Source organism: Zingiber officinale, chromosome 2A (assembly GCF_018446385.1).
Source record: "Zingiber officinale cultivar Zhangliang chromosome 2A, Zo_v1.1, whole genome shotgun sequence".
In the NCBI taxonomy this organism is placed as follows: domain Eukaryota; kingdom Viridiplantae; phylum Streptophyta; class Magnoliopsida; order Zingiberales; family Zingiberaceae; genus Zingiber; species Zingiber officinale.
Window position 1 is genome coordinate 68207020 of NC_055988.1, and position 72089 is coordinate 68279108.

Sequence of the window (72089 nt, forward strand, 5' to 3'; positions counted from 1 at the left end):
CACTCCATGTTACCTACTATATAAATTAATTGAACAATTACATTTAACAAATAAATACAAATATTGACCAATGTGATTCTTTTATTTCAAAATAAATGTTTACAAAAGCTAGGCTTTTAGTATACATTTCAATACATTTAAGGTAAGTTCTTTTTATACTGACTTAATAAAAGAACAAGACCTTAGTTATTATGGAAGTGTGTGCTCTTAATCCTAATATAATAACAAGTACATATATTTAGTATTTATTTCTTTGACTTATCAAAGGGTGAGATTTAGCTCGATAAATCAATAGGCCCGATAAGTTGGTAAATGATATTACTTATAGTGTGTGTTGTTGATTATAGAAGGAAACTATGTCCTAGTCATCTAGGTTGAGAATGTCCCCAAGAGGAGCTCATAAGGATTGTCATGTTAAACCCTGTTAGTGGACTTAATCCGACATGATGATGAAGCTGAGAGGTACTACTCTTGGACTAAGATATTAATTAAAGCGAGTTGTCAGTAACTCAATTAAATTAATGGACATTCGATATCTTAAACATAGGGAGATTAACATACTCCTGATAAGAAGGAGCCCATAATGTAATTTGGGATTGGTGTAGTAGTGCAATAATAACTCTCTAGTAGAATGAGTTATTATTGATGAACTTGAGTTGTGTGTTCGGGGTGACACGGGATACTCGAGTTCATCAGAAGGCCAAAACCAATTTCTCCTCTAGGTCCCTGTCATAGCCTCATTAATGCCTCAAATCCACTCATGAAAAGCCTATCTTGGTGTCCAAGAGGAGGCTGACCCATGGCTTGGTGACCAAGCCATAGGGGCCGACCACTATCTTCTCAAAGAGGGTCGGCCCTTTGCTTGGTGCCCAAGCAAGGAGGGGTCGGCCACCATAATCCAAATAAGGAGGGGTGTTTTGAATTTTTTAAATCTTCTCTTTGTATATAACTACAAGTTTTAAAAGAAGGATTTTAAATTTACAAACTTTCCTTATTTGAATTAGGCCACATAGTTTAAAAGAAAGTTTAAAAGTTTTAAAACTTTCCATTTTTAACCATCCTCATGGTGTCTAAAAGAAGAGCCCTAGAGCCAATTATATGATGATTGTTGTATGGACTCGATGTATCATATTCCTATATATTTATAAAGGAATTTATTATGGTTATTATACTTGTATTGGTGCCAAATAACTAAGTATAATAGCGTCCTTGAGTAGAAAGTTCTTATCTATATCAATCGATTAGTTGAATCGATAATGAGATGATATAGAGAACGCTACTCTTAATCAGTCCTAGTCAAGTATTAACATTTAGGGACAATGTTAATGAGATAAGACTAGTATGTAGGTCAACCCGATGACTTGATCTCACAAGTCATGGATATAGAGATATCAAGTTGACACATGGGTATGCATTGGAGAATGTATACTGAATGACCTGCCATGAGAAAGTATCATGGATCATTATATGAGTATCATATACTTTCTCATGTGACTATTAGTATGACTATCATTCCTTGGACCTGAAGTCACCATGGTTCCCTACATAAGAAGTTACATACTTTTGCCTCGTCAAACGTCACCCGTAACTGGGTAGAATATAAAGGCGATTACTGGGTATGTAACAAATTATGCGGAGGGATGTGAGTGATGTAGATGGGATCTATCCTTCCTATATGACGGGAGTGACATCATCATTCTTGATAGAGTGAGACCACTAAGTGCATGGCCATGCCCAAATGAGTCAATATGAGATATTGAGCTCATTTGTTTAGAGTAAGTCTACTTGGAGTTCAAGATATAGATTGATGAGGATGACATGGTCTATGCCTCGATTGATCAATCTAGATGTCAAGGATAGAAGGACATTGTCATATATTGTGAGGGTCACAATTAGTAGTCACAAGGTGATGTTGGATCTCAACATTCTTGTAACTTGGGTAGTAATGATGTGTTGCTAGATACCACTCATTACTTATGCTTCTAATGTGTTTAGGAGCATTGCCAACGTTACAAGAACTTATAGGGTCACACACAAAGGGTAATTAGATGGAGAATAAGTTTATATGATGAACCAAGAGGATTAGGTTCATGTGATGAACTAAATTAGATTAAGAGTAATCCAAATTAGACTAATTGAGTTGGACTCAACTTGATTCATGTGTCGAATGTGTCTAATTTAGATTATGACTCATTAAATCAATTTAATTTAATGAATAGAGATTCATTAAATCAAATTGACTTGAATCTATGGTTAGATTTGATCAACCATGGGGGATTTAAGTCAAGTTTGACTTGACATGTGAGGGAAGATCAAGAGTCAAGTTTGACTTGACCTTGACTTGACCAAATGTCATGTCATTGTGACTTGGCATAGGGCCAGCCAATGATGATGTGCCACATCATCAAGGCAACTTCATGGTATGCCACCTCATGAGAGAAACCAAGAGCCTTGACTCTTTATATTCCATGGAGGTTACAAACTCACATTGAAGTGGCAGGCCACCTAAGAGGAGAGAATAAGTGCAATTGTGTGCTAATTGATTCCTTCTTCTTCCTCCTCTCTTCCTCTCTTCTCTCCCTCTCATCCTTGCCGTGACTTCTAAGGGTGCTAGCACAATCTTAGTTGTTCTCTCTATCTCTTGTTCATGTGGATACTTCTAGAGATGTGTACACTTGAACACAGTTGAGTTCCGAAGAACCTTGGACGAGCGGGATTTGCGAAGGGCTTTACTTCAAAGGTATACTCCTTAATATGTAGACCTAAAGTAGATCTAGAGTAGAAAAACTAAGTCCATGAAAATTTTTATCTTCGCATGGATCCAGTGGCTAAGAACTTCGGGATTTTTGTAACGCAAAAAGCGATTTTTACGGCACGAAAGTTCTAACAGTGGTATCAGAGCCACGTGCGAAGCATGTACTTATTTTTATTTTAATTTTGATGAAAAATTACAGATCTTTAAGTTTCTATAAGTTTACGATTTTTATGATTTTTATGAGTATTTTTCTCATAAATGCGGAGCAACGAGTGCTAGGACACTTGTAGGCTTCGACTACCGAGAAAAATTTTCTGAAACGGCAAGTTCTCGCCCAAATTATTTTGGGACAGCACCTTAAGGCACTGGTTGATCATAGTAGGACACTCCTGATACTCATTTCATGAGAAAGGGCGCTGCCCCTAATCCCGCAAGGGGCATTGTCCCACGATCACGCCCGATAATCGCTAAACGGGACCCCCGGGAAATTTTAACTCATAAAATTTTAAAAATAGCAGTAAAATTACAGAAATTTATGTAAAATATATAATTTAGAATTATTTATGATTTTGTGATGGTCATGGCCCCAAAACCCCAATTTTATTGGACAAAGTGTGTTGTAATTCATAATATGGTCTGCGTGCCATTTTTGTGTGTTGTGCGTGTTGTATTTGTTATATGCGACCTGCGCGTCGTACCTCTCCTTTTATAATCCTGTTGTAAAATAGTTTTAGACTCGAATGTAACTCAAGTTTCATATTTGTAATGTACAAAAATGGAGCGGTGGAAGGTCCACTCGAGAAGGAACGACGAGGAGGATGCGAGCAAAACATGGCGGTCAAAGGGAGGAGCTTGAAGAAGCTGTTGACCCTAGGTTGACCATCTGATCTTCTCATTGGCTTGAGAAGATCGTAGTAGGGCCATGACCTAATCAAAATTTAATTATTCATTGCTTGTGTGTATGTGATGCATGCTAGTGTAGGATAATTAGTGCCTTGATGCGTATATGATACACATTAACGATTAGATTATATCTTAATCAAATCAACTCGAAATGCCTACCAAGTTCTGATACACATCACTACCTCGATCATTTGTTGTTGTTAAATCTGCCAAAGCAGAGCAACGTATATTATCTTGGTAGGGTGCGGAGGGACAATCTTGGTCCCCCCTATCAAAGCTTGGGAGAGTACAAACCTAATTAGATGGAGTATAACTAGTTAACTCAATTGGATTGGGAATAACTATAGGCATTTTTCAATGGTTGGAAGAAAGGACAAAATCACATTTATATTAAATTTTGGGCGATTTAGCCAAAGCTAACTCAAGATTTAATATAAGTGAGGATCTTGATCCTATAAATAAGAGTTGCATAAAGATGTAATTGGTAATTAGTTACCTACCGATCATACTAAGTCTTGGGCGATTTAGCCAAAGCTAACTCAAGGTGTAGTATGATGTGGATCTTATCCCACAAGAATTATAGTTAGTTGGAAGAATCTAGTAAGTCTGGTTTGACCACATCCATGACTTGATTCTACAAAAGGTTCTATAATTCAGTGTGAGCATCATTTAATTAAAGGCCTAATTAAATTCTATTTGGAAGATGATATTTATTTTCCGCATTATTTCTGTTGTAGATTGCCATGTCGACAAACACGAACACCTTCTCCCTGCGTTTTGTCCTTGACAAGGACAAACTCAATGGAGCTAATTTCCTGGACTGGTACAGGAATCTGAGAATTATTCTCACTCAAGAGAGAAAACTATACGTCCTGGAGCAGCCCATTCCGGAGGCACCTCCTGCCACTGCCACGTGAGATGACCGAGATGCTTATAAGAAGCATGAAGATGACGCATTAGATGTGTCATGCCTCATGCTCGCAACCATGAACTCTGAGCTTCAGAAGCAACATGAGTTGATGTCAGCTTATGATATGGTTGAACATCTTCGTCAACTATATCAAGGACAAGCAAGGCATGAGAGGAGGTGGGCACCTCAGGTAGATCCATGTCAGTCTTTCTCTTAAAGACCCACTTACACCCTATGGGTTTACACCCTCAGGTGGATCAACCAAAGTCCATACTTGGTTGGTGTACATGAATTATATCTTGGATTTTATGGCCTCTAGCCATTTCTCGGAATCTGGACTCATCACAGCTTCCTGATAGGAGGTGGGCTCATCCTTTATAAGCACAACGTCATCATGGTCAGACAAGAGAAATGAGTACGTCAACTATATCAAGGACAAGCAAGGCATGAGAGGAGGTGGGCACCTCAGGTAGATCCATGTCAGTCTTTCTCTTAAAGACCCACTTACACCCTATGGGTTTACACCCTCAGGTGGATCAACCAAAGTCCATACTTGGTTGGTGTACATGAATTATATCTTGGATTTTATGGCCTCTAGCCATTTCTCGGAATCTGGACTCATCACAGCTTCCTGATAGGAGGTGGGCTCATCCTTTATAAGCACAACGTCATCATGGTCAGACAAGAGAAATGAGTATCTCTCAGGCTGACGACGTACCCTATCAGACCTGCGAAGAGGTATGTCTACTTGAACTGGTTGTTGTTCCTCAACTCCTTGTGGAACAACATCATCCACAACACTTTGTGGTTCCAGTTCAACTTCCATCGAGGCTTCAGTGCTATTGTTTACATCTTGAACTTCTTCAAGATCAAACGTACTCCCACTAGTCTTTCTAGAAACAAAATCTCTTTCTAGAAAAACCCCAGTCTTAGCCACAACCACCTTGTGTTGACTGGGAACGTAGAAGTAATATCCCTTCGTTTCCTTGGGATATCCAATGAAATAGCACTTGTTGGATTTGGGTCCCAATTTGTCCGAGACTTGACGTCTAACGTAAGCCTCACAACCCCAAATCCTCATAAAAGACACCTGGGTATCTCTCCCAGTCCATATCCTATATGGTGTCTTTATCACAGCCTTGGATGGAACTCGGTTATGTATAAAGGCTGCCGTGTCTAGAGCATAGCCCCAAAGGAATGTAGGAAGATCTATGTGACTCATCATAGACCGTTCCATATCTAATAAGGTACGATTCCTCCTTTCAGATACACCATTCCAATGTGGTGTTCCAGGAGAAGTGAGTTGAGATAGAATCTCACACTCAGCTAAATAGTCACAAAACTCATGGCTAAGGTATTCACCACCTCGATCTGATCGAAGTATCTTAATACTCTTGCCAAGCTGGTTTTGTACTTCATTCTTGAATTCTTTGAACTTTTCAAAGGATTCTGACTTATGTGTCATCAGGTACACATAACCATATCTACTGAAGTCATCAGTAAATGTAATGAAGTACCTATAACCACCTCTAGCAGTGATATTAAAAGGGCCACATACATCACTATGTATAAGACCTAACAAGTCAGTCGCTCTCTCACTGTGTCCACTAAAGGGAGTCTTGGTCATCTTGCCTAGAAGGCATGAGTCGCATGTCTCATATGATTCAAAATCAAATGAGTCTAGCAAACCATCTTTATGGAGCTGGGATAAGCATTTGTCATTTATATGACCTAAGCGACAGTGCCAGAGACAGGTTGGGTTCATGTCATTTGACTTGAACCTCTTGGTAATTATGTTATAGATAGGGCTCTCAAGGTCTAGAATATAGAGTCCGTTCATCAGAGGTGCACTACAATAGAACATTTCATTTAAATAAACTGAACAACATTTGTTCTTTATAATAAATGAAAAACCTTTCTTGCCCAAACAAGAAACTGAAATTATGTTCTTAGTTAAAGCAGGCACATAACAACAATCATCCAACTCTAGTACAAGCCCAGAGGGCAGAGATAAAAAATAAGTCCCTATAGCAACAGCAACAACCCATGCTCCATTGCCTACTCGTAGGTCCACCTCGCCCTTCGTCAATGCCCTGCTATTTCTCAGCGCCTGCACATTAGTACAAATGTGAGAACCACATCCGGTATCTAATACCCATGATGTAGAAATAGATAGATTGACTTCTATAACATATATATCTGAAGTGGAAGTCTCACTTCTCTTCTTCTTAAGATCTTCCAGGTAGACTTTGCAGTTCCTCTTCCAGTGCCTGGTCTGACCGCAGTGGAAGCAGGTAGCATCCTTGGCGACCCCTCCTTTAGGCTTCAGTTCCTTGCCTTTGCCCTTGGCTTGGGACTTTCCCTTGCCTTTAGGCTTGCCCTTGCCCTTGTGTTTCTGAACCATCAGAATAGAGTTGGGCTTAACTTTCTTAAGGTTGAGCTCAGTAGTTCGTAACATACTAAGCAGTTCGGGCAGTGGCTTGTCAATTTCATTCATGTTGTAGTTCATGACAAATTGACTGTAGCTCTCTGGAAAAGACTGCAAGATCATGTCAGTGGTCAGATCTTGGCCAAGTGGGAATCCCAACCTTTGTAGATTCTCTATGTACCCAATCATCTTGAGTACATAGGGACCTACGGGAGCCCCATCTGACAACTTGCACTGAAATAGTGCCCTTGAGATCTCAAATCTCTCGTGCCGTGCTTGTCCCTGATATAGTTGACGAAGATGTTCAACCATATCATAATCACCCATTAACTCATGTTGCTTCTGAAGCTCAGAGTTCATGGTCGCGAGCATTAGACATGATACATCTAATGCGTCATCTTGATGCTTCTTGTAAGCATCTTTGTCTGCTTACGTGGCATTGGCAGGAGGAGCCTCCAGAATGGGCTGCTCCAGAACGTACAGTTTACGTTCTTGGGTGAGAACTATTCACAGATTCCTGTACTAGTCCAGGAAATTTGCTCCGTTGAGCTTGTCCTTGTCAAGGACAGAACGCAGAGAGAAGGTGTTCGTGTTTGACGTCATGGTAATCTACAACAGAAAAATACAGAAAATAAATAAACATCATATTCTAGTAATCACTTAATTAAGCCTTTTAATTAAATGATGCTCCCACTGAATTCTATAATTCATGTGGGACAAGATCTAAATCATACTACGGCTTGAGTTAGCTTTGGATAAATTGCCCAAGACTTAGTATGATCGGTAGGTAACTAATTTACCAATTACATCTCTATGCAACTCTTGTTTATAAGATTAAGATCCGCATTTATATTAAAACTCGAGTTAGCTTTGGCTAATATGCCCAAGAGTTAATATAAACATGATTTTGTCCTATCTTCCAACTATTGGATAAATGCCTACAGTTAAACTTGATCCCTCCATACCCTACCAAGATAATATGTGTTGCTCTGCTTTGGCAGATTCAACAACTACATGTGATCGAGGTAGTGATAGGTATCACGGCATGGTAGGCATTATGAGTTGTCGTGATTAAGATCTAATCTAATCGACGAGGTGTATCATATACTCGATTTAGATCTAATCTAATCGCTAGGGCGCATCATGTACGCGATTGATCGAATCGAATCGTTAAGGCGCTAATTAATTACTTATTCTAGCATTCATCACATATACACACACAAACAATTAATTAAATATTTTGTGATTAGTCATGGCCCTACTACGATCTTCTAAAGCCAATGAGAAGATCAGATGGTCAACCTAAGGTCAATAGCTTCTCAAGCTCCTTCCTTTTGACCACCTTGTGTTGCTCGCGTCCTCCTCGTAACTCCGTCTCGAGTGGACTTTCCACCGCTCCATTTTTGTACATTACAATGGTGAAACTCGAGTTACATTCGAGTTTAAACTAATTTACAACAAGAATAAATAAATAGAAAGGCACGACGCGCAGGTCGCGTATCAAATATACAACACACACAATCACATGACGACACGCAGGCCGTATTATGAATTACAACACAATTTCCAATCTAATTGGGTCTTTTGGGCCATGACCATCACAAAATAATACATAATTCTAAATTATGCAATTTCTATAAATTTCTGTAATTTTTATTACAATTTTTACAATTTTTATGAATAAAAATTCCCGATGGTCCCGTTTAGCGTTTTTCAGGCGCAATCGCGGAACGAATCCCCTTGCGGGGTCAGGGGCAGCACTCCTACCCGCGATATAACCATCGCGAGTGTTCCTTAGCGATCCTACAGTGCCTTAGCCCGCTGTCCCAAAAAGATTTGGGGCGAAACCTTGCCGTTTCGGAAAGATCTTCTCGGTAGTTAAAGCCTACAAGTGTCTAAACACTTGTGCTTCGCTTCTTCGAGAAAAATACCCATAAAAACTATAAAAATCATAATTTTACTGAAAGTTACAGATCTGTAATTTTCATAAAAATACAAATTAAAACATGTATACATTTCGCATGAGGCTCTGATACCACTATTGGATTTTCCGGGCCGTAAAAACCGCTTTTTGCGTTGCTAAAACCCCGAAACCCCAGCCACCGGATCCGTGCGAAGAATAAAATTTCATATACATGTTTTCTACTCCTAGATCTACACTAGATCTACAAGATCAGAGGGTATACCTTTGAAGCGAAGCCCTTCGCGTAATCCAGCTCGTCCTAGGTTCGCCGGATCTCGAGAGTATCAAAGTAGATACTTCTCTATGTGTATCCACCAAGCAAGAGATGGAGAGACCAAACAAAAGGTGTGCTAGCACCTTTTAGGGTTCAGCCAAGGGAGGATAGGGAGAGAAGAGAAGAGCTTGAGGAAGAAGATGACTTGAATGAAAAATCAATTCAAGGTTGTAACTCCACATAAGTGGCCGGCCACCTTTGAAAAGGTTTATATACTCCATGGAATTTCAAGAGTCAAAAACTCTTGATCTCCCTCATGAGGTGGCACACACATATGCTAGCCTTGATGATGTGGCACATCACCATTAGCCACTTAATGCCAACTCACCAATGAGGTGGCAAATGGTCAAGTTAAACTTGACCCTTCATCTTCCTCTCAAGTCAAGTCAAACTTGACCACTTCTCTCCCTTAGTTGATCTAATCTAACAATTGGTTCAAGTCAATTTTAATTTAATGAATCGATATTCATTGAATTAAATTAATTAAATGAGTCTAAGTCCAAATTAGACTCACTTAACACATGAACCAAATTGAGTACAACTCAATTAGCCTAATTTGGATTACTCTTAATCCAATTTGGTTCATCACATGAATCTAATTCTTTAGGTTCATCAAATGAACCTAATCTCCATCTAATTGCCCTTTGTGTGTGACCCTATATGTTCTTATAACGTTGGCAATGCTCCTAAACCCATTTAGAAGCATAAGTAATGAGCGGTATCTAGCAACACATCATTACTACCCAAGTTATAAGAATGTTGAAATCCAACATCACCTTGTGACTACTAATTGTGACTCCTCACAATATATGACAAGTGTCCTTCTATCCTAGACATCTAGATTGATCAATATGAGGCATAGACCGTGTCATCCCCTAATCAATCTAAATCTTGAACTCCAAGTAGACTCACTCGATCAAATGAGCTCAATATCTTATATTGACTCATTTGGGCATGGCCATGCACTTAGTGGTCTCACTCTATCAAGAATATCGATGTCACTCCCGTCATATAGGAGGGATATATGCCATCTACATCACTCACATCCCTCTGCATAATTCGTTACATACCCAGTAATCGCCTTTATAGTCCACCCAGTTACGGGTGACGTTTGACGAAGTCAAAGTACGTAACTCCTTATGTAGGGAACCATGGTGACTTCAGGTCCAAGGACTAGTAGTCATACTAATAGCCACATGAGAAAATATATGACACTCATATAATGATCCATGATACTTTCTCATGGCGGATCATTCAGTATACATTCTCCAATGCATACCCGTGTGTCAACTTGATATCTCCATATCCATGACTTGTGAGATCAAGTCATTGAGTTGACCTACATGCTAGTCTCGTCGCATTAACATTGTCCCTGAATGTTAATACTCGACTAGGAATGATTAAGAGTAGTGTTCCCTATATCATCTCACTATTGATTCAACCAATCGATTGATATAATTAAGAACCTTCTACTCAAGGACGCTATTATGCTTAGTTATTTGGCACCAATACAAGTAAGTATAATAACCAAAAACAAATGCCTTTATTTATATACAAGAATATAATACATTGAGTCCATATAACAATCATCAAATGATTGGCTCTAGGGCTCTAACTAACACATAACCTATTTGAATTCTAAACACAGAGGCAATCCCTAGCTCTGATACCAATTGTTGGTTAGTACTAGGAAAATGTACCGGTTCCACTGTACAAAAATTTTATACAAGTATCTAACCTTTCCTTAAATAACCTATTGTGTTCTTTAGAAGTTAAATTAGGAATCGCAGACGAAACTTAACATCATTGATTCCAAATTTAACCTATCTGTTCTTAATGGTTTAGATTTGAATCGCAAATCGAATTTAACACTATTGATTCAAATCCACCTATGTTATTAATTCCATTAAATATTAATTTTTAAAATTGGCTTCCAGGACTGCATGGCGAGGCACATGACCTTCTTGGATATGGGAGCAACCACCACCGCCTAGACAAAGCCTTTTAAGGAAAGCTAATATTTAATTTCCTTAAATAACTCTAGGTTAACCAAAAAGAACAATTGAATCACAAATTCCAAAAAGGAGAAAACACAAGCTCGAAAAACTAATTCGAAAAACTAGATCTAATGCCTCTTTTGTTTGGAATTCTTACAAAAAGAAACAACTAGCATGATGCGGAAAACAATTGCAAATTATACCTTCTTTTTGTATGCTAATGACCTCGAGATCTTCTGCCGTATTCCTCGCCTCGCTTTGGACGTCGTGTGGGCGACGATCCTCCAAGATGAACACCACCCAAAAGCTTTCTTCCTCTTCCTCTAAAATCCGGCCACCACCACCACCAAGGAGAAGAGAGCAAAGGGAAAGAGAAGGGGAGAGATCCGGCCATCATGAGAGAGCACAAGCAAGAGACTAGAATTAGATGCCTCCTCCTCCTTCTTCTTCTTCTTCTCCTTCTCCTCCTTCTTATATCCGGCCACTTAAAAAAAACCACAAGCAACATGTGGCCAGTGTAACACCCATAGGATCTCTAATAATTTCATATGAATTTTATCATGATTAGAATAGACCTTATGTGAATTTTCCCAAAAATAAGAGAAAATAGAATTAAAAAGAGGCATGACCAAGGTTTGAACCTTGGACCTCTTGTTAGATGCATGTATGTGATAACCAGTAGCCCCAGCAGGGGTGTGCTATTAGGAAAAGAAGGGAGATTGTAGTTAAAGTGAAGGCCCTTTCACTTAGAAGGAGACTTAGAAGGAAAAGTATGAGTTGCCTTCTTCCTCCCTAATGAAAAAGATGAATCTGCTTTCTTCCTTCATTGAGAATAAATAAGAGAAAGAAAGGGAAAAATCCATTCTTTCTTCTTCCTTCCTTCTCCTTTCTCCCTCCACCGAAACCTAAGCTCTCTCCTTCATTATGCCGAACTCAAACCAAGGAATTCTCCCTAGGAAAAAGCTTCACAAGCAAGGGTATTTTCATTAGTAAACCAAGCAAAAAGGAAGTAAGTATTCCCTCACCTGAAGTACAAGTTGCTCTCGTATGTTTTAGGTTTTAAAAGTTGTTTGAAAATCTAGAGATTTACCTTGGAGTTTCGGCCAAGTTTAGATACAAGGTCTAGGGTGAAGTTTTGAAATGAAACACATGCTTGTTTATGCTCCTTCATGATATATGATCCCTTATATGTTGTTAATTAAAGTTTTATGCTTCATGTGGTATTAAAAGTTTAGGAACCCTACCTTGAAGTTTCGGCCAAGTTTAGATACAAGGTTTAGGGCAAAGTTTGAAATGAAAACATACTTGTTTATGCTCCTTCATGATATATGATCTCTTATATGTTGTTAGTTAAAGTTTTATGCTTCATGTGGTATTAAAAGTTTAGGAACCCTACCTTGAAGTTTCGGCCAAGTTTAGATACAAGGTTTAGGGCAAAGTTTTGAAATGAAAATATTCTTGTTTATGCTCCTTCATGATATATGATCTCTTATATGTTGTTAGTTAAAGTTTTATGATTCATGTGGTATCAAAAGTTTATGAACCCTACCTTGAAGTTTTTGTAACACCCACGAAATGATAAGCTATACCTATGGGTATTTTTCTTTTAGAATAAAAGAAAAAGAGAAATGGAAATAGAAACCAAAATGAAATAAAAAGAAAGAGAGGTTAAGATTTGAACCTTGAACCTCCCACAAATGATAGAGTTAAATTGGTGAATGGTAACCACTAGAGTAATGAATGATATGTGAATAGAAAAGAATGGAAATTATAGTTAAAAGTAAGAATATAATTAAGTAAAGGAACAAGAGAAAATCAAGTAGCTTACCTCCTCTTCCTCTTGGTTAAGAAAAGAAGCAAGCAAAGGACAAGTTGCCTTTCTTCCTTCCTTTTTGTTCTATTTTTTGTGGGAATTAAGAGAGTGAGGAGATAGAGGAGTTAAGGGGATGAATGGGGACATGTTCATTCTCATTGGGAATAAATAGGAATGAGAGAAGAAAAGGGAAAGAAAGTTGATTAATTCTTCCTCCTTCTTCTTCTTCCTCCTTCCTTCTCCTTCTTCCTTCTCCACCGAAACCTAAACCTCTCCCTCTCTCATTTCTGAAAATCCAAGCTAAGGTTTTTCTGGCTAAGAAAAACTAATTCACGAGGAGGAGTCCTCAAGATCTACTCCTTACAAGTAAGAGAAGAAAAGAGAGAACTAAGAAGAGAAGTTTCTTCTTCCTCTTCACAAGGGTACCATCTTCCTTAGGAAAAACAAGCAACAAGTTGTAAGTATCCCCTCACCTGTGGTACAAGTTGTTTACGTGCTTTCCATAAGGTTAGAATGCTTAAAAACCTAGAATCACTTCTTGAGATTTCGGCCAAAAAAATTGAACAAAGGATTTAGAGAAGTTTAAGACCTAACTAAGCATGCTCACTATGTTCTTATGATATGTACCCTATTATAGGAGTTAGTGAATGTTTCTTATGCTTGTATGCTTACCTAAAACTTAGATACATGCTCTTGAACTTTCGACCAAACTATGAATAAAGGATTAGGAAGGCTTAAGACCTAAACTAAACATGCTCACTATGTCCTTATGATATGTACCCTATGATAAGAGATTAGTTTGGTGTTTTTTATGCTTGTATGTTGCTTAAAACCTAAATACATGCTCATGAAGTGTTCGGCCATGATAGAGAAATTTACTAAGAGAGGTTATAAAAATTAGTCTACCATGATCATGACTTTTCTTATGAAAAAGAGTAGGAAGATTTCTTAGGGTTTCATGCTTGTAGGTTATTTGGAACCTTGATATGTTGCACCTTAGGGCTTCGGACATAATGAGAATTAAAACCTAGGAGAGCTTTAGACTTACTCCAACATGCTCATGACTCTCCTTATGACATGATATAAAGCTAATTTAGGGTTATCATGTTTGAATGTTGCTTGAAACCTAGATGCATGCCTCCTTATGTTTCGGCCATGATCAATTTTAGGGTCCAAGGAAGTTTAAAATTAAATCTAGCATGATCATGAATTCCCTTATGATATGATATGAAGTTAGCTTGATATTTATGCTTGTATGTTGTTTAGAGTTAAAATTCCCTCTTCATGAACTTTCGACCATGATAGAATTCAAGACCTAGGGAAGCTTAAAAATTGGTTTAACATGCTTATGACTTCCCTTATGATATGATATGAAGCTAACATGAGATTCTATGCTTGTATGTTGTTTAGAGCTTAAATTCCCACTTCATGAACTTTCGGCCATGATAGAATTCAAGACCTAGGGAAACTTAAAAAATTGGTTTAGCATGCTTATGACTTCCCTTATGATATGATATGAAGCTAACATAAGATTCTATGCTTGTATGTTGTTTAGAGTTTAAATTCCATCTTCATGAACTTTCGGCCATGATAGAATTCAAGACCTAGGGAAGCTTAAAAATTGGTTTAACATGCTTATGACTTCCCTTATGATATGATATGAAGCTAACATGAGATTCTATGCTTGTATGTTGTTTAGAGTTTAGGTTCATACTCTTTGAACTTTCGGCCATGATGGAATTAGGAGCCTAAGAAAGTTTAAAAGTTGATTTAACATGCTCATGACTTTCCTTATGATATGATATGAATTTAACATAATATTCTCATGCTTGTATGTTGTTTAGAACTTAGTTTCATGCTCCTTACTATTCGGCCTAGAACAAGAATTACATACCTAGGAAGCTTGGAACCTAAACAAAACATACTCATGGTGTTCCTTAAAGTATATGATATGAAATTGGTTTAGGGTTCATATGTTTTGTGCCACTTGTAACCTAGGTTCAGGCTTACAATGTTTCGGCCACAACTAGGTTGAAAGACCTAGGAAGCTTAGAACCTAACTAAATATGCTCATGATGTTCTTTATGATAAATGCTATGAAATTGATTTAGGGTTCATATGCTTTTAAGTTGCTTGTACCCTAGGGCAATACTTTGAATGTTTTCACCCTTCCTATAGGATATGGTGATTGAGATCCGATTATGAATCATTATGTGCCTCACATGCTACGTTATGAATTAAGAGATGTTCGTTAATGATCCCATGCATGATTATGTTTTTCTATGATAGGTGATGTGTTCATTTATGTATGCTTATGAACCATGCATGATAATATCTCTTATGATGGGCTATATGCTCAAGTATGCATGCTTTATGATATGACAAGTATTATGCTCATTTATGTATGCTTATGATCCATGCATGATAATGTCTCTTATGATGTGCTATGTGCTCAAGTATGCATGTTTTATGATATGACAAGCAAAGGCCTAAGAGTTGCTTCCCTTTTTGTTGGGATTAAGAACACTCTTTATGATATGACAAGTGAAGGCCTAAGAGTTGCTTCCCCTTGGAGACTAAGAACACTCTTCATGATATGACAAGATATGATATGCTATGTTATGACATGTACCATGATATGTTATTTTACTTTGTATGGCTTGTACCAAGGGTGGACTCCATAAGCGGCCCTAGGCTGACGGACTATGAACGGGTCTAGTAAAAAGGGATGGGCTCCTTAGTACGCCCCTATATCGACGATCGCAGTACGGACCTAGATCCCTAGTAGGTTCGGGGCTAGCTACCCTGTCCTAGGGATTGCGCGCATTTATGTATGTATGTGGTACAAGCCGGGCCCTCATGATGATATTATGTTCAAGTACTATATGATATGTTTTAAGACATCTTGCACATGACATGGCACATGTTTTAAAAGACATCTTGCATTATATTTCTTCATGATATGCTCTTATTATTTATATGACATGATGCTCTTTTATTTATAATGTGTTACCTCATGATATTTCTTTATGATATGATATGCTCTTATGATTTATATGACATGATGCTCTTATGAGTTATGACATGATTTAGCATGATGCTCTTTATGAGATGATATGTTATGATGCTATGTTTACACAATATGATGTTAGATGATTATGGTTCCATTGCTATATGCTTATGATATGAAATACGTTTTTTGTGAGTAGGAAAGGATCTTACTAAGTCTGTGTACTTATAGCTTACTTTCCTTGTACTGCAGATAAAGGCAAAGAATGGATGAACTAGGGGAGCCGTAGGAGAGGCAAAGAGATGTGTGTTGTGGTGGCTCGGCTTAGACAAATAAAAGACCTGCTTATATTTATTTATGTTAATGTTTCGTATGATTTCATGATACTTATTCATGTTTATGATAGAATATGACATCGTGACTTCGTTCAAAAAAATATATATATAAATGAATTCTTCCGCTGTGTTACTTTAGAAAAAAAAATATTAATATGCATGTATGTTCCCCTTGTAAGTAAGTAAAGTAACCCCGCCCCACTAGCAGGAAGGGTGGGCGTTACAAGTTGGTATCAGAGTCAGGTTAGCCTTCCCGCTACACACACATCAAGCCTCCATCCTACCGCTCCAAGTAAGACTTTTTGTACTTACTCTATTCTATTTATGCATGATAAGAAATGTTTTTAGCATCTATGAACCTAAGTATGACTAATATAGATTTCCTTTATGTATGATAAGCGATGTTAAATGTGAACGAATATAAGTAGGGATAACTCTAGACTTATGCTAGCCTTATTGTTATTTATAGAAATAGATATGGCTAGAAGACGCAGTGACAGGACCGAGGAGACAATGACTCCACCAGATCTGACCCAAGTGGTTACAGATCTCCAGCGTCAGATCACGGAACAACAACAAGTGATCACTGCTTTGATGGGTCAGCAAGGAAATCATGTCATCCCACCAGCAAATCAGAATGCAGTACCTGTCATACCAATAGCTGCACCAGTACCACCGATGGCCCTTGCCCCAGTGGTCTGACAGGAGACCTATTTGATACAGTGGCTAAGGCTGAAGCCGGAGAACTTCTCGGGTACTTGTGAAACATGGGACGCCTAGGCCTGGTTCAAGACAGTGGAAAGTATAGTGGAACTACTGGACTGGCCTGTACCAGAAAAGATCAAGTGCGTATCATTTTGCTTCTTTGGAGACGCAAGAATGTGGTGGGAAAGAGTTAAGGCCAAGAGACAAGTTAATCAGATGAACTGGACGGACTTCGAGGCAGAGTTCTTCGAGGAATTCTTCCATATGCAAGTAACGAACCGGCATTACGACGAGTTCACCGAGTTCCGGCAAGGTGATTTATCAGTGAACAAAGCAGTGAAGTGCTTCAACCGTCTTGCACGCCTCTGCCCAGAGTTGGTCAGTACGAAAAGAGAAAGGGTTAGACTGATGCTGAAAATGCTCCGACCCGAGATAGCATTAAATGTGGTCGGCGGAATTAATAGACCGCAGACTACAGAAGAGCTGGTCAGTAGTGCTTTGATCACCGAACACTATCAGAAGGCAATGAACGAAAATATGAATGAGGCACAGACAGGAGGACAGAAACCTTAAGGTACCAAAACAAGATGGAAAGGAAATTCTAATGGAAAAAGGAAGAAATGGAACAACACTAAAGGGGGACCAGCAAATAAGCAACCTAAATACCCTCAGTGTACCATTTGTGGGAAGCAGCATTCCGGAGTATGCCACAAGGGTACAAGAAAGTGTTACCATTGCAGACGGGAAGGACATATGGCCAGGGACTGCCCTATCCAGTCCCAGACACCATCCCAGCAGTATAATCAGAACAGGAGTGCTCCCTCACAACTACACCAGATGCAAGCTGCCATTGAAGGGACTCTAATTAGTCAAGGGAGACTGGAAGCCCCGCCAACTACGACGAACGCCAAGGTTTTCTCTCTTACCAAAGATGATGTGGCGAGTGCCTCTACAGTTGTCACAGGTCAGCTGCCTATTTTCAGTCAGTATGCTAATGTGTTATTTGATACTGGGGCGACACACTCGTTTGTCTCTACACCCTTCATGGAGATGTTAGAGATACCACCACAAGCCTTAAATGGTAAATTCTTAACAACCCTGCCTTTGGGAGAAGTAATGTCATCTACTCATATGCTGCGAGCCTCACCCATCAGAATCGCAGACAGAGAACTCTACTGTGATCTGATAGCGCTTGACATGCAAAATTATGACAGTATATTAGGCATGGATTTCCTGAGCAAGTACGGTGCTTCAATCGAGTGCCGTCAAAGAAAAGTGGTTTTTCGACCTGAAGCTGAACCGATATTTGAGTTCATTGGGGAACCCAGGGAAAATTGGTGCTACGGGGCTGAAGATGTGACCGGACAACTCTCTACCCTGACTATAGCACCGATGCTATTCGATGATGTATTGGAGAAGCAAACTCGTGACCTAAGAATCCAGCGGATAAAGCAAGAAGTATTAGAGGGAAAGAATGACGGATTCCATATCGCTGACAGTGGGATATTATACCTCAAGGATCGTTTATGTGTTCCTGACGACCCAGAGTTGCGAAAGAAGATACTAGAAGAAGCCCACGCAACACCCTATGCAATGCATCCAGGATCCACCAAAATGTACCAAGATCTGAAAAAGAAATTCTGGTGGTCCTGTATGAAAAGAGATGTGGCTCAGTACGTCAATACCTGCCTGACCTGCCAGAGGGCTAAAGCAGAACACCAGAGGCCTAGAGGATTACTACAACCTGTCCAAATTCTAGAATGGAAATGGAAAGATATCTCTATGGACTTTATTTCAGGATTTCCTAAGACAACGAACGGATATGACGCTATATGGGTAATCGTGGATAGATTAATCAAATCCGCCCATTTTCTAGCAATCAAGATGACTTATTAATTGAGCAACTGGCTCAATTATATGTCAAGGAAATTATTAGATTACATGGGATTCCTAAGACCATCATTTCTGACAGAGATGGTCGCTTTGTTTCACATTTTTGGGAATGTGTTCAGAAGGCTCTTGGCACGAAGCTATTATTCAATACTGCCTTCCACCCTCAAACCGACGGACAAACAGAAAGGGTGAACCAAGTACTAGAAGACATGTTACGGGCTTGCGCCTTAGACTTCAAAGGGAGCTGGTGCCGATATTTATGCTTAGCGGAATTCGCCTACAACAATAGTTACCAGGCTACTATTGGAATGACGCCCTACGAGGCTCTGTACGGGAGGACTTCTCTAAAATTACAGCCCCTATGACAGTTCTCACCAAGAAGAACAAAAAGTATGAATGGACGGATGAATGCGAGAAGAGTTTCACGGAATTAAAAAGGAGACTGACCAGTGCTCCAATCCTTACTCTTCCAGAAAGTAACAAAGGCTTCGATATGTACAGCGACGCTTCCAAATTAGGACTTGGAGCTGTACTCATGCAAGACGGCAAGGTCATTTCCTACGCCTCTAGACAACTCAAAAAGCATGAAAAGAACTACCCCACTCATGACCTAGAACTAGCAGCCGTGGTCTTTGCTCTCAAAACATGGTGACATTATTTATATAGAGTCCGGTGTATGATTTATACCGACCACCAGAGTCTGAAATATTTCTTCACCCAGAAAGATCTGAATATGAGACAACGCAGATGGCTCGAGTTAGTTAAGGACAATGATTGCGAGATCTTTTATCATCCCAGAAAAGCGAACAAAGTGGCTGATGCACTCAGCAGGAAGACCTGCGCCACCTGATGTCGCTATTTTAAGTTCGAGGATGAACTTTCTATGAGGTATAGGGTACTGTAACACCCACGAAATGATAAGCTATACCTATGGGTATTTTTCTTTTAGAATAAAAGAAAAAGAGAAATGGAAATAGAAACCAAAATGAAATAAAAAGAAAGAGAGGTTAAGATTTGAACCTTGAACCTCCCACAAATGATAGAGTTAAATTGGTGTATGGTAACCACTAGAGTAATGAATGATATGTGAATAGAAGAGAATGGAAATTATAGTTAAAAGTAAGAATATAATTAAGTAAAGAAACAAGAGAAAATCAAGTAGCTTACCTCCTCTTCCTCTTGGTTAAGAAAAGAAGCAAGCAAAGGACAAGTTGCCTTTCTTCCTTCTTTTTGTTCTATTTTCATGGGAATTAAGAGAGTGAGGAGATAGAGGAGTTAAGGGGATGAATGGGTACATGTTCATTCTCATTGGGAATAAATAGGAATGAGAGAAGAAATGGGAAAGAAAGTTGATTAATTCTTCCTCCTTCTTCTTCTTCCTCCTTCCTTCTCCTTCTTCCTTCTCCACCGAAACCTAAACCTCTCCCTCTCTCATTTTCGAAAATACAAGCTAAGGTTTTTCTTGCTAAGAAAAACTAATTCACGAGGAGGAGTCCTCAAGATCTACTCCTTACAAGTAAGAGAAGAAAAGAGAGAACTAAGAAGAGAAGTTTCTTCTTCCTCTTCACAAGGGTACCATCTTCCTTAGGAAAAACAAGCAACAAGTTGTAAGTATCCCATCACCGGTGGTACAAGTTGTTTACGTGCTTTTCATAAGGTTAGAATGCTTAAAAACCTAGAATCACTTCTTGAGATCTCGGCCAAAAAAATTGAACAAAGGATTTAGAGAAGTTTAAGACCTAACTAAGCATGCTCACTATGTTCTTATGATATGTACCCTATTATAGGAGTTACTGAATGTTTCTTATGCTTGTATGCTTACCTAAAACTTAGATACATGCTCTTGAACTTTCGGCCAAAGTATGAATAAAGGATTAGGAAGGCTTAAGACCTAAACTAAACATGCTCACTATGTCCTTATGATATGTACCCTATGCTAAGAGATTAGTTTGGTGTTTTTTATGCTTGTATGTTGCTTAAAACCTAAATACATGCTCATGAAGTGTTCGGCCATGATAGAGAAATTTACTAAGAGAGGTTATAAAAATTAGTCTACCATGATCATGACTTTTCTTATGAAAAAGAGTAGGAAGATTTCTTAGGGTTTCATGCTTGTAGGTTGTTTGGAACCTTGATATGTTGCACCTTAGGGCTTCGGACATAGTGAGAATTAAAACTTAGGAGAGCTTAAGACTTACTCCAACATGCTCATGACTCTCCTTATGACATGATATAAAGCTAATTTAGGGTTATCATGTTTGAATGTTGCTTGAAACCTAGATGCATGCCTCCTTATGTTTTGGCCATGATCAATTTTAGGGTCCAAGGAAGTTTAAAATTAAATCTAGCATGCTCATGAATTCCCTTATGATATGATATGAAGTTAGCTTGATATTCATGCTTGTATGTTGTTTAGAGTTTAAATTTCCTCTTCATGAACTTTTGGCCATGATAGAATTTAAGACCTAGGGAAGCTTAAAAATTGGTTTAACATGCTTATGACTTCCCTTATGATATGATATGAAGCTTGTTAGTTAGAGCCCTAGAGCCAATCATTTGATGATTGTATGGACTCATTGTATCATATTCTTGTATATTAATAAAGGCATTTGTTTGGTTATTATACTTATTTGTATTAGTGCCAAATAGACTAAGTATAATAGCGTCCTTGAGTAGAAGGTTCATACCTATATCAATCGATTAGTTGAATCGATAGTGAGATGATATAGGGAACACTACTCTAAATCATTCCTAGTCGAGTATTAACATTCAGGGACAATGTTAATACAATAAGACTAGCATGTAGGTCAACTCGATGACTTGATCTCACAAGTCATGGATATAGAGATATCAAGCTGACACATGGGTATGCATTAGAGAATGTATACTGAATGACCCGCCATGAGAAAGTATCATGGATCGTTATATGAGTGTCATATACTTTCTCATGTGGCTATTAGTATGACTATTAGTCCTTTGACCTGAAGTCACCATGGATCCCTACATAAGGAGTTATGTACTTTGGTTTCGTCAAACGTCACCCGTAACAGGGTGGACTATAAAGGCGATTACTGGGTATATAATGAATTATGCAGAGGGATGTGAGTGATGTAGATGGGATCTATTCCTCCCATATGACGGGAGCGACATCGGTATTCTTGATAGAGTGAGACCACTAAGTGCATGGCCATGCCCAAGTGAGTCAACATGAGATGTTGAGCTCATTTGATCGAGTGAGTCTACTTGGAGTTCAAGATTTAGATTGATTAGAGGATGACACGGTCTATGCCTCACATTGATCAATCTAGATGTCTAGGATAGAAGGACAATGTCATATATTGTGAGAAGTCACAATTAGTAGTCACAAGGTGATGTTGGATCTCGACATTTCTTGTAACTTGGGTAGTAATGATGTGTTGCTAGATACCGCTCATTACTTATGCTCCTAAATGAGTTTAGGGCATTTCCAACGTTACAAGAACCTATAGGGTCACACACTTAGGACATTTAGATGGAGATTTGGTTCATATGATGAACCAAGAGGATTAGATTCATTTGATGAATCAAATTGGATTAAGAGTAATCCAAATTGGGCTAATTGAGTTAGACTCAAGTTGATTCATGTATTTAATGAGTCTAATTTAGATTATGACTCATTAGATCAATTTAATTAAATGAATTAGATTCATTATATTAAGTTGGCTTGAATCAAATGGTTAGATTAGATCAACCATGGAAGAGATTGGGTCAAGTTTGACTTGACTTAAGAAGGAAGACCAAAGGTTAATTTTGACATGACCTTTTGCCACCTCATTGGTGAGTTGGCATTAGGTGGACCAATGATGATACTCCACATCATCATGGGTGCCACCTCATGGAAGTTACAAAGCCATTCTCTTTAATGGCTTCATATTAATTGCAATTAATGCAATTAATTTGGGAGTTTTCACCATTGAGAGTGGCCGGCCACTTTGGGTTTGAATGAGAATTCAATTTTTCATTCAAGTGTGTATCTTCTTCTTCTTCCTCTTGAAGCTCTTCCTCTCCCTCTCCTCCTTGCTTGGCCGAATCTCACCAAGGTGCTAGCACACCTTTGTGTGAGGTTTTCTCCACCTACGTGTCCATGTGGATACTTCTAGAGGACCGACGCTTGACGGTCTAGAGATCCGGCAACTCCTTGGACGAGCGGGAACGCGAAAGGGCATGCTTCAAGGTATATTCTTAACACATAGATCTAGGAGTAGATCTAGATATTTTGAAACTCGTACTCGTAATTTTTGTTCGGTTTTCTTGCACGGATCTACGGCTTTGGGTGATTCGGGGTTTCCGCGACGCGATAAGCGGTTTTCGCGGCCCGAAAAACCCAACAGTGGTATCAGAGCCACGTGCAAGGCTTGTACGAGTTTGTTTTTGGTTTTATGAAAACTAAAGTTTCTGTAATTTTCTGTAAAATTATGATTTTTGAGTTTTTATGGGTAATTTTTCCGTAGAAGCGAAGCACAAGTATCTCGGCACTTGTAGGCTTCGGCTACCGGGAAGTTTTTCCTTAAACGGCTTCGTTTTGCCCCAAATCCGTTTGGGACAGCGGGCTTGGGTGCCATTAGATCGCAAAGGAGCAACTCACGATGGTTAGATCGTGGGTAGGGGTTCTGCCCCTAACCCCGCAAGGGGATTTGCTCCCCGATTGCACCCGAAATCGCTAAAAATGTACCTGCCGGGAAGATTTTTCCGAAACAGCAATGTCTCGACCCAAATCATTTTGGGACAGCGATTTTAGGTGCTGTTGGATCGCAAAGGAACCCTCGCGATGGTTAGATCGCGGGTAGGGGCGCTGCCCCTGGCCCCGCAAGGGGATCCGTTCCGCGATTGCGCTTGAAACTGCTAAACAGGACCGCCGGGAAATTTTACTCGTAAAAATTGTAAAAAATTAATTTTAAAATTATAGAAAATTATGAAAATATATAATTTTAAATTATATATTAATTTTGTGATAGTCAATGTCCAAAAACCCAATATGATTGGATTGTGTTGTAATTCATAATACGGCCTGCGTGCCGTTATGTGTTTGCGCGTGTTGTATGTTTTTATTTTTCCGCGACCTGCGCGTCGTGCCTTTCTCATATATTCTGGTTGTAAATTAGATTTAGACTCGAATGTAACTCGAGTTTCAAATTGTAATGTACAAATTGGAGCAGTGGAGGGTCCACACGAGACGGAGTTCCGAGGCGGGCACGAGCAACACAAGGTGGTCAAAGGGAAGAGCTTGGAGAAGCTGTTGACCCTAGGTTGACCATTTGATCTTCTCATTGGCTTGAGAAGATTGTAGTAGGGCCATGACTAAATCACAAATAGATTAATTAGTTAATTGCTTATGTATATGATGCATGTTTAATAAGTAATTAATTAATTAGTGCCTTACGATTAGATTAGATCTAAGTCGTGCACATGATGCACCCTTGCGATTAGATTAGATCTAAGTCGTGCACAAGATGCATCCTTTTCGATTAGATTAGATCTCGATCGAACCAACTCTAAATGTCTAACCGTGCCGTGATACCTATCACTACCTCGATCACATGTATTGTTGAATCTGCCAAAGCAGAGCAATACATATTATCTTGGTAGGGTACGGAGGGACAATCTTGGTCCCGCCTATCAACGCATGGGTGAATACAAACTCAATTAGATTGAGTATTCCTAGTTACTCGGTTGGATCGAGTCAACTATAGGCATTCCTCCAATAATTGGAAAGGTAGGACAAAATCACGTTTATATTAACTCTCGGGCATATTAGCCAAAGCTAACTCGAGTTTTAATATAAATATGGATCTTGATCCTATAAACAAGAGTTGCATAGAGATGTAATTGGTAATCGTTACCTACCGATCATACTAAGCCTTGGGCGTATTAGCCAAAGCTAACTCAAGGGTTAGTATGATGTGGATCTTGTCCCACAAGAATTATAGAATTCAGTGGGAGAATCATTTAATTAAAGGCCTAATTAAATGATTTTAAAAGAATATGATATTTATTTCTGCAAATTTTCTGTTGTAGATAACCATGACGTCGAATACGAATTCTTTTTCCCTGCGATCTGTCCTTGAGAAGGACAAGCTCAACAGAGCGAATTTCCTGGATTGGTACAGGAACTTGAGAATAGTTCTCACCCAAGAACGTAAACTGTACGTTCTGGAGCAGCCCATTCCGGAGGCTCCTCCTACCACTGCCACGCGAGCAGACCAAGATGCTTACAAGAAGCATCAAGATGACGTATTAGATGTGTCATGTCTTATGCTCGCGACCATGAACTCTGAGCTTCAGAAGCAACATGAGTTGATGGGTGCTTACGATATGGTTGAACATCTTTGTCACCTATATCATGGACAAGCAAGGCACTGGAAGAGGAACTCCAAAGAATACCTGGAAGATCTTAAGAAGAAGAGAAATAAGATTTCTACTTCAGGTATACATGTTATAGAAGTCAACCTCTCTATTTCTTCATCGTGGGTATTAGATACCGGATGTGCTTCGCACATTTGTACTAATGTACAAGCGCTGAGAAATAGCAGGGCATTGACGAAGGGTGAGATAGACTTACGAGTAGGCAATGGAGCACGAGTTGCTGCTATTGCTGTAGAAACTTATCATCTATCTCTTCCCTCTGGGCTTGTACTAGAATTAGATGATTGTTGTTATGTGCCTGCCTTGACTAAGAACATAATTTCAGTTTCTTGCTTGGACAAGAAAGGATTTTCGTTTATAATAAAGAACAAATGTTATTTTGTCTATTTAAACGATATGTTCTATTGTAGTGCACCTCTGATGAACGGACTCTATATTCTAGACTTGAGAGCCCTATCTATAACGTTAGTACCAAGAGGTTCAAATCGAATGATATGAACCACACCTATCTCCGGCACTGTCGCTTAGGTCATATAAATGACAAGCGCTTATCCCAGCTCCATAAGGATGGTTTGCTGGACTCATTTGATTTTGAATCATATGAGATATGCGAGTCATGCCTACGAGGCAAGATGACCAAGACTCCCTTTAGTGGGCATAGCGAGAGAGAGACTGATTTGTTAGGACTCATACATAGTGATGTATGTGGCCCTTTCAATGTCGCTGCTAGAGGCGGTTATAGATACTTCATCACATTTACTGATGACTTCAGTAGATATGATTATGTGTACTTGATGGCACATAAGTCTGAACCCTTTGAAAAGTTCAAAGAATTCAAGAATGAAGTACAGAACCAGCTTGGCAAGAGTATTAAAATACTTCAATCAGATCGAGGTGGTGAATACTTAAGCCATGAGTTTCGTGACTATTTAGCTGAGTGTGGGATTCTATCCCAACTCACTCCTCTTGGAACACCACAGTGGAATGGTGTATCTGAAAGGAGGAATCGTACCCTATTAGATATGGTACGATCTATGATGAGTCACACTGATCTTCCGACATACCTTTGGGGCTATGCTCTAGACACGACAGCTTTTATACTCAACCGAGTTCTATCCAAGGCCGTGATAAAGACACCATATAAGATATGGACTGGGAGAGATGCCCAGGTGTCTTTCATGAGGATTTGGGGCTGTGAGGCTTACGTACGACGTCAAGTCTCAGACAAATTAGGACCCAAATCCGACAAGTGCTATTTCATCGGATATCCCAAGGAAACTAAGGGATATTACTTCTACATTCCCAGTCAGCACAAGATAGTTGTGGCAAAGACTGGGGTCTTTCTAGAAAGGGACTTTGTTTCTAGAAAAACTAGTGGGAGCACGTTCGATCTTGAAGAAGTTCAAGATGTGAATACTAGAACTGAAGCCTCGATGGAAGTTGAACTGGATCCACAAAGTGTTGTGGATGATGTTCCACAAGGAGTTGAGAAACAACAACCAGTTCAAGTAGACATACCTCTTCGCAGGTCTGATAGGGTACGTCATCAGCCTGAGAGATACTCATTTCTCTTATCTGACCATGATGACATTGTGCTCATAGAGGATGAGTCTACCACCTATCAGGAAGCTGTGATGAGACCAGATTCCGAGAAATGGCTAGAGGCCATGAGATCCGAGATGGAATCCATGTACACCAACCAAGTATGGACTTTGGTTGATCCACCTGAAGGGGTAAAACCCATTGGGTGCAAGTGGGTCTTTAAGAGAAAGACTGACATGGATGGACTTATCTATAAGGGTCGCTTGGTAGCTAAAGGTTTCAAGCAAATTCATGGTATTGACTATGATGAAACCTTTTCTCCAGTAGCGATGTTTAAGTCCATTCGGATCATGCTTGCTATTGCAGCCTACCATGACTATGAGATATGGCAGATGGATGTCAAAACCGTGTTTCTGAATGGAAACCTGCTTGAGGATGTGTACATGACACAACCTGAGGGTTTTGTAGATCCACAGCATACTAGTAGAGTATGCAAGCTGCATAGGTCCATTTATGGACTAAAGCAAGCTTCTCGGAGCTGGAATCTTCGTTTCGATGATGCAATCAAACAGTTTGGTGTCATCAAGAACGAAGATGAACCTTGTGTCTACAAGAAGGTTGTAGGGAACATAGTTGTCTTCCTCATATTGTATGTGGATGACATACTGCTCATTGGGAAGGACATCCCTATGCTTCAGTCTGTCAAGACCTAGCTAGGGAGTTGCTTCTCAATGAAGGACTTAGGTGAGGTATCCCGCATTCTAGGGATACAGATCTATAGAGATAGATCTAAGAGATTGCTTGGCCTAAGTCAGAGTACATACATTGACAAGATACTCCTTCAGTTTGCCATGCAGAATTCCAAGAAGGGATTTCTGCCGATGTCACATGGCGTGAGTCTTTCGAAGACTCAAGGTCCCTCTTCTAGAGAGGAGAGAGACTGCATGGATCAGATCCCTTATGCCTCAGCCATAGGATCGATCATGTACGCCATGCTATGTACTCGACCTGATGTCTCGTATGCTTTAAGCATGACGAGCAGATACCAGTCTGATCTAGGTGAAAGTCACTGGATAGCGGTCAAGAATATTCTTAAGTACTTAAGAAGGACTAAAGAATATTTCTTGATATATGCAGGCAATGATGAGCTAACTGTAAAGGGTTACAGTGATGCCAGCTTCCAGACCGATCAGGATGAGTTTGGGTTAAATGGTGGTGCTGTGAGCTGGAAGAGTTCATAGCAGGATACAGTAGCTGATTCTACAACAGAGGCTGAGTATATTGTTGCATCAGAGGCAGCAAAGGAAGCAGTTTGGATTCGCAAGTTCATCACTGAACTTAGGGTGGTTCCTAGCATCGCTGACCCAGTTGAGCTCTATTGTGACAACAATGGAGCTATAGCACAGGCGAAGGAACCTCGCTCACACCAGCGGACCAAGCACATACTACGACATTTCCATCTCATTCGAGAGATTATCGATAGAGGAGATGTGAAGATTTGCAGAGTACCTACAGAGGATAACATCGCAGATCCCTTGACCAAGGCTTTGGCACAGAGAAAGCATGATGGTCACACTAGGTCATTAGGCCTTAGAGCCTATACTGATTGGCACTAGTGCTAGTGGTAGATTGTTAGTTAGAGCCCTAGAGCCAATCATTTGATAATTGTATGGACTCATTGTATCATATTCTTGTATATTAATAAAGGCATTTGTTTGGTTATTATACTTATTTGTATTAGTGCCAAATAGACTAAGTATAATAGCGTCCTTGAGTAGAAGGTTCATACCTATATCAATCGATTAGTTGAATCGATAGTGAGATGATATAGGGAACACTACTCTAAATCATTCCTAGTCGAGTATTAACATTCAGGGACAATGTTAATACAATAAGACTAGCATATAGGTCAGCTCGATGACTTGATCTCACAAGTCATGGATATAGAGATATCAAGCTGGCACATGGGTATGCATTAGAGAATGTATACTGAATGACCCGCCATGAGAAAGTATCATGGATCGTTATATGAGTGTCATATACTTTCTCATGTGGCTATTAGTATGACTATTAGTCCAATGACCTGAAGTCACCATGGATCCCTACATAAGGAGTTATGTACTTTGGTTTTGTCAAACGTCACCCGTAACAGGGTGGACTATAAAGGCGATTACTAGGTATATAATGAATTATGCAGAGGGATGTGAGTGATGTAGATGGGATCTATCCCTCCCATATGACGGGAGCGACATCGGTATTCTTGATAGAGTGAGACCACTAAGTGCATGGCCATGCCCAAGTGAGTCAACATGAGATGTTGAGCTCATTTGATCGAGTGAGTCTACTTGGAGTTCAAGATTTAGATTGATTAGAGGATGACACGGTCTATGCCTCACATTGATCAATCTAGATGTCTAGGATAGAAGGACAATGTCATATATTGTGAGGAGTCACAATTAGTAGTCACAAGGTGATGTTGGATCTCGACATTTCTTGTAACTTGGGTAGTAATGATGTGTTGCTAGATACCGCTCATTACTTATGCTCCTAAATGGGTTTAGGGCATTGCCAACGTTACAAGAACCTATAGGGTCACACACTTAGGACATTTAGATGGAGATTTGGTTCATATGATGAACCAAGAGGATTAGATTCATTTGATGAATCAAATTGGATTAAGAGTAATCCAAATTGGGCTAATTGAGTTAGACTCAAGTTGATTCATGTATTTAATGAGTCTAATTTAGATTATGACTCATTAGATCAATTTAATTAAATGAATTAGATTCATTATATTAAGTTGGCTTGAATCAAATGGTTAGATTAGATCAACCATGGAAGAGATTGGGTCAAGTTTGACTTGACTTAAGAAGGAAGACCAAAGGTTAATTTTGACATGACCTTTTGCCACCTCATTGGTGAGTTGGCATTAGGTGGACCAATGATGATACTCCACATCATCATGGGTGCCACCTCATGGAAGTTACAAAGCCATTCTCTTTAATGGCTTCATATTAAATGCAATTAATGCAATTAATGCAATTAATTTGGGAGTTTTCACCATTGAGAGTGGCCGACCACTTTGGGTTTGAATGAGAATTCAATTTTTCATTCAAGTGTGTATCTTCTTCTTCTTCCTCTTGAAGCTCTCCCTCTCCCTCTCCTCCTTGCTTGGCCGAATCTCACCAAGGTGCTAGCACACCTTTGTGTGAGATTTTCTCCACCTACGTGTCCGTGTGGATACTTCTAGAGGACCGACGCTTGACGGTCTAGAGATCCGGCAACTCCTTGGACGAGCGGGAACGCGAAAGGGCACGCTTCAAGGTATATTCTTAACACATAGATCTAGGAGTAGATCTAGATATTTTGAAACTCGTACTCGTAATTTTCGTTCGGTTTTCCTTTCACGGATCTACGACTTTGGGTGATTCGGGGTTTCCGCGACGCGAAAAGCGGTTTTCGCGGCCCGAAAAACCCAACAAAGCTAACATGAGATTCTATGCTTGTATGTTGTTTAGAGCTTAAATTCCCTCTTCATGAACTTTTGGCCATGATAGAATTCAAGACCTAGAGAAACTTAAAAAATTGGTTTAACATGCTTATGACTTCCCTTATGATATGATATGAAGCTAACATGAGATTCTATGCTTGAATGTTGTTTTGAGTTTAAATTTCCTCTTCATGAACTTTCGGCCATGATAGAATTCAAGACCTAGGGGAGCTTAAAAATTGGTTTAACATGCTTATGACTTCCCTTATGATATGATGAATCTAACATGAGATTCTATGCTTGTACGTTGTTTAGAGTTTAGGTTCATACTCTTTGAACTTTCGGCCATGATGGGATTAGGAGCCTAGGAAAGTTTAAAAGTTGATTTAACATGCTCATGACTTTCCTTATGATATGATATGAAGTCAACTTGATATTCTCATGCTTGTATGTTGTTTAGAACTTAGTTTCATGCTCCTTACTATTCGGCCAAGAACAAGAATTAAATACCTAGGAAGCTTGGAACCTAAACAAAACATACTCATGATGTTCCTTAAAGTATATGATATGAAATTTGTTTAGGGTTCATATGTTTTGTGCCACTTGTAATCTAGGTTCATGCTTACAATGTTTCGGCCACAACTAGGTTGAAAGACCTAGGAAGCTTAGAACCTAACTAAATATGCTCATGATGTTCTTTATGATAAATGCTATGAAATTGATTTAGGGTTTATATGCTTTATGTTGCTTGTACCCTAGGGCAATACTTTGAATGTTTTCGGCCTCCATATAGGATATGGTGATTGAGATCCGATTATGAATCATTATGTGCTTCACATGCTACGTTATGAATTAAGAGATGTTAGTTAATGATCCCATGCATGATTATATTTTTCTATGATAGGTGATGTGTTCATTTATGTATGCTTATTAACCATGCATGATAATGTCTCTTATGATGTGATATATGCTCAAGTATGCATGCTTTATGATATGACAAGTATTATGCTCATTTATGTATGCTTATGATCCATGCATGATAATGTCTCTTATGATGTGCTATGTGCTCAAGTATGCATGTTTTATGATATGACAAGCAAATGCCTAAGAGTTGCTTCCCTTTTTGTTGGGATTAAGAGCACTCTTTATGATATGACAAGTGAAGGCCTAAGAGTTGCTTCCCCTTGGGGACTAAGAGCACTCTTCATGATATGACAAGATATGATATGCTATGTTATGACATGTACCATGATATGTTATTTTACTTTGTATGGCTTCTACCAAGGGTGGGCTCCATAAGCGCCCTTAGGACGACGGACTATGAACGGGTCTAGTAAAAAGGGATGGGCTCCTTAGTACGCCCCTAGGTCGACGGTCGTAGTACGGACCTAGATCCCTAGTAGGTTCGGGGCTAGCTGCCCTGTCCTAGGGATTGCGCGTATTTATATATGTATGTGATACAAGTCGGGCCCTCATGATGATATTATGTTCAAGTACTATATGATATGTTTTAATACATCTTGCACATGACATGACACATGTTTTAAAAGACATCTTGCATGATATTTCTTCATGATATGCTCTTATGATTTATATGACATGATGCTCTTTTATTTATATTGTGTTACCTCATGATATTTCTTTATGATTTGATATACTCTTATGATTTATTTGACATGATGCTCTTATGAGTTATGACATGATTTAGCATGATGTTCTTTATGAGATGATATGTTATGATGCTATGTTTACACGATATGATGTTTGATGATTATGGTTCCATTGCTATATGCTTATGATATGAAATACATTTTTTGTGAGTAGGAAATGATCTTACTAAGCCCGTGTGCTTATAGCTTACTTTCCTTGTACCGTAGATAAAGGCAAAGAATGGATGAACTTGGGGAGTCGCAGGAGATGCAAAGAGATTTGTGTGGTGGTGGCTCGGCTAAGACAAATAAAAGACCTTCTTATATTTATTTATGTTAATGTTTCATATGATTTCATGATACTTATTCATGTTTTTGATAGAATATGACATCGTTACTTCGTTCAAAAAATATATATATATATATATAAATGAATTCTTCCGCTGTGTTACTTTAGAAAAAGAAATATTAATATGCATGTATGTTCCCCTTGTAAGTAAGTAAAGTAACCCCGCCCCACTAGCAGGAAGGGCGGGCGTTACAGTTTCGGCCAAGTTTAGATACAAGGTATAGAGCAAAGTTTTGAAATGAAACCATGCTTGTTTATGCTCCTCCATAATATATGATCTCTTATGTGTTGTTAGTTAAAGTTTTATGCTTCATGTTGCTTAGAAATTTCATGCTATACTTTAGGGTTTCGGCCAAGGAAAGATAAGAGGATTAGAGACAATTTAAGACCTCAACTATGCTTGTTTATTTGTCCTCATGATATGTAGACCATGATATAATGTTAGTATAAATTTTTCATGCTTCTAATTTCTTAGAAATTCCATGCCATCCTCTTAGGGTTTTGGCCAAAGAATGATAAAGGGGTTAGAGACAATTTAAGACCTCAACTATGCTTGTTTATTAGTTCTTATGATATGTAGACCATTATATGTTGTGAGTTTAAGTTTTTATGCTTTTTGTGGTATTAGAAGTTTGAGAACCTTACCCTTAAGGTTCGGCCAAGATTGAATGAAAGGTTTAGGGAAAAGTTTTAAAACCTAACTATGCTTGTTATGTTTCCTCATGATGTATGATTTTTGATATATGGCTAGTTTAAGTTTTCATGGTTCATGTTGGGTTAAAAAAAAACCTAGAATCCTACCTCTAGGTCTCGGCTAGGTGGTGATTTAGGTTTTGTGGGAAGATCAAAACTCTAACCATGCATGATAATGACTTTCTATGATAGAATAGGAATTTATGTCACCATGCTATTTGATATGTATGCTCATGCCATCATGTTACGATTCCTATGATATGTTATTATGTTATGTGCACTTTATGCCATCATGTATGATTCCTATGATATGTTATAAGCACTTTATGCCATCATGTTATGACTTCTGATATACCACATGTTATGTGCACATTATGCCACCATAATATGATTCTTATGATATGCTATATGTTATGGGCACCCATTGTCATCATGTTATGTTTATGCAAGGCTTATGTATTAGGAAAAAAAGCCTAAGATATGTTTCCCTTAAGTTGGGATTAAGAGCACTCTTCATGATAGCCTAAGAGATGCTTCCCTTAAGTTGGGACTAAGAGCACTCTTCATGTTATGACAAGAGATATGATATGCTATGTTATGACAAGAAACATGTATGCTATTTTACTTTGTATGGCTTGTACCAAGGGTGGGCTCCTAAGCGCCCCTAGGTCGATGGTCTATGAAACGGGCCTAGTAAAAGGGATGGGCTCCTAAGTTTCCCCTAGGTCGATGGTCTATGAAACGGGCTTAGTTCCTAGTAGGTTCAAGATTTGCTACCTTGGATCTACTTAGGATGCGCGCATTCATGTATGTATGTGGTACAAAGTCGGACCCTCATGATGAGATTATGTTTAAGTATTTATATGATATATATGTTTTCAAAGGACATCTTGCATATACTCATTTCATGATACATTTTTCAAAGGACATCTTGCATATGTTTATTCATGCTAAATGGTTCTTTATGTTTTAGTAAGATGTTTCTTTTTTAAAAATATGTCTATGATGCTTAGATGATCATGCTACTCCTTATGTATGAGTTTCTCACATGCTATGTTATGATTTACTTACATGAGTATGACTCTACTTTATGATAGCATGCAAATTTATATCTAGATGTTGATTAAAAGAACATGTCACCACTTTATGTTAAGATGCATGACTTATGTTTTGTGAGTAGGAAAGAGTCTTACTAAGCCTATGTGCTTATAGTTTTATGTTTTCCTTGTACTGCAGAAAAGGGTAAGGAATGGCTATACTAAGAGGAGCAGCAGGAAGGGCGAAAGATGTGTGTGGAAGTAGCATGGTGGAAAGAAGATCTATTTTATATTTCAAGACTTATTTATTCTCTAAGTTTTGCTTATGAATTATTTTCCTACTAGATACTTTTGGATGGTTTATACTTGAGGTGAACTTGTGTTTCATGTTTTATGCTTTAGTAATATGATCATGTTTCAAGTAGAAAATATTGAATCAAGTAATATGCACTAGCATGTTGACACGTTTACTATGTTACATGAGGTTATAGCTCACATGCCATGTTTTATTAGTATGCTTTTTTGATAGCATGATCAATATTTAGTCTTTCTTATGTATGTATGTACTTTCGCTGCCATGATTTTCATATGTATGTATGATTCAAGTAAGTAACCCCATCCCTCCCTTAGGGTAGTAGAGGGGCGGGCGTTACAGTCGACCCTAGCATGATAAAGAGCTAGGGGCTGGCCCTAAGGAGGAGACTAGAGAGAAGAGAGAAAAAGAATTCATTAACCCATAAAGTCTCTCCTCCTCTTCTTTTATAATACTTGCCCAAGGCAAATAAGTAAAAACTTTTTACAAAAATTAAAATCTTCCTCATGTTTTCCCTTTTTCATTTTTATTTTTCCTTTTCTTTCCTCTTGATTGAATCAATCACCAATCATAGATTAGTTTTAATTTGATTGGATGATGATTTAATCCTATTGGTCGGCCCCTTGCTTGGGCACCAAGCAAGGGTGGTCGGCCCCTACAAGGAAGGAAATATAATTTTTTTTTATAAAATTTTACAAGAAGAAATCCTCTTATAAAATTTTACAAGCTCTCTTTCAATTTCCTAAAGTAGGAGTTAAAAAAGGAAAGTTTTAAAAATTAAAACCATGTTTTAAAATTTAAAACTTCTCTTATAATATTTCTTTTTTTAACATGGTGATAGAAAATTTAAATTTTAAAACTTCTCTTCCTTTTTTCCTAAACCATGAGGATGGTTAAAAAAGGAAAGTTTTAAAACTTTTAAACTTTCTTTTAAAACATGTGGTCTAATTCAAATAAAGAAAGTTTTTAAATTTAAAATCTCTCTTTTAAAACTTGTAGTTTTCTACAAAGAGAAGATTTTAAAAATTCAAAACACCCCTCCTTGTTTGACTTAATGTGGTCGGCCCCATCTTGCTTGGGCACCAAGCAAGGGGTCGGCCCCTTAAGAGGATAATGTGGCCAGCCCTTGCTTGGTCACCAAGTTTTGGACCGGCCCCCTTCTTAGACACCAAGATGGGCCTTTCTTTGGATAGACTTGAGGCTTTAATGAGGCTAAGACAAGAACCTAGAGGAGAAATTGGTTTTGGCCTTCCGATGAGCTTGAGTATCCCGTGTTCACCCCGAACACACAACTCAAGTTTATCGATAATAACTCATTCCACTAGAGAGTTATTATCGCACTACCGCACCAATTCCAAATTACATTATGGGCTCCTTCTTATCATGAGTGTGTTAGTCTCCCTGTGTTTAAGATAATGAATGTCCACTAATTAAGTAAGTTACTGACAACTCACTTAATTAATATCTAGCTCCAAGAGTAGTACCACTCAACCTCATCGTCATGTTAGACTAAGTCTACCTGCAGGGTTTAACATGACAATCCTTATGAGCTCCTCTTGGGGTCATTCTCAACCTAGATTACTATGACACAGTTTCCTTCTATAATCAACAACACACACTATAAGTAATATCATTTCCCAACTTATCGGGCTTATTGACTTATCGAGTTAAATCTCACTCATTGATAAGTCAAAGAAATAAATACTAAATATATGTGTTTGTTATTATATTAGGATTAAGAGCACACACTTCCATAATAACTAAGGTCTAGTTCTTTTATAAAGTCAGTACAAAAAGAACTTACCGAAAATGGTCCTACTCAATACACTTGGAGTGTATCAGTGTAATTTATTAGTTAAGATAAATTAATACTTAATTACACTACGACTACTTCAAGGTTTGTTTCTTTCCATCTTAGTCGCGAGCAACTATTTATAATTTATAAAGAGCCGACAACATGATCTTTTGTCTATGACACCACACACCATATTGTCTACTATATAAATTAATTGAACAAATTATATTTAACAAATAAATATAGATATTGACCACTGTGATTCTTTATTTCTAAATAAATGTTTATACAAAAGCTAGGCTTTTAGTATACACTCTAACATATGTAAGCTACATAAGTCCATTTATGGACTAAAGCAAGCTTCTCGGAGCTGGAATCTTAGATTCGATGATGCAATCAAACAGTTTGATTTCATCAAGAATGAAGATGAACCCTGTGTCTACAAGAAGGTTGTTGGGAGCACAGTTGTCTTCCTTGTATTGTATGTGGATGACATACTACTCATTGGGAATGACATTCCTTTGCTGCAGTCTATCAAGACTAGGTTGGGAAATTGTTTCTCAATGAAGGACTTAGGTGAAGCAGCCTGCATCCTAGGCATAAAGATTTATAGAGATAGATCTAAGAGATTGCTTGGCCTAAGTCAGAGTACATATGTTGACAATGTATTACTACGGTTTGCGATGCAAAATTCCAAGAAAGGATTTCTGCCAATGCCACATGGTGTGAGTTTTTCGAAGACTTAAAGTCCCTCTTCTAGAGAGGAGAGAGACCGCATGGATAAGATCCTTTATACTTCAATCATAGGATCTATCATGTACGCCATGCTATGTACTTGTCCTGATGTTTCGTATGCCTTGAGCATGACGAGCAGATACCAGTCAGATCCAGGTGAGTGTCACTGGATAGGGGTCAAGAATATTCTTAAGTACTTAAAAAGGACTAAAGAATATTTCTTGATATATGGAGGCGATGATGAGCTAGCTGTAAAGGGTTACAGTGATGTCAGCTTCCAAACTGACCAGGATGACTATAGATCACAGTCTGGGTTCGTGTTTTGCTTGAATGGTGGTGTTATGACCTGGAAGAGTTCGAAGCAAGACAGAGTTGTGGATTCTACAACAGAGGACGAGTATATTGCTGCATCATAAGCAACAAAGGAGGCAGTTTGGATCTGCAAGTTCATTATTGAGCTTGGGGTGGTTCCTAGCTTAGCAGATCCTATTGAGCTATATGTGACAACAATGGAGAAATTGCGCAGGCTAAGGAACCTCGCTCACACCAGTGGACCAACCACATACTACGGCGCTTCCATCTCATTTGAGAGATCATCGATAGAGGAGATGTGAAGATTTGTAGAGTACCCATAGAAGCTAACGTCGCTGATGCCTTGACCAAGGCTTTGGCACAGAGAAAGCATGATGGTCACACTAGATCATTGGGCCTTAGAGCCTACACTGATTGGCACTAGTGCTAGTGGGAGATTGTTAGTTAGAGCCCTAGAGCCAATCATATGATGATTGTTGTATGGACTCGATCTATCATATTCCTATATATTTATAAAGCATTTTTTATGGTTATTATACTTACTTGTATTGGTGCCAAATAACTAAGTATAATAGCGTCCTTGAGTAGAAGGTTCTTATCTATATCAATCGATTGGTTGAATCGATAGTGAGATGATATAGAGAACACTACTCTTAATCATTCCTAGTCAAGTATTAACATTCAGGGATAATGTTAATACGATGAGACTAGCATGTAGGTCAACTCGATGACTTGATCTCACAAGTCATGGATATAGAGATATCAAGTTGACACATGGTATGCATTGGAGAATGTATACTGAATGACCCGCCATGAGAAAGTATCATGGATTGTTATATGAGTGTCATATACTTTCTCATGTGACTATTAGTATGACTATCAATCCTTGGACCTGAAGTCACCATGGTTCCTTACATAAGAAGTTACATACTTTGGCTTCGTCAAACGTCACCCGTAACTAGGTAGACTATAAAAGCGATTACTTGGTATGTAACAAATTATGTGGAGGGATGTGAGTGATGTAGATGGGATCTATCCTTCCTATATGACGGGAGTGAGATCATCATTCTTGATAGAGTGAGACCACTAAGTGCATGGTCATGCCCAAATGAGTCAATATGAGATATTGAGCTCATTTGTTTAGAGTGAGTCTACTTGGAGTTCAAGATATAGAATGATGAAGATGACACGGTCTATGCCTCGATTGATCAATCTAGATGTTAAGGAAAGAAGGACATTGTCATATATTGTGAGGGTCACTATTAGTAGTCACAAGGTGATGTAGGATCTCAACATTCTTGTAACTTGGGTAGTAATGATGTGTTGCAAGATATCGCTCATTACTTATGCTTCTAAATGGGTTTAGGGGTATTGCCAATGTTACAAGAACCTATAGGGTCACACACAAAGGGCAATTAGATGGAGAATAGGTTCATATGATGAACCAAGAGGATTAGGTTCATGTGATGAACCAAATTGGATTAAGAGTAATTCAAATTAGACTAATTGAGTTGGACCCAACTTGATTCATGTGTTGAATGAGTCTAATTTAGATTATAACTCATTGAATCAATTTAATTTAATGAATAGAGATTCATTAAATCAAATTGACTTGAATCTATGGTTAGATTTGATCAACCATGGGGGATTTAAGTCAAGTTTGACTTGACATGAGAGGGAAGATGAAGAGTCAAGTTTGACTTGACCTTGACTTGACCAAATGCCATGTCATTGTGACTTGGCATAGGGACGGCCAATGATGATGTGCCACATCATCAAGGCAACTTCATGGTATGCCACCTCATGAGGGAAACCAAGAGCCTTGACTCTTGATATTCCATGGAGGTTACAAACTCACATCGAAGTGGCCGACCACTTAAGAGGAGAGAATAAGTGCAACTGTGTGCTAATTGATTCCTTCTTCTTCCTCCTCTCTTGCTCTCTTCTCTCCCTCTCATCCTTGCCGTGATCTCTAAGGGTGCTAGCACACTCTTAGTTGTTCTCTCCATCTCTTGTTCGTGTGGATACTTCTAGAGGTGTGTACACTTGAACACACTTGAGATCCGAAGAACCTTGGATGAGCGGGATTTTCAAAGGGCTTCCCTTCAAAGGTATACTCCTTAACATGTAGATCTAAAGTAGATCTAGAGTGGAAAATCTAAGTACATGAAAATTTTTATCTTCGCACGGATCTAGTGGTTAAGAACTTTGGGGTTTCCGCAACGTAAAAAGCAGTTTTTGCGGCTCGAAAGTTCTAACATGGACCCTTGAACATGTCAAGGGAATTTTATTATGTGTGCATGATTGTAATATTAAATACAGCAGGAGCTGTATTAGTTATTAGGATTTTACAATTTTGTTTCGATCTAGATTACATGTACATTCCTTTATAAAATATAGGATCGATATATGTAAAATTCTATTTTTGTCGTGAATCGTATCCTTGCGATACGTGGTGCTATTGGAGGACCAGAGACACAGGGGAAAAAGAAACTCGATGGACCCAACGACATGATCCCTAGGGATGGCAGCACGCGAAGGACAGTGATGGAAGAAGCCATAATTGTTAGAAAATTAATTTCCATATTTATTGCTCTTATTTACTGTGATGTGTGTTTGCATGTGATGTATGCTAGCATAGGTTAAAATTCCACACATTAAATAACTAAGTGGGAGAGGGATTTTTAAATAAATTCCACGGTCTCCATTGCTGGTTTGTAAGTGATGCAACAAGCTTGCGTGTTGGCTCTGAGTGCCTCCCTCCACAACAGATGGGTTTGTTGCGGATCACTATATTAAACTTCCTTTATGGATGGTTATAGGAAATTATTTAGGAGCGTGTGATCTTCTCCAACTGAAGGGGCACAATCCTATTTAATGGACTAAGTATCAAGTAATAGTATACACTTAGACACATTCAATAGTATCCTCCCCAATGGAGTCATTGCTATTGTCTTGTGTGACCAAAGGAAAACCAACTATTAATTTTATTTGTCATAAAGTTAGGATGAAAAAATAATAAAATTAATGGGTAAAGCCCTCCTCTTACAAATGTTGAATTTGTATACGTCCACACTAACGTGACATGCAAAATTTATGGTGTTTTGAGGTGTTGGTAAATTTAAATAGTATTGTTTGAGGAATCAATATTATTCTAAATTTAGAGTCTTGACCAAAGTTTTTTGTGATTCTTAGGATGACTTTCAACCCACTGGCTATTATACTGAAAGAGAACAAACTTACTGGTCCCAACTATATAGATTGGAAAAGAAACCTGGACATTGTCCTAACTGCTGAGGGCTATAAGTTTGTACTGTCAGAGGAGTACCCTAATGTGCTTAATGGTGAATCTACCCAAGAGGAGATTGAAAATCATAGGAAATGGGTAAAGGCAGATGAGATGGCGCGGTGTTACATTTTGGCTTCAATGTCAAATGTGCTGCAACATCAGCATTAGGATTTACCAACAGCTTATGATATAATGAACAATCTCAAGGATCTCTTTGGTCACCAGGATCGGGCCGCTAGGCAAGAAGCAATGAGAAAGTTAATGACAACCACCATGATAGAGGGTACTCCTGTCATGGACCATATCCTAAAGATGATGGCTTATTTGAACGAAATATAAATCCTTGGAGGAGAAATTGATGGGGAACCCCAGATCAATATGATTCTCCAGACGCTACCCAGAAGTTTTGAGCATTTTCGCCTGAACTATAATATGAATAAAATGATGTATTCATTGGCGGAACTACTAACAGAACTTCAGGGAACAGAAGGCCTATTTCGTCATAATTCTCATATTCACTATGCTTAAAATGGTTCTACTTCTAAGTCGAAAGACAAGAAGAAGAAGAAACAGGCTGCATCAGTAAAGAAGGTGAATAAACCTCAACGTACAGGACATAAAGCTTGAATGAAGAAATCGAAGGGCAAGTGCTTCATCTACAAGCAATCAGGACATTGGAAGACAGACTATCCTCGTAGGAAAGAGAACAATAAAGGTATATCTCATTCTCTAATAGTTGAAACATGTTTAGCGGTGTTATCTACCAGCACCTGGTCTATAGATACGGGAGCCACTGATCATGTCTACAACTCTTTGCAGGGGTTCCAAGAAACCCGACGACTATTTGAAGGAGAGATAACCGTCTACATGGGCAATGTTACTAAGGTGGCGGCTATTGCAGTGGGAGATGTCTACTTGTCTTTTGATAGGAATAGAAGTTTGGTTTTAAGAAATTGTCTTTATGTACCCAGTTTTAGAAAGAATTTAATTTCAATTTCTAAATTGTATTTGGATGGATATTATATTTTCTTTAATAACAATATAGTTATGAAGAGAAATAGGGTTATTATCTGTTCTAGTGCATTGGTTGGCAATTTATATACTTTAAATCCAATATCTCCCATAAAACAACAAATGGAAATTAATAACATATCTTCTAATTCTAATAAGAGAAAGGAACCTTCTGAAATGAACCAAACATATCTTTGACATCTAAGGCTTGGTCATATTAACTTAAGTAGGATTCAAAGGCTTTTAGCTGATGGACTCTTGGGTTCATTAGAGTTGGAAAACTTTCCAACCTGTGAATCTTGCTTGGATGGTAAAATGACAAAGAGACATTTTAAGGCCAAGGGGTATAGAGCCAAAGATGTGTTAGAACTGGTTCATTCTGATTTGTGTGGTCCAATGTCAATCCAGGCAAGAGGTGGTTATGAATACTTTGTCTCTTTTATAGACGATTATTCAAGGTACAGATACATTTACTTGATGCGACGCAAGTCTGAATGCATTGATAAGTTCAAAGAATATAGGGTTGATGTGGAGAAACATCTTGGTAAAAGTATCAAGACACTACAGTCTGACCGTGGTGGCGAATACCTCTTTGGAAAGTTTAGGAATTACTTATCAGAAGCCGAGATTCAATCCTAATTGTCTACACCTGGTACACCCCAACAGAATGGTGTGGCAGAACGAAGGAATAGGACTCTTATGGAAATGGTTAAATTGATGATGAGTTATTCAGAATTACCAAATTCATTTTAGGGATATGCTCTGGAAACAGCAGTGTACATTCTGAATATGGTACCTTCTAAAACAGTTGCTTCTACTCCCATGGAATTATGGAATGGGCGTAAGCCTAGTCTGAATCATATCCGGATATGGGGTAGTCCAACACATGTGTTGAAGGGAGATACTGACACGTACAGAAGTATGTCTGTTTGTGGGATATCCTAAGGGAATGAAGGGTGGTTTGTTTTATAATCCTAAAAATCAGAAGATCATTGTTAGCACCAATGCTCGATTTTTAGAAGATGATTATGTAATGAACCATAAGCTCATGAGTAAAATTGTTCTAGAAGAAATAAGAGAGGACACGTCTACTTTAGTACCAACGGTACAAGATGAAGTATCACAAGAGACTGCAACACGTGTCACACATGATACACAACCAGAGACAGTGCCTCGTTGTAGTGGGAGGGTTGTAAGGCAACCTGAGAGATTCATGTTTTTGGGAGTTATCAGACTTGATCCCAGGTAAACATGAACCTGATCCCCGAACATATGACGAAGCACTTCAAGATAAAGATGCAGTATCTTGGCAAAAGAAAATGAATTTTGAAATAGAATCTATATATTCTAATAAGGTCTGTGAGCTTGTAGAACCACCGAATGGTGTAAAAACCATTGGATGCAAGTGGATCTACAAAAGGAAAAGAGGGATAGACGGGAAGGTAGAAACCTTCAAAGCAAGGCTTGTACCGAAAGGGTACACTTAGAAAGAAGGAATCGATTATGAGGAGACCTTTTCACCGGTAGCTATGCTTAAGTCTATCCGGATACTCTTATCCATTACTGCTCATATGGATTATGAGATTTAGAAAATGGATGTCAAGACAGCTTTCCTTAATGGAAGGCTTGAAGAAAACATCCATATGAAGCAACCGGAGGGGTTCATTGAAAAAGGCAAAGAGCATCTAGTGTGCAAGCTCAATCGGTCTATTTATGGACTGAAGCAAACTTCAAGATCTTGGAAGATCCGGTTTAATGAAATAATCCAGTCATATGGATTTATTCAGTGTCCGGATGAGTCTTGTGTATACAAGAAGTGTAAAGGAAATGTGGTGATATTTCTTGTACTATACATAGTTGATGTAAAATACCGAAAATAGGCGAATATTAATAAGGGAATTTTCTGGAATTTTTGGATATTTTCAGGAATTTTTCGGAGCTCGTACGGACGAATTAACGGGGATAAAAATGGGGCCCAGAAAAGCCTGTTTAAGCTACCCCATTTAAATGAGGAAAAGTTGAATTCCTTAATTCCTTTTTCTTTATTTATTCTCTTATTCTTCATTTTTTTGTCGTCGTTTATTCCTTCTTCCCCGCGCGAACCCGAGCCCTAACCGCACGGCGGTTTCCTCCACTTTCTCCTTCATTCTCTTCTCTCCCGAGCTTTCTTCCGCACGAAACTAGGTCTGCAGCGCGCCGCCGACCCGAGTAGCACCACCACACCCATTGCCCTAGCCATCGTTGCCCCTCGGCCCTCATAGTGGTGATCTTTAGTGCCGGTGGCTTATCGCAGACGCCTCCTTCCTCTCGCGTCTCTCCGATCTCCTCACGCACACCACCGCTGTTCTGCCTCCACAGCCTAGCGCCGGCCACCGGTGCCCTAGCCCTAGGATCATCGCGTTGGGAAGGGAGGACAACCTCTCTCGGCCTTGTACCAGGCAACCACCCGACGCCTTCTTCTCTTCTCTGTGCCGAGGTCTTTACCTCTGTCTGTCGCCCTTCGCCATTACCGTGGAGATCTCAGTCGCCTCTTTGTTGGAGCAGATCAAAGGGTGGTGCCGCATCAATCGACTGCCTCCCGTGCCTGGCATAGTCTGTGGATTCTTCCTGTTGCCGATCATTGAAGAAGGATGCACTGTTTTATTCTTTCTTGAAGCTGTGGGGGTCTCGGAGTAAGGTAGGATCGAGGTATATTCTTTGATTTGTAATCGTCACTGCTTGATCTTTTCTTTTGATCCTAACCAGTGAGGATTTGTTGGAAGTGATCTTGGTTCTAGTGGTGTTTCTTGCCGGCAGCACTCAAACAAACATTGCCAGGGGTTTTAGATCAAGAGAAAAGGTAAGAATGTGTACTGTGAAGAAAAGAAAGAATTTGTTACTAGAATTAGTTTTAGGTTTAACTTTAAATCTATTTGTGTAGTGGATTTAAGTTTGGATTTCTAATCTAATGAGTTGATTGGGGATTAAGTTACTAACCCTAGTTAACTATTAGATTTAAATAGGTAATTGAGGTTATGGGATTAGGGTTTTTCCCTAAATTAGTTTTGGAGATTTTATTTAGCTATTTTATGAATGTAGCTAAATAATGTATATATGTATTGGTGACACAGGACCTTGACGCGAGACGAGTATCTCGATATCGGACTGGACCATTTCGATTGGAGGCGGGTACTTTTGATTTATTGTCTTTGATATGCTTAGTAATGAAATTAACATGTTGCATTAATTGTGTTTCTTATTTGTTTCGGTTAATCACTGCCCAATACATGTTACCTGTTTGATTGGTTGTTTGTTTGCATCTCGTATTGACCTCGTACCTGATTTATCATGCTCATGGGTAGTGATATAACCATGTTTCACATGTTCAGGACCTTGGTTTGATACCTTATTGATCAGTATATCTTGATATGGTTTATTCACTATGGTGCCCATTGTTATATGTCCAGAGGTTGGTTTAGTATATTACCATGCTTAGTGACATGCACCATTTGCATGATCGCATGCTGTGTGATAGATTGCTCCATTATTGTTGAGCACATTGTCAGTTTCATCACTGTTCGGTGCTCCGTTGTGACGCTCATGGGTAGCGTGACACAGCGTGGTAGCACGTCAGTTTGGCTCTTCCGGTGCTCCGTTGGTCCGCACATGGGTAGTGTGACGCAGCGTGTAGCACGTTAGAGATCCCTCCCCGTCATAGCGTACCAGGAGATGAGAGCATTGCGCTCCCCCATTTATGATTTGGGGTAGGAGTACGTGTGTACTCCGACAGCATCCCGTCCACTCGGTCACTCATCAGGGGTAGTGATGCAGAGTGCACGGTTGTCACAGCTCTACCTACTCGGTCCCACTTTTGTTAAGAGTTGGCTGACTGGCGTCAGGGGTGACCATGACATTGGCATCATATGCATGATGCATTTATTGTTTGTGATTGTGTTTGCTGTATTTATATGCTGCATATTGTTTGGATACCTATGTTTGACATGTATACAGGTCTTCTATACCTTTCGGACTGTTTGTCCTTATACCGGGTCCTGGTTAGTACAGATTCTCTCCTGTCTACTTCGGCTTGCATTTATCTTTATTTTTATCAGGAGACTGTACGCATGATTAGTGCTAGGTGTTATTTCTTTACTTTGCATATCAATTGTACCTGCTGAGGGTTGGACTCACCCCGCCTCCATTGTTGATATTTTCAGGTTGATGCTGTCAGGAGAGAGTTCCAGTTGCTGGTTCCTGAAGACCTCGAGGATATGATTGGTTTTCTTTGATTTCTTTTCTGTTCTAGACTGTTTTGAACTTGTTATGTTTTGGATTATTCTACTTATGGACATTGTATGGATTTTATTATGTCGATGGATTTAGATTTGGATTTATTCTACTACATGCCTTCCTGGATGGCAGAAGAGGTGAGTTCATCGGATTTGAGCTTTACGAGTGTAGTGGAGTAGGGTTGATTTCAATTCAGGGTATTATCTTTCTGTTTACTTGTTATATAAACTGCGTGGAATGTGTGGTTGTATTTTTATTATTTTTATTATTCCAGCCGCCTGTGGCTGAGGTATGTGAGGATGTAGAAAAGTTTCAGATTGTCCACCGTACAGGGGAGATGCTGCCGAAATTTTCTCAGACAGGGACTCCTCTGGGGCGTGACAATTTAGTGGTATCAGAGCCAGGTTACGATCTTTTGTTTTCGTATTTTTGATGTTTGGGATAACCTGATACCAATTTATTTACTTGGTATCAGAGCACCAAGTTTGGCGATACTTGTTGGATTTTTGTATTTTGGATTTTCGAGATTTATCTGATACCAATTTATTGGTATCAGAGCAGGTTATGGATACCTGCTTATGGTGTTCTGGATTTTTAGATGTCTATTTCGGTTTGTACGGATTTCTGTTATGGTTATGTTTCGGACTTCCGTTTCGGATTTATATGGATTTCCGTCGATTTTCTCGTTCGGAATTTTGAGGTCAAAAGTTGGGGACTGGACAACGATGGAACATCTCCAGACGGCAAATAGGTATGATGTTTATTTTATGATAGTTAGGACATCTATTAGCACTTTATCTTTATTACCTGTCTGGTTGTTGTGGCCATATTACATGTGATGGGTTAGCCACTGATCTTGGTCGACCCTAATAGAGATCAAGAATTATAGTCTCTGGTGATTTTTCATATCATACCATCAGTAGTTTTAGCTTCTGTTACTACTATTAGGAGATGGAGGCACATATCAACCTCTGCTATTGTTAGCTGGGTAATAGATGATACCTATATATTCCTGTGGACTTAGCCAGTAGAGTTTTTATACTCGTATCTTTTGGATATTAGGGTATCCGATACGATGAAAATTGGTCATTGGAGAGTTATCATGTTTGATCATTGTTGAGAATGATTTGAGGTTGAGGGATATTGGGAGATCAGATATTGTGATATGTTGATTTCTAATGGTTTGTGAGAGTAAATGTTATGTGGTTGTCTGATGATCTATTACTGGATATTTATTTTGATGATCTATTATTTGAGTTGTCGTTGATGGTGACATAGTGAGTGTCAACTATTTTGATGATCTATTATTTGGGTTGTCGTTGATGGTGACATAGTGAGTGTCATGTATGATATTCACAGGTTTGATGATTATAATTCGTGATCAGATTATAAATTGGGCGCTAGAGAGTTTATGGTTTAGAGTGCCTATGAGATTTTAATAAATCTGGTTAGTTGTGGTTAGTTACACAGGATGATAAAAATTGATATTTGTTTCATCTGATATTGAACTATGTGGATAAATAATGATCGATGTTTTGAATGCTAATTTGCCCTCATGGGAGTAGAGACTGATTTATCTGATATTATGTGGGTTGATGTTTTTGAGGATAAAAATGAGAGTGTCTTGATGTTCTTGAAATCTAACTTTATCTTTTGGGTTGTACACATTTATACATATGATTATTGTGGATTTCTAATAGATTATACTCGAGTGGTTAGACATACATGTCTGATTGTTTATTGGAGGTATTTGTCAATAAAAAACTATGTTGTGGAATGTGCACATATGTTTGAGTGTTTTATTGGATGTATCTTATCGATTCAATCTGAGTTGTGATATGTACAGATGTGTTCGGTGTAATATTTGAGGTATCTTGTGTTGGGACCTTGACGTCCGCTAGAGGGGGGGTGAATAGCGTCTCACCCAAAACTTTACTTCCTATAATGTTAGTGCACAGCGGAATACAAAAACAAACTAACAAATACGAAAGTTAACCTAAAACAAGAAGGAAGAAGACAACAAACCAAACACAAACCCTAACACAAGGCGTGTACGTGGTTCGGAGATAACTTGCTCCTACTCCACGGCGTGTCCGTAAGGTGGACGATCCCTCAATCCGTCGATGGATTAGTCCCCGGCAAACTCCGGCTAGCTCAACCTCCTTGTGGGTGGAGAAACCTCACCACAACTCCAACCAAGACCTCTTGGCACACAAAGATCTCTTGAGCACTTTGGTGACTACTAATTAGGCTTTAACCAAGTCTAATTTCGTCACCTTGGCCGGCCATCCCAAGCTCCTTCTTATAGAGCTTGGAGCAAATCAGAAAGCTGATTTGCCCGTTACCAGTCGACTGGTCAATGCACCAGTCGACTGGTGCCAACGGCTATCTCAACGGCTCTCTGCTACAGTGCATCAGTCGACTGCTACAATCATCAGTCGACTGCTACAGTAACGCTACAGTACCGCTAATTTTAGGATTTTACCTCGAGTACATTCACTCAACACTCGTTCTCTCCCGACCAACCTAGACCTAGCCTTCTAGCCTCCTCCATCAGCCTCGCGTCCCTCGGATGTCTCCCCATCCTTCACGTCTTGCCTTCTGGAGCTTCCTTCGGCCTTGTCCATATTGTTGGGTCTTCCTTTGCCAAGAGGCTCCTCATCTCCGGGGCTTCATCCATTGCCAAGTCACACTTGGACTTACGTTGCCAAGACTACATGCTTGGACTTACACCGCCAAGACTCATTCTTGGACTTTCCTCCTTTGCCAAGATCACACTTGGACTTTTCTTGTTGTACTTGTATCCTGCACACTCACAATGCATATCAAATACAACAATAAACCTAACTTAAACCTTTGCCCAAACATCAAAACCTAGGGCACCTAGATTGCTCCAACAATCTCCCCCTTTTTGATGTTTGGCAACCTGTTTAAGTTAGGGAAACATAAATACAATACATATGCAAATAAATATGCAAATCAACTCATGCATAAATAAGGGAAACCTAAATCCCTAGGCTCCCCCTTCACCTAAGCTCCCCCTTGAGCTAGGATTTCTCGCAAAGGTAAACTTCTCCCCCTTTGCCTAAACAATCGCTCCCCCTTTACCTAAGCTCCCCCTTGAGTTAGGATTTCTTGCAAAGGTGTATAGGTTTCCCACTTAAACCTAGACTTTGTTAGGATCCTTCGTACTCGGCTAGAGAGGGGGGGTGTGAATAGCCGCCCCAAATCGATCGCGTTTCTTCCTACGATTAGGTTAGTGCAGCGGAAATACAAATAGAAACGAAAGGAGAAGAAAATCAAACCTTAACACAGCGATGTACGAGGTTCGGAGATGATACTCCTACTCCTCGGCGTGTCCGTAAGGTGGACGAGCCCTATCAATCCGTCGGTGGATGAGTCCCCGGAGAACCGGCTAATACAATATACTCCTTGTGGGTGGAGAAACCTCGCCACAATATTTGCAACAGCAATAGGAGTACAAATAGGAACAAGAAAACAAGAACAGAAATGTAAACTACACTTGCTTGCCTTCTTGAAGTCAGCAGGAACCCTGGGGAAGCAGCAGCTTCTCGGATCCAAGCCTAGCTAGAAAACCAGCAACAGGAAGAAGCTCACGCGAAGCTTTAGCACCCAACGAGCTCAACAAAGCTCAGCAAGAAGGAGAAGCAGAAGCTTCAGGCAGGAGAAAAACTTCCAGAAGGAAGAAGAAGAAACTCTGTAGAAGCCCTCAGCCCCTTTATACCTGCGAAGAAGAAATAGCGAAGAAACTTTGCGTTGCAACAGCTAGAACCCTGATCGGTCACGGACCGATCAGGCCGATCGGGTCCCCGCATCGAGTCACCGCACGAACCTTCATGCAGACGTCGATCGGTGGACCGATCAAACATCTGATCGGTCCACGCACCGATCCCAACTCTGGCCGTGCCGCGACGCCGTCTCTGATCGGTCCCGCCGATCAGATAACTGATCGGCGTGGACCGATCACCTGCTTCTTTCGCTCGTTGCTGACGGTCACCGGCACGATCGATCAAAGAACGAGAGCTTCGATATCGATCGGTCACCGACCGATCGAGCAAGCAGTATCCGATCGGTCGGTGACCGATCCGAGCTTGGATTTTGCCCAAACCAAGTCCCAAGACTTCAAACCAATATCCGTCAACCTTGACCTATTGGTACTTCATCCCTAGCATCTGGTCACTCCCTTGGCCTGCTAGAACTCCCTGCCAAGTGTCCGGTCAATTCCTTTGACCTACTTGGACTTTCCAACACCAGAAGTCCGATCATCCCTGATCCATCTGGATTTTCCCTTGCCTGGCTTCACTCACCAGGACTTTCACCTGGCTTCACTCACCAGGATTTCCACACTGCCTAACATCCCAGTTAGGACTTTCTCACTGCCTGGCTTCACTCACCAGGACTTTCCCACTGCCTGGCTTCACTCACCAGGACTTTCCACACTGCCTAACATCCCAGTTAGGACTTTCCCATTCACCTAGCTTCACTCACTAGGATTTTCACCTGGCTTCACTCACCAGGATTTTCCCGAATGCCTGGCTTCACTCACCAGGACTTTCACCTTCACTTAGTTTCACTCACTAGGATTTTCACCTGGATTCACTCACCAGGATTTCCCGACTGCCTGGCTTCACTCACCAGGACTTTTCCCCGTGCCAAACTCCCTGTTTGGACTTTCCCCGTGCCAAGTCTCCATACTTGGACTTTTCACGTGCCAAGCTTCCTGCTTGGACTTTTCCAGTGCCAAGTCTCCATACTTGGACTTTTCCAGTGCCAAGCTCCCTGCTTGGACTTTTCCGTGCCAAGTCTTCATACTTGGACTTTTCCCAAATCAGGTCAACCAGGTCAACTTTGACCTACGGTTGCACCAATAATCTCCCAAACATCTATTCTTGTCCCACATCAAGAATAGAACTCTCTCACGAGTGTCAAACATCAACATGCAACACAACTAGGTCAACCTTGACCTAAGGTTGCACCGATAATTTTCCCAAGTCAAACATCAAAATACAACTCGAGTCACGTCAACTCGAGTCGGGTCAACCAGGTCAACCTTGACCTAAGGTTGCACCAACAATCTCCCCCTTTTTGATGTTTGACAAAACTCATAATCAAGTTAGGTTAACCCGATAACCTAAACTTGGGTTCTCCAATAATTCTCCCCCTTTTTGACACACATCAAAAAGAATTAGGAGAGTATCAAGGTCAAGAGTTTCTTCCTAATGAAAGTCCCATACCTTTCATTGAAACTCTTAATTTCCCCCTTGATACTAAACTCAACAATCAACTTAGTGATAACCCCATATCACTAATCCTCAAAAGTCTTAAGGAGTAAAAACTCCTCCTAAAAGTCAACTCCCCCTTGACAATTAGGTAAAACTCCCCCTAAAGGTCAACTCCCCCTTGACCATTGCACCAACAATGTCTTGGAGAGTTTCAAACCCTTAGAAACCTAAACCACAAACTTTCACAGCCGGAATTTCAGATATACAGTTGAAATTCAGCTTTTGGCACGCCCTGATCGGTCACCAGACCGATCAGGATCCCATTGGATCGGTCCCCAGACCGATCCACATTCACTGGGATCGGACTGCCTCACTGCCTCTTACTGGATCGGTCTCCGGACCGATCCACACTTCCCTGGATCGGTCCAGTGACCGATCCACTCCTTCCTGGATCGGTCCAGTGACCGATCCAAGATCCCTTATCAGAATTCCTGAATTTTTACCCGAAATTCAGAAACCCATAAACAATTCCAGAAAATTTCAAAAATTATGAAACTTTGAGGATACACTCCTCATAACATATACTATCAAGGAAAAATAGTTTTCTATGAAAATAACTTCCATTTTTCAATCTTGATACAAAGTTCAAAAACTTTGAAATAGTTCAAGTTTAACTCAACTTTGTATCACAATGTTCAATGATGAATGCTATCACTAGGAAAGCTTCATCAAGGTTTTTCAAATCAATTTTAAAATGCTTTTAAAACCATTTGAATTTAGGACCATAATCTTAGGGCTAGATGTACATGACTTGTACACAAGCTTTCCCTATGATCCTCAATTTCTTGAATTAGGGTCATCTAGGTACAAGAACTATGCACCTTGATCCTAACTCATGATCCTAATATCTCACACACATTTAAAGTGTATCAACACACATCCAAGTCAATTTTGATGTGAGATATGGGTTTAGGTATCTTAGACTAAGGTCTCATGTATTTTCTAAACACAAATTTGATCTCAATATCAAAGTGTGTTTTTCATCCTTAAATCAATTCAATTGATTACTAATGCAAGAGATGATGACATGGCATAAAATGGTATCATCAATGAAAACATGTGCCAATGTCATGATGTCATGGCATAAAGTTTGAAACGAAACTAACACATGACATATAGATAACCTAAGCATTATCATGACATTTCAAATGATAATAAAATAAATATGATGTCATGGCATGGCATATGGCAACCAATCATGGCAAGTTAGCACAAATAAAATACCTAAATCCCTATCTAAGTATCCTTAGCCTTAGCTAACTTAAAATCTAACCCTAGATTGCCCATATATCCCTAAGAGAAAACCAAAATCCCAATTATGGTATTTCTCTAGGTTTTCCTCAAATTGTGCCACTTAAGATTAAAAATGATATTTCCACCATTAGGCACATTTAGCTCTTCAAAGGAGTAAATGATAATTCCATTTCATTTTCAAAAGTTCTCAAAACCTTGAAAATGCTCCTTGAGTGTCAATTTCCTCAAAGTTGGGTTAACTACCCTTCTTATTGGAGACACTCTCTAACCCATTTATGGGGTAGAGAAGATGCTCCTAGGAACCCAATACCTATTTGAGCTCATTGGGTTCACTAAATATTCACTAGGGATAACTTCCCTAGCAACCCTCCTAATGAGCCTCTTAGGCTTTAAAGCCTTGGTCATTTGGGTCTCATCAAGGTCAACTATAGGGGTGACTCCCCTTGTGACCTTGGTAATGGTCTTCCTAGCCCTAGGTTTTGTTCCATAATCAAATGGAACATTGTGGTAAGTGGGCTTCACCATTTGGGACTTAGGTTTGTGACCCAAACCTTTCTTGTCCTTGGACTTGGGTTTTTGACTCTTAAACCCTAGAGATGACTTCTCCATGTTTTTAAGAGCCTTTTCCAAAGTATCAAGTCTTGACCTCAAGACTTGATTCTCCTTCTCTAATACCTCAATTTTTGATTTGTCATTTTTCTTTGAGGCATTCCTAGGCATGTGTCTAGTTGATTTGGGATTCCTACCTAGGTTCTCCTTAACCTTAGATGAGGTAATTCTAGGGTTGGCTTTCCTAGTGTTATCCTTATCTAGGCTCACATGTTTGGCACCTAAGCACATGTATTGATTCCTAAGGTTATCATGCTTGTTATTATCGACAAGTGCAATAAAATTCCTAGCATGCATTTTATTAGAGTTGCAAAAATGAACCTTAGAGGTTACCTTAGGGTTTGCCTTAGCTCCCCCTATCGATGTGCCCGGTCTCTTGCCCTTGTGAGGTTGCCTCCCCCTCGGACAATGACTCCTATAGTGTCCCCTTTGCTTGCATTGGAAGCACACGATGTGCTCCTTGCCCTTGCGTTTCGGGACTCCGGCTTCCTTGAGCTTTGGCGCCGGTGGAGTCTTTCTTACCCTCTTTGGACACTTACTCTTGTAATGTCCAAATTCCCTACACTCGAAGCACATTATGTGTAATTTGCTAGAAATTAAAATGCTTGAGTTACCTAGGGTTGAGGATGGATGAACGCTCTCATCTTCATCCCTTCCGGAGGTAGAAGCTTCTTCTTCTTGCTCCGATCTTGAAGAGGAACTCTCCTCCTCTTCTTCTTTAGATGTTGAGTGGCCCTCAACTTCTAAATCTTCTCCTCCATGATGTGAGCTACTTGGCTCACTTAGCTCCTCTTCATGGCTTGAATTTGAGCTTCCCTCATGGAACTTGGCCAAGTTATCCCATAATTCCTTGGCATTGTTGTAACCTATCTTACACAAGATGTTAGTAGGCAATGAAAATTCAATTATTCTCGTTACCTCTTCGTTGATTTCGGATTTGTGAATTTGTTCTCTTGTCCACTCCTTCTTCTCAAGTGGTTTTCCTTCCTTATCCACCGGAGGAGTAAAACCTTCTTGTACACAAAACCAATTCATTATGTTAGTCATAAGAAAGTACTTCATCCTTACCTTCCAATACGCGAAGTCGCCGCATTCGTAGAAGGGTGGAATGGTGATGTCTTCTCCATAGAGATCCATTCTCTAGCTTTGCTCCCACGGGTGTTGATCCGATGAAGAGCGACCTCGCTCTGATACCACTTGTTAGGATCCTTCGTACTCGGCTAGAGAGGGGGGGTGTGAATAGCCGCCCCAAATCGATCGCGTTTCTTCCTACGATTAGGTTAGTGCAGCGGAAATACAAATAGAAACGAAAGGAGAAGAAAATCAAACCTTAACACAGCGATGTACGAGGTTCGGAGATGATACTCCTACTCCTCGGCGTGTCCGTAAGGTGGACGAGCCCTATCAATCCGTCGGTGGATGAGTCCCCGGAGAACCGGCTAATACAATATACTCCTTGTGGGTGGAGAAACCTCGCCACAATATTTGCAACAGCAATAGGAGTACAAATAGGAACAAGAAAACAAGAACAGAAATGTAAACTACACTTGCTTGCCTTCTTGAAGTCAGCAGGAACCCTGGGGAAGCAGCAGCTTCTCGGATCCAAGCCTAGCTAGAAAACCAGCAACAGGAAGAAGCTCACGCGAAGCTTTAGCACCCAACGAGCTCAACAAAGCTCAGCAAGAAGGAGAAGCAGAAGCTTCAGGCAGGAGAAAAACTTCCAGAAGGAAGAAGAAGAAACTCTGTAGAAGCCCTCAGCCCCTTTATACCTGCGAAGAAACTAGCCGTTGCGTCGCAACGGCTAGAACCCTGATCGGTCTACGGACCGATCAGGCCCTGTGCTGATCGGTCCCCAGACCGATCAGTCAGCGCACAGAACCTTCTGTGCGTACTCTGATCGGTCTGTGGACCGATCAGGCCACATCTGGATCGGTCCACAGACCGATCCCAACTCTGGCTGTGCTTCTGCGACATCGTCTCCTGATCGGTCCCCAGACCGATCAGGACATGGCCTGATCGGTCTGTGGACCGATCAGCCTGCCTTTCTTTTCGCCTCTGTTCGCTTGCTGATCGGTCACCAGACCGATCAGTAACCGAACAGAGAGCTTCTGTTCGGTATCTGATCGGTCACCAGACCGATCAGAGCAAGCAAGGTATCACTGGATCGGTCTGGTGACCGATCCAGAGCTTGGTTTTTGCCCAAACCAAGTCCCAAGACTTCCAAACCAATATCCGGTCAACCTTGACCTATTGGTACTTCATCCCTAGCATCTGGTCACTCCCTTGACCTGCTAGAACTCCCTGCCAAGTGTCCGGTCAATTCCTTTGACCTACTTGGACTTTCCAACACCAGAAGTCCGATCATCCCTGATCCATCTGGATTTTCCCTTGCCTGGCTTCACTCACCAGGATTTCCACACTGCCTAACATCCCAGTTAGGACTTTCTCACTGCCTGGCTTCACTCACCAGGACTTTCCCACTGCCTGGCTTCACTCACCAGGACTTTCCACACTGCCTAACATCCCAGTTAGGACTTTCCCATTCACCTAGCTTCACTCACTAGGATTTTCACCTGGCTTCACTCACCAGGATTTTCCCGAATGCCTGGCTTCACTCACCAGGACTTTCACCTTCACTTAGTTTCACTCACTAGGATTTTCACCTGGATTCACTCACCAGGATTTCCCGACTGCCTGGCTTCACTCACCAGGACTTTTCCCCGTGCCAAACTCCCTGTTTGGACTTTCCCCGTGCCAAGTCTCCATACTTGGACTTTTCACGTGCCAAGCTCCCTGCTTGGACTTTTCCAGTGCCAAGTCTCCATACTTGGACTTTTCCAGTGCCAAGCTCCCTGCTTGGACTTTTCCGTGCCAAGTCTTCATACTTGGACTTTTCCCAAATCAGGTCAACCAGGTCAACTTTGACCTACGGTTGCACCAATAATCTCCCAAACATCTATTCTTGTCCCACATCAAGAATAGAACTCTCTCACGAGTGTCAAACATCAACATGCAACACAACTAGGTCAACCTTGACCTAAGGTTGCACCGATAATTTTCCCAAGTCAAACATCAAAATACAACTCGAGTCACGTCAACTCGAGTCGGGTCAACCAGGTCAACCTTGACCTAAGGTTGCACCAACAGACTTCTCCCCCTTTGCCATACATCAAAAAGAGCTCCAACAATATCCCAATTGTTGAAAACATGTCATCCAAATTGACCCTAAACTCATATATTTATCCCCCATTGATCTCATACATTTAAACGAGTTAACACGGTCAAGAACAATGTCGAAAAACACTTTTAGGCTGGTATCAGTCGACTGAACTAGGTACCAGTCGACTGCCCCCTTCGACAGAACCTCACAGAATCATTCTGTGGTCGAAATCTACTGTTACCAGTCGACTGGTATCGGCACCAGTCGACTGGTATCGACAAAATGAGCTTACAGAAACATTCTGTGCTCAAAAACACTGTTACCAGTCGACTGGTATCTGTACCAGTCGACTGGTACCCTATTTCTGAAAAAATCAGCCTTTTCAGGCCAACTTCAGAAATGCACCAGAAATTCCACAGACCTCCAAAAATTCCCAAATTTTGTGGAGAGGTCTATTGTACCCATGTATACTTGGGAAAAATATATATAAAAATATATTTATCACAGATCCCAAGATTGACACAAAATTCAAAACTAGCTAAATGGTTCAATTAAACCTTGACCTAAAGTCCTAGTTTTGGCTTCCTCTTGATGTATCTGCCCATACTAAACCATAATGCATTACTAGCATTAGTTTATATGGCATCTCTACATCAAAAACTAATTTTCATGCAATATGAACCCAATTCATATTTCTATGCATGAAACTCAACTCAATTGTGCCAACCCACTATGTTAGAGACTTAAGTCCGTCTCCTAACCACTTGGCACATTTGATAACCCATCTACCATGGGTCCCAAAGGCTCTTCCTAACCTTAGGAATCTTAACCTTAGTCACCTCCCTTGGTGATTCATCCACTATGGCTAGGCCACTTCGGTGCACCTCGGGTGACACTTGGCCTACAAAACTCACCTTCTTAACCTTAGACACATTGTCTTTGGTTAATTTCTTCTTGTCCTTAACCTTGGACATCCCATCCTTGCCATAATTATATGCCACCCTAGCATATTCCTTCTTATTGGCCTTAGATGACTCTCCCTTATCCTTGGTCACACCTCCCTTACCAATGTCATGTGCTACCTTAGCACTTGACCTCTTTTTGGTCTTGGAGGGACCTAATTTGACATTTTTAGGTTTTTGACTACCCAAATACATGTCAAGTCCTTTAGGTCCAATAATGAACCTCTCTAGGACTTTCTCCATTTCCTCAAGCTTTGCCTTCAAGACTTGATTTTCTAATTCTAGGGTTCTAACCCTAAAGTCAACATGTCCACCTTGGACATGCCTAGACCTACCCACCTTCCTAGGCATATGTCTCCCTTTCTTGGGATTAATGCTTAGGTTTTCACCCACTTTCCTTCCCTTAGGCAAAGTGGTTTGGGTCTTAATAGGTCTACCCTTAGTGTATGATTTCTTAGGGTTATCTACTGTGTTAACCCTATTCCTATCATTATATCTAAATCCATGATTATGCTTGGGTAAATAATCTACATTATTTCTAACAAGCATATAAGAATTAGAGCTTGGATCAAGCTTCAAAATAGGAATTACCTTCCCTTTTACCTTTGAAGCTCCCCCTTGACTTGTGCTCCTCTTCTTTTCCCATTTCTTCAAGTGCGCCAATTTCTTGAGCTCTCCTCTCCTTGGGCACTTTGTGTGGTAGTGACCCCACTCACCACATGTAAAGCACCTAATGTGCTCCTTCTCCTTCTTCTTCCTACAACTCACATTAGTTTCTAAATTAACTTTAGTGAGTTTAGGGTTTACCTCCTTTACCTTCTTGAGCGAAGGACACCTACTCTTGTAGTGCCCCATCTTACCACACTCAAAGCATTTGATGTGGTCCTTTTTGCTCTTCTTGGTAGTTGAGGTGGAGGGTTGAGCTTCCAAGATCTCCTCTTCCTTGGATTGCTCTTCTTCCTCTTCACTTGAAGATGTGGATGATTCCACTTCTTCCTCCCTTGAAGATGTGGATGATACCTCCTCATCTTCCTTCTCCTCCTCGGATGTTGAGCTCGTGTCAACATTCGATTGGTCCTTCTCTTCTTGGACCAATGAGTCCTTCTCCTTGGGTTCCTCCTCTTCTTGAATTTGTGTAGGACTCTCATGAAGCGCAATTACCTTTTTCCAAAGGTCACTTGCATTCTCGTATTCACCTACATTCAATATCGCATTAGGAGGTAATAAATTAATTAAAATTCTAGTTACCTCCTTGTCCGTCTCCGATTGCTCCCTTTGCTCCTTGGTCCAATATCGACGTCGGAGACGTTTTCCCTTCTTGTCAGTTGGAGTTTTAAACGGTTCCTCCAACGCAATCCATTGGTCCCAATTCATTTGGAACCACATCTCAATGCGCTTCCTCCAATAGTCGAAGTCCTCGCGCTCGTATGGAGGTGGGATTCGGATGTCCCATCCGAGAGGTCCCTCCGACTCCATCTTCTTCCTCTAGCCGCTCTCTTGGCGATTAGTCCAACAAGAGCTCACCTTGCTCTGATACCACTTGTTGGGACCTTGACGTCCGCTAGAGGGGGGGTGAATAGCGTCTCACCCAAAACTTTACTTCCTATAATGTTAGTGCACAGCGGAATACAAAAACAAACTAACAAATACGAAAGTTAACCTAAAACAAGAAGGAAGAAGACAACAAACCAAACACAAACCCTAACACAAGGCGTGTACGTGGTTCGGAGATAACTTGCTCCTACTCCACGGCGTGTCCGTAAGGTGGACGATCCCTCAATCCGTCGGTGGATTAGTCCCCGGCAAACTCCGGCTAGCTCAACCTCCTTGTGGGTGGAGAAACCTCACCACAACTCCAACCAAGACCTCTTGGCACACAAAGATCTCTTGAGCACTTTGGTGACTACTAATTAGGCTTTAACCAAGTCTAATTTCGTCACCTTGGCCGGCCATCCCAAGCTCCTTCTTATAGAGCTTGGAGCAAATCAGAAAGCTGATTTGCCCGTTACCAGTCGACTAGTGCCAACGGCTATCTCAACGACTCTCTGCTACAGTGCATCAGTCGACTGCTACAATCATCAGTCGACTGCTACAATCATCAGTCGACTGCTACAGTACTGCTACAGTACGCTACAGTAAACCCTAATTTTGGGATTTTGCCTCGAGTACATTCACTCAGCACTCGTTCTCTCCCGACCAACCTAGACCTAGCCTTCTAGCCTCCTCCATCAGCCACGCGTCCCTCGGATGTCTCCCCATCCTTCACGTCTTGCCTTCTGGAGCTTCCTTCGGCCTTGTCCATATTGTTGGGTCTTCCTTTGCCAAGAGGCTCCTCATCTCCGGGGCTTCATCCATTGCCAAGTCACACTTGGACTTACGTTGCCAAGACTACATGCTTGGACTTACACCGCCAAGACTCATTCTTGGACTTTCCTCCTTTGCCAAGATCACACTTGGACTTTTCTTGTTGTACTTGTATCCTGCACACTCACAATGCATATCAAATACAACAATAAACCTAACTTAAACCTTTGCCCAAACATCAAAACCTAGGGCACCTAGATTGCTCCAACATCTTGTTTATTATATGATTGTTCTGAGAGTATACTCGTGTCGATTATGATTTGTTGGAAGTATTACGTTGATTATACTCTTGGCATAGGTGTATATATGCCATGTGAGATTGTTTGAGGTGTATTGTCGATTATACCTATGTTGATATATGCACACGGGTTTGATAGGTATTATTGGAGGTATCACACTGATTTATACCTGTGCTATGAGTGTGTTTGGTATGTATAAATTGGAGGATTATGTCGATTATACATATGTTGTGTGTGCATGTGTACCAGGTGTATGGTGGGTAGCATCATGATGATTCTACCTATGTTGAATGTAGAATGCTGAGTGTCTACATTATGTTATTGGTTGTATAACCCTGTCAACTAATTCTCCTATTAGTGGGTGACCAACCCACTAGGATGATGATAGAGTTGACTATGGATTTGATTTGTTTACTAGGTTGTTTATACCTTTGGCTGCCTACAGTGATATGTGGTTGAGTGATCTCGTGCAGCCTCTAGTTGGATAGTTAGGTGCCTTGGACACTTATGGATCGTCTATGGTGGAGCGGAGTTCCCACATATACATATTTCGGATTGCTTGTAGCGGAGCATTGCTCCCATATCTATTGCAGATACATGTTATAGATTATTTGTAGTGGAGTGTTACTCCTACATATTGAGGATTTCTTGTGGTAAAGCGTTGCTCCCACATATGTGGTATTTTCACACTGGAGGATCTATGCTTAGATGATTTATATCGTTGGTGATCATATTTCAGGCTTATTGTCAGGGATCTTATGGTTAGAAATGTCTGTGATATGGACATTATGTGTCATGATTTTACCATTAGGGTTTGGGAAGCCTTAGAGGTTTTCAGAGACTTGATGATTTTGGTATTCCCAGGATGTTTGGATCGGTTTTCATTGTCTTTGATGACGGTGTTGTGATCTATTTCGGATCCACGGTGAGTTATGCACTTCATCTTTGTGTAGTTCTAGAGATGTTTCGATGGAAACGTCTAGATGTGAAGATCAGTAGTGCGTATTTTGGTTGTCTTCTGTGAGATGTTTGAGACACACGGGCATCAGTAGTAGTATACCGTGGTTCCACAGGAGATCGAGGTTGTTACCGTTGGGAGTAGACGGAGTCTATAGAAGAGGCTCGCAACTTCCTTTGTTTGGCTCGATATTTCCAGAGATACGTTGAGGGTTCTCTCGGATAGCTATGTCACTGACACGCTTGACCTGGAAAGGCGTGAAATTCACTTGGACTGAGGATGACAAGACCAGTTTCTAGGAGCTGAAGCGGAGACTAGTGTCGGCTCTGATTTTTGGTTTTTTACCTTCTGAAGAGGACGGATTCGAGCTCTATACCGACGCATCTTTACAAGGTTTGTGCGCTGTTTTGATGCAGCACTGCAGGGTAGTCTCCTACTTCTCGGCAGTTGAAGGAGCATGAAGAGAACTACCCAGTACATGACTTGTGGCTGGCTGCCATTATTTTGCCTTGAAGATTTGGCAGCAGCATCTGTTCGGTATTACATGTGAGATTCTCACTGATTATAAGAGTCTCAAATATATATCTTTACCCAGAAGCAATTTAATCTCCGACAGAGGAGATGGATGGAGTTCCTGAAGGATTGTGACTGTACGATTGACTATCACCGGGGAAAACTAATATGTTGCCGATACGCTTAGCAGGAAGTCCGGAAGGACTTTAGCTTGCCACCGAGTTGTGGTCGCAGACTTGATTTAAGGTTTCTCCGATTTGGGCTTTGAGGGGTAAGGATAGACAGAGCAGGGTACTCTGGTTACCATGGTTGCTCAGTCGTTGATCATGACAAGGATACGAGGGCCATAGGCTGCTGATCAGTATTTGCAGTTTATATATAGCCAGATAGCTTCCGGGCAGCAGACCGAGTTCACACGAGACGAGGAGGGTGTTATATACTTCCGAGGCAGGTTATGCGTACCTCAGTCTCATCCGGTCTTACAGGAACTACTCCAGGAGGCACACCGTTCTCGATTTACGATCCATCCAGGCGGGACCCGTATGTATCGAGACTTGAGGCGTTCCTATTGATGGAACGACATGAAGAAAGACATCACGGATTTCGTAGCTAGATGTCTTGTCTGTCAACAGGTGAAGGCTGAACACCAGAGACCTGCAGGATTACTTCAGCGGATTCCTATTCCTGAGTGGAAGTGGGATCACATTACCATGGACTTTGTGGTAGGGTTGCCGAGGACACGACGAGGCCATGACGCGATTTGGGTAATCGTTGATCGATTAACCAAATCCGCACACTTCTTAGCGATCCGGAGGACTGATCCCTTGGATCGATTGGCAGATCTGTATTGTCGGGAGATCATCAGACTACATGGTGTTCCATTGAGTATCATTTCAGATAGAGATCCACGGTTCACGTCTCGTTTCTGGCAGAGTCTGCAGCAGGCCTTGGGCACACAGCTCCGTTTCAGTACAGCTTTCCATCCACAGACAGATGGACAGTCAGAGCGGACCATTCAGACTTTAGAGGGCCTGCTGAGGTCATGTGTTATGGATTTCGGAGGCAGTTGGGAGGATCATCTGCCGTTAGTAGAGTTTGCTTACAACAACAGCTTTCATTCGGCTATCCAGATGGCACCGTTTGAGGCGTTGTATGGTAGACCTTGTCGGACACCCGTCCTCTGGGATGAGGTTGGAGAGGCCCAGTTGTTGGGACCTCAAAGAGTTTAGCAGGATGCGGAGTTGGTCCGTACTATCAGACGGAGGATGTCAGAGGCGCAGGACCGCCAGAAGAGTTATGCTGATCGGAGACGCAGACCACTAGAGTTCTCTGTTGGCGACCATGTATTTCTGCGAGTTTCACCCATGAAAGGGGTGAAGAGGTTTGGCCTCAAAGGTAAGCTAGCTCCGCGGTACATTAGCCCTTTCGAGATCTTGGAGAGGATCGGAGCAGTAGCTTACCGACTAGCACTACCACCGTCCCTATCAGGCGTTCACGATGTATTTCACGTATCGATGCTGAGGAGATACGTGCCCGACCCGACGCATGTGCTGGCAGATATTCCAGTTCCAGTTCAACCTGACATTACTTATGAGGAGGTTCCGGTACGGATTCTCGACCGGAAAGAGCGTCAGTTGCGAAACAATACTATCCGGCTGGTTAAAGTCGAATGGCAGCATCATTCGGACGAGGAGGCTACTTGGGAGCTCGAGGATACTATCCGAGCTCGATATCCCCATCTTTTCACTTGAGGTATGTGATTTATTTACCGTTCAGCATTTATACTCTGTATCTGTTGTTAGTACTTGCTGATGGTAGATAACGAAATTTGGGGACCAAATTTTTATTAGTGGGGGAGAATGTAAAATACCGAAAATAGGCGAATATTAATAAGGGAATTTTCCAAAATTTTTGGATATTTTTCGGGAATTTTTCGGAGCTCGTACGGACGAATTAACGGGGATAAAAATGGGAGCCAGAAAAGCCTGTTTAAGCTACCCCATTTAAATGAGGAAAAGTTGAATTCCTTAATTCCTTTTTCTTTATTTATTTTCTTATTCTTCATTTTTTTGTCGTCGTTTATTCCTTCTTCCCCGCGCGAACCCGAGCCCTAACCGCACGGCGGTTTCCTCCACCTTCTCCTTCATTCTCTTCTCTCCCGAGCTTTCTTCCGCACGAAACTAGGTCTGCAGCGCGCCGCCGACCCTAGTAGCACCGTCACACCCTTTGCCCTAGCAATCGTCGCCCCTCGGCCCTCATAGTGGTGATCTTTAGTGCCGGTGGCTTATCACAGACGCCTCCTTCCTCTCGCGTCTCTCCGATCTCCTCACGCACACCACCGCTGTTCTGCCTCCACAGCCTAGCGCCGGCCACCGGTGCCCTAGCCCTAGGATCATCGCGTTGGGAAGGGAGGACAACCTCTCTCGGCCTTGTACCAGGCAACCACCCGACGCCTTCTTCTCTTCTCTGTGCCGAGGTCTTTACCTCTGTCTGTCGCCCTTCGCCCTTACCGTGGAGATCTCAGTCGCCTCTTTGTTGGAGCAGATCAAAGGGTGGTGCCGCATCAATCGACTGCCTCCCGTGCCTGGCATAGTCTGTGGATTCTTCCGGTTGTCGATCATTGAAGAAGGATGCACTGTTTTATTCTTTCTTGAAGCTGTGGGGGTCTCGGAGTAAGGTAGGATCGAGGTATATTCTTTGATTTGTAATCGTCACTGCTTGATCTTTTCTTTTGATCCTAACCAGTGAGGATTTGTTGGAAGTGATCTTGGTTCTAGTGGTGTTTCTTGCCGGCAGCACTCAAACAAACATTGCCAGGGGTTTTAGATCAAGAGAAAAGGTAAGAATGTGTACTGTGAAGAAAAGAAAGAATTTGTTACTAGAATTAGTTTTAGGTTTAACTTTAAATCTATTTGTGTAGTGGATTTAAGTTTGGATTTCTAATCTAATGAGTTGATTGGGGATTAAGTTACTAACCCTAGTTAACTATTAGATTTAAATAGGTAATTGAGGTTATGGGATTAGGGTTTTTCCCTAAATTAGTTTTGGAGATTTTATTTAGCTATTTTATGAATGTAGCTAAATAATGTATATATGTATTGGTGACACAGGACCTTGACGCGAGACGAGTATCTCGATATCGGACTGGACCATGTCGATTGGAGGCGGGTACTTTTGACATATTGTCTTTGATATGCTTAGTAATGAAATTAACATGTTGCATTAATTGTGTTTCTTATTTGTTTCGGTTAATCACTGCCCAATACATGTTACCTGTTTGATTGGTTGTTTGTTTGCATCTCGTATTGATCTCGTACCTGATTTATCATTCTCATGGGTAGTGATATAACCATGTTTCACATGTTCAGGACCTAGGTTTGATACCTTATTGATCAGTATATCTTGATATGATTTATTCACTATGGTGCCCATTGTTATATGTCCAGAGGTTGGTTTAGTATATTACCATGCTTAGTGACATGCACCATTTGCATGATCGCATGCTGTGCGATAGATTGCTCCATTATTGTTGAACACATTGCCAGTTTCATCACTGTTCGGTGCTCCGTTGTGACGCTCATGGGTAGCGTGACACAGCGTGGTAGCACGTCAGTTTGCCTCTTCCGGTGGTCCGTTGGTCTGCTCATGGGTAGTGTGACGCAGCGTGTAGCACGTTAGAGATCCCTCCCCGTCATAGCGTACCAGGAGATGAGAGCATTGCGCTCCCCCATTTATGATTTGGGGTAGGAGTACGTGTGTACTCCGACAGCATCCCGTCCACTCGGTCACTCATCAGGGGTAGTGATGCAGAGTGCACGGTTGTCACAGCTCTACCTACTCGGTCCCACTTTTGTTATGAGTTGGCTGACTGGCGTCAGGGGTGACCATGACATTGGCATCATATGCATGATGCATTTATTGTTTGTGATTGTGTTTGCTGCATTTATATGCTGCATATTGTTTGGATACCTATGTTTGACATGCATACAGGTCTTCTATACTTTTCGGACTGTTTGTCCTTATACCGGGTCCTGGTTAGTACAGATTATCTCCTGTCTACTTCGGCTTGCATTTATCTTTATTTTTATCAGGAGACTGTACGCATGATTAGTGCTAGGTGTTATTTCTTTACTTTGCATATCAATTGTACCTGCTGAGTGTTGGACTCACCCCGCCTCCATTGTTGATATTTTCAGGTTGATGCTGTCAGGAGAGAGTTCCAGTTGCTGGTTCCTGCAGACCTCGAGAATATGATTGGTTTTCTTTGATTTCTTTTCTGTTCTACACTGTTTTGAACTTGTTATGTTTTGGATTATTCTACTTATGGACATTGTATGGATTTTATTATGTCGATGGATTTAGATTTGGATTTATTCTACTACATGCCTTCCTGGACGACAGAAGAGGTGAGTTCATCGGATTTGAGCTTTACGAGTGTAGTGGAGTAGGGTTGATTTCAAGTCAGGGTATTATCTTTCTGTTTACTTGTTATATAAACTGCGTGGAATGTGTGGTTGTATTTTTATTGTTTTTATTATTCCAGCCGCCTGTGGCTGAGGTATATGAGGATGTAGAAAAGTTTCAGATTGTCCACCGTATAGGGGAGATGCTGTCGAAATTTTCTCGGACAGGGACTCCTTTGGGGCGTGACAGTTGACATTTTGTTAATTGGCAACAATGTCAAGGTGTTATCAAACGTAAGGGTATGGTTGTCCAAATAATTCGATATGAAGGACTTAGGAGAATGTGCACACATTCTTGGGATCAAAGTCATAAGGGATCGCAAGAAAAGAATGTTGTGTCTATCTCAAGCTTCATATATAGATACAATCCTTGCTTGTTTTAGCATACAAAACTCCAAGAAAGATTTTTTACCTTTTAGGTATGGAGTAGCTTTGTCTGTCTCCGAACGCATCAAAGGAGATAGAGGACATGAAAGCAGTTCCCTATGCTTCGGTTGTAGGAAGCCTATTGTATGCAATGTTGTGTACGAGACCGAATATCTATTTTGCCGTGGGCATGGTTAGCAGATATCAAAGTAACCCTGGACAAGGACGTTGGACGATTGTAAAGCATATATTGAAGTACCTGAGAAGGATTAGAGATTATATGTTAGTTTACCAAGAAGACGATTTGCTTCCTGTGGGTTACACGGATTCAGACTTCCAATCAGATAGGGACAATAGTAAGTTTACATCGGGCTATGTGTTTACTCTAGGAGATGGAGCCATTGCATGGAGGAGTGTTAAGCAGAAATGCGTTTCAGACTCAACCATGGAAGCTGAGTATGTGGCAACCTCTGAGGCAGCCAAAGAAGTTGTATGGCTCAGGAACTTCCTAATGGACTTAGATGTGATTCCTGGTTTGCCCAAAATCATCACAATTTATTGTGATAATAGTGGTGCAGTTGAAAACTCGAAGGAACCATGAGCTCATAAGGGGAGAAAGCATATAGAGTGCAAGTACCACCTGATACGAGACATCATCAAGCGAGGAGAAGTTGTCGTCGGCAAGATTGCATCAGCAGATAACCTGACAAATCCATTCACTAAGGCCCTTTCAGCGAAAGCTTTTGATCGGCATATGGAGGGTATGGGAATCAGATGTATGTCAACAGATATGGCAGCTTAGTCTTTTAGTATAAGTGGGAGATTGTTAGAGTGTATACTAAAAGCCTAGCTTTTGTAAACATTTATTTTTGAAATAAAAGAATCACATTGGTCAAATGTCTACATTTATTTGCTAAGTGTAGTTGTTCAATTAATTTATATTATAGATAACATGGTGTGTGGTGTCACACACAGAAGATCATGTTATCAATTCTTTATAAATTATAAACAGATGCTCACGACTAAGATGGAAAGGACAAACCGTTGGAATAGCCGTAGTGTAATTAGGTATTAGTTTCTCTTGACTAATAAATTACACTAGTACACTCTTAGTGTATTGAGTAGGACCATTTAAGTTAAGTTCTTTTTATACTGACTTAATAAAAGAGCAAGACCTTAGTTATTATGGAAGTGTGTGCTCTTAATCCTAATATAATAACAAGCACATATATTTAGTATTTATTTCTTTGACTTATCAAAGGGTGAGATTTAGCTCGATAAATCAATAGGCCCGATAAGTTGGGAAATGATATTACTTATAGTGTGTGTTGTTGATTATAGAAGGAAACTGTGTCCTAGTCATCTAGGTTTAGAATGTCCCCAAGAGGAGCTCATAAGGATTGTCATGTTAAACCCTACAGGTGGACTTAGTCCGACATGACGATGAAGTTGAGTGGTACTACTCTTGGAGTAAGATATTAATTAAAGCGAGTTGTCAGTAACTCAATTAAATTAATGGGCATTCGATATCTTAAACACAGGGAGACTAAGACACTCATGATAAGAATGAGCTCATAATGTAATTTGGGATTGGTGCGGTAGTGCAATAATAACTCTCTAGTGGAATGAGTTATTATTGATGAATTGACTTGTATGTTCGGGGCGAACACGGGATACTCGAGTTCATCGTAAGGCCAAAACTAATTTCTCCTCTAGGTCCCTGTCATAGCCTCATTAATGACTCAAATCCACTCATGAAAAGTCTATCTTGGTGTCCAAGAGGATGCCAACCCATGGCTTGGTGACCAAGCCATAGGGGTCGGCCACTATCTTCTCAAAAAGGGTTGGCACTTTGCTTGGTGCCTAAGCAAGGAGGGGTTGGCCACCATAATCCAAATAAGAAGGGGTGTTTTGAATTTTTAAAATCTTCTCTTTGTAGATAACTACAAGTTTTAAAAGAAGGATTTTAAATTTATGAAACTTTTCTTATTTGAATTAGGCCACATGGTTTAAAAGAAAGTTTAAAAGTTTTAAAACTTTCCTTTTTTAACCATCCTCATGGTTTTGAAAAAAAGGAAAGGAGTTTTAAATTTGAAATTTTCTATTTTTTTAATCATGTTAAAAAAGAAAATTTTAGAAGGGAAATTTTAAATTTTAAAACTTGGTTTTAATTTTTAAAACTTTCCTTTTTTAACATCTACATTAGGAAATTAAAAGAGAGCTTGTAAAATTTTATAAGAGCTTTCTTTCTTTGCTTATAAAATTTTTACAAAGATTATTTTCCTTCTTTTAAGGGTCGGCCACCTTTGCTTGGTGCCCAAGCAAGGGGTCGGCCAATCAATCAATTAAAGGAGAAAAGGAAAAAATAAAAGGCGAAAAGGAAAAACAAGAGGAAAATTTTAATTTTTGTAAAAATCTTTCCTTATTTGCCTTGGGCAAGTATTATAAAAGAAGGGGAGGAGAACCTCATGATATATCAATTCTTATTCTCTTGTTGGAGCTCTCTCTTGTGGTCGACCCTCTCTCTTTGCTTTCCCCTTGCTCTCTTTTGTTCCTTGGTGGTGGTGGTGGCCGAATACTAGAGAAGGAGGAGGAGCTTTTGGGTGGTGTTCATCTTGGAGGATTGTTGCCCACACGACGTCCGAGAGGAGACGAGGAATACAGCAGAAGATCTCGAGGTTATTAGCATACAAAGAAGAGGTATAACTAGTAATTATTTTCCGCATCATGCTAGTTCTTCTTTGTATGAATTCCAAACACAAAAGACATATGATTCTAGAGTTTCGAATTTGTGATTCGAGTTTGTGTTTTTTTTTATTTTTCGAATTTGTGATTCGATTGTTCTTTTTGGTTAAACATAGAGTTATATAAGGAAATTAAATATTACCTTTCCTTAAAAGGCTTTGTCTAGGCGGTGGTGGATGATCCCTTACCCAAGAAGGACTAGTGCCTCATAATGCAGTCTTGGAAGCCAATTTTGGAAATTAATATTTAATTGAATTTATAACATAGGTGGATTTGTATCAATAATGGTAAGTTTCGTTTGCGTTCCAAATCTAAACCATTAAGAACAGATAAGTTAAATTTGTAATCAATAATGTTAAGTTCCGTTTGCGATTCCTAATTTAATTTCTAAAGAACACAATAGATTGTTTAGGAAAGGTTCGACACTTGTACAAAATTTTTGTACAGTGGAGCCGGTAAAATAATTCTAGGACCAAGCAACATGAATATGCCCTCATTTACTCTTTTTAGTGATTCCTAGCATTGTTCCAAATGATTTACATCTTTATGTATATTGTGGTGCTGGTCTGAGAAGATACTAGCACCACATTAGTGCTGGTTTTGTAAGACCAACACCACGTTGGTGTTGCTCTTGTAAAATAAAAAAAATCAAATAATATTAGAAATAAATAATTTTTTAGTAAAATTTTAAAAATGACAATTTTATACGTGGTAAAATAATATTTTCACAATTATAAATTCAAAATTAATGATGAATTAGGTCACGTAGCAATAACATTATTAATTATATTAGTATAATTTTAAAGGACAATGAGAAAGTATTAATATAAAAAGGATAAAATTTACAGATTTTTCATGACAAAATTATCCTTTTCACATTTTCGGTCATGACAAAATTGTCATGCATTGAACATACTCCAAAGGGGAGCTCCTAATGCTTGTTATGATTTGAATGATCATCTTTTACTATTATCCAAATGGGATGATACGTCTTTTCCTTGATGTGATTGGTCATCAATAAGCAACACTTATTTTCCCTTTGTTAGTAATGCTCCGATTGTTCTTTATTCTCTTCATCTACTTACTCCTTGGTTTGGAAAACTAGCCTAGAATCATCTAAGAGAGAAAATGAGAGCTCCTAATGCTACACTACCCAGATGTGGCAGTAAGATGAGGCCCTTCATGGGAGGTGTCAAAGTTCTTATGCCCTTAGAGGGATCCTCTAGGGATTCCAACTAAGCTTTTGTCTCTCCCATGGATTCTGTCGACATGGAGGATTGTTCTACTTCCTGCTGCCATTAATACTCTTTTCTCCTTTTCTCGTAAGATACCTTGTTTCTTTTATGGTCCACATGTATGTTCCGTGAAGCCCTTTACTCGAATTATATGTGCTATCTAGAATAGGGTTCTTGGTCAGAATTTTGAACCAGAGGTGGAATTGCCCCATATGAGGACCTTAATACAACAAAGAGATCAAGCGTGGAGTGAACTAAATGCTTCTCTATACAGAGAGAGAGAGTACTGAAAGACTAGCTTGACTTATTGCTCCAACAACTATGTGAGGTCGATACATTATTTGAAGACGCTATTAACCGTAAGATAATGTGTAGACACCAATAGGAAAATCATCTCTGAGTACCTTCTAATGGCACTACTTATCGATGATGTTTCAGACTTTGGCTCTCCGAAGTGTAATATGTGAAAGATTGGCTTTTCATTAGATAATAAAAAAAAAAATCACTCTTTGATATCCATGAGCAGATCAATGCTTTTTCTAGTAATCTATGGGTGTATATTATATTCGTTTTCCTCCTAATCACTCTCTGGCTGAGCAATAAAACTAATCTATGGATGATGAAAACACTTAGGAGATAGTCCGATCAATAATCACATTTACATTAATAGCCTTACAAATCAAGCATGTGACCTGCTCGTGCCCGGATGAGTTACGAGGAGTTTTACTTACTAATTGACTTTAGCCTCACTCAACCGTTTTGTTTATTTTGGTCCTCCAGTTAATAGCATCTTCTAGTGCTAACTCCTCAAATCAATTTGCCTTAGAAAATCAAATTTTGCTTTGAGTACTCTCTCCATACCGAGGGCAGCATTTAGTTCCCTTCGTGCCTAGTCTCTTTGTTGTGTTAAGAGCATTGTATGAGATGAATCCACCTCTTGTTCAATATTTTAGTCAAAGATCCTATTTCATTTAATATATCTAGATTTAGTATAAGATTCAGAAACCAAATGTATGCGTCGTGAACAAAATAAATTGGTTAGGTAAATAAAAGAATAGTAAGATGTCACTTAGAATTCAAAGAGGATTTCTCCAAAGGCAAGGGCATTTTAACGCCCACCAGTCTCGTCTGTCAACTAATTTGTGTCATCCACATAGAGAACGAAATGAATGAGGCATAGAAGAGATGTGAACAAACAAAACATTAAGAAGTGGATGTGGAAGAATGGTCTTAGATATACATTTATAAAGAAACTATGGAAGTCTTGTCTATTTGTGATGGGAAGTTACTATAAGGAAAAGCTACCTTACCCCCTCGAAATTATAAGAAAAATAGTGGCATTTTCTGCAACACTTTAAATTATGACAAGACTAAGATGATGTTAATTACAAATTTTATTCTGTTATGCTTCTTTCTTCTCCTTCATTAAAATTTATTTATTCCATATATTTATTAGTAATTGATATTTTTTTATAAAATACTATAGAAAATCAAAAACATTTTAATTATTACTATTAATTTTATGTAAATTTTATCCTTTTATAATAATACTCTCTCATTATCCTTTAAAAATTCACCAATAAAATTAATAATGTTATTGCTACGGGACTTAATTGATCAATGATTTTGAATTTTCAATTGTGAAAATATTATTTGACCAAGTGCAATATTATCCTTTTTAATTTTTTACTAATAAAATTATTTGTTTCTAATATTATCATTTTTTTTTTGTTTTGCAATATCAGCACAATGTGGTGTTGATTTTGTATGACTAGCTCCAACATGGTGCTGTTTTGAAATACCAGCACCAGCATGGTGCTGATTTTGAAAGACTAGCACCAACGTGATGTTATTCTTAGGGGATCACCACCAAGATCATTAATTTCATACCTACTCCATTAACTTCAAATACACCCGATCCATAACCTGACCCGTTAACTTCATACGGAACAACACCAACATGTTGCTATTCTTGAAGCGTCTATCACAACACTAAAATTTGGTGATATTCATCTTGAGTGTCTCCCGACTCTCCTTCAACCTTGT